The sequence below is a fragment of the Oncorhynchus tshawytscha genome, linkage group LG01 (assembly GCF_018296145.1).
Source record: "Oncorhynchus tshawytscha isolate Ot180627B linkage group LG01, Otsh_v2.0, whole genome shotgun sequence".
Lineage (NCBI taxonomy): Eukaryota > Metazoa > Chordata > Actinopteri > Salmoniformes > Salmonidae > Oncorhynchus > Oncorhynchus tshawytscha.
Genome location: NC_056429.1, coordinates 55114651 through 55186739, shown reverse-complemented (window position 1 = coordinate 55186739; position 72089 = coordinate 55114651). Strand labels below are relative to the sequence as shown.

The window sequence follows — 72089 nt, the reverse complement described above, 5'->3', positions numbered from 1 at the left end:
AGCGTCAGGGCCGCTGTAGTAGGATTCAATCTTAATCCTGTATTGACAGTTTGCTTGTTTGATGGTTCGTCTCAGAGCATAACGGAAATTCTTGTAAGCCTCCGGATTAGTATCCCGCTCCTTGAAAGTGGCAGCTCTAGCCTTTAGCTTGATGCAGATGTTGCCTGTAATTCATGGCTTCTGGTTGGGATATGTACGTACGGTCGCTGTGGGAACGACGTCGTCAATGCACTTATTGATGAAGCCGATGACTGAGGTGGTATACTCCTCAATGCCATTGGATGAATTCCAGAACATATTCCAGTCTGTGCTAGCAAAATAGTCCTGTAGAGTAGAATCCACGTCATCTGACCACTTCTGTATTGAACAAGTCACTGGTACTTCCTGCTTTAGTTTTTGCTTGTAAGCAGGAATCAGCAGGATAGAATTATGGTCAGATTTGTGAAATGGAGGGCGGTGGAGAGCTTTGTATGCATCTCTGTGTGTGGAGTAAAGGTGGTAGAGTGTTTTTCCCTCTGGTTGCTCATGTGACATGCTGGTAAATCTGGTAAAACTGATTTAAGTTTGCCTGCATTAAAGTCCCCGGCCACTAGGAGTGCCACTTCTGGATGAGCATTTTCTTGTTTGCTTATGGCCTTACAGAGTTGGTTGAGTGCGGTCTTAGTGCCAGCATTGGTTTGTGGTGGAAAATAGACAGCTATGAATAATATAGATGAGAACTCTCTTGGTAGATAGTGTGGTCTACAGCTTATCATGAGGTATTCTACCTCAGGTGAGCAATACCTTGAGACTTCTTTAATATTAGACATTGCGCAACAGCTGTTATTGACAAATAGACACACACCGCCAACCCTAGTCTTACCAGACTCTCTTTTCTGCCGGTGCATGGAAAATTCAGCCAGCTCTATATTATCCGTGTTGTCGTTCAGCCACAACTCGGTGAAACATAAGATATTACAGTTTTTAATGTCCCGTTGGTACTATAATCGTAATTTTATTTTCCAATGATTGCACGTTAGCCAGTAGAACGGATGGCAGTGGGAGTTTGCCTACAGATTCTCAAAAGGCAGCCCGATCTGCGCCTTGTTTTCCTCGAACTTTTCTTCACGCAAATGATGGGGATTTGGGCCTGTTCCCGGGAAAGCAGTATATCCTTCTCGTCGGACTTGTCAAAGGAAAAAGCTTCTTCCAGTTCGAGGTGAGTAATCACTGTTCTGATGTCCAGAAGTTATTTTCGGTCATAAGAGATGGTAGCAGCAATATTATGTACAAAATAAGTTAAAAAAATAAGTTACAAACAACACAAAAAAAAAACTAACAAAATAGCACAGTTGGTTGGGAGCATGTAAAACGTCAGCCATCATCTTCGACACCATTTTAACTGATCCTCCCGGTCACAAACACTATCAACTCTTATTGTCAGTAATGATAATTATCAGTAATGATAAGCATGTATGCAAAACCACACACGCACACACACACGGCTCCAGCACTCTCAGCTGGGGGCTATTTGAAGCCCTCTCATATAATCTCTCAGTGTTCCTAATGAACCCATCCTCAGTAATAATGATCCTCCCGGTCCTTCAGAGCAGCAAGGACAACCTGCATCGACACTCACTCTGCTGCTGCTGTCCTTTACCGAAGACTAGAAGAGCAGGCCAAGACACACTGACTGGGAAAGAGAGAGAGAGACTCAAGAGATCGACAACATTTTCTCACACCCCCTACATCCAATACAGGCAGACAGACTGCAGAGACACATTATTATCTCATACCATCTATAGTCATCCATATTCCCAATCTATTATGAATTCATAACATGCAACAACAACAAAAAAGGCAGTTCTGTACAAAATTCACTGAGCACAGACGTCAACATCTAGTTTGGTTGAGTTGTCAACTAACGGGAATTCAACTATCCGGAATTCAACTATCCGGAATTCAACTAACGGGAATTCAACTAACGGGAATTCAACTATCCGGAATTCATCTAACGGGAATTCAACTAACGGGAATTCAACTATCCGAATTCAACTAACGGGAATTCAACTAACGGGAATTCAACTAACGGGAATTCAACTAACGGGAATTCAACTAACGGGAATTCAACTAACGGGCATTCAACTAACGGGAATTCAACTAACGGGAATTCAACTAACGGGAATTCATCGTGAAATCACCAACAAATTCACCATGCCGTTGGATTTAGGTTAAACGTTGCGTGAAAAACAGAGAATTCCCTTACATTTATAACTTTTGCAAATACAATCCGTTTTCCACATTGATTCAACGTCATCACATTGAATTTGTTGGGGGGTTGAAATGAAGTGGAAACAACGTTGATTCAACCAGTTTTTGTACTGTAGGTGGTCAGTAGGAGGCAGTCTGTATCGTGGGTGGTCTGTGTACACTGACTTAACTACTACTGTTTTCCCCCAGGTGAAAAACGGTGGCATAAACAACCTTTGAAAAGCCTTAAAACCTCAGCAGAAATACAGTAGATGAATCCGGACTGGAGCTGTGATTTTAAACCTCCAATGACTCAACTCCATTAATGCTGCCCACGCAATCAGCCTCTCAGAAGAACAAGTTAATTGGGATCAATCAGCTCGGAGCTCGGCTCGCTCCCCCTGGGCCAGGCTTAGGCGAGCAGGATCTGAGGGTGATTGCTTAAAAGATTTGTTAACTATGAGGTGGATAGTTTCAGGTGCGAGTTAGAACATACGCACACGGTTGAGGTAAGTTCAACGTGGGGACTTACGTAGATGATGCAATCCTCCGCCTAGTGCCCACTGCCTGATGCATTTCTGTTGTTTCTTCATTTCTCCTTTACACGACACTTTACATGACTAATAATACTGAGGTAAAGAAACAGCACAGCAGTTCAGAAATAATATATTAAATACCGAAACAACGCAACTTTCGCAAGTTTATGGTTACACGGTGCCCAGTCAGAATCCCACTGCACCCAGAACTCTTAACCCAATCAATAACTATGACATTGGGCCCACCCTCTAACGCAGAGGAAAGTAGATTACCAGGACCTGTAAGAACTTGGTAATCCAATAAGGCTGACACTGAATGAGGCCAAACCCAGTTTACCCACAGTTATATTATTCATATTCATCTAGGGAAAGTGCCTTGACGCAAACATACATTTTTCATCGTAGACTTGTGGTCGTCCTTCAGGCGTGCCTGTGCGTGTGTGTGTGTATTTCCCTGCTGGCAGCAGTGTGGAGATAACCCGTGTGTGAGTATCTTCGTGTGTGTGTGTGTGTGTGTGTGTGTGTGCGTGCGTGCGTGCGTGATCAGAAAAAAGATTGTACTCACATCGGGGTACTCTTTCACAGGCACAAATAGTTTCTCCTGGAGCTGCACCATGGGGCCCACTGCGTCTGGGAGCTCACTGCTCCGCTTCTCTGTGCTGCCGTTTAGCGTGTCGTTGTACATGTCCTTCCGTACACGGCTGATCTCTGGCGGACAGGAGGAGAAGCAAACACGTCAGTCAGATGATAGTCAGAACAAAGTGGGTACTGTACAACACCGTTGTAGTCACGCAGATTGGTAAGGATACCAGTCACAGACCCGCTCATACAGCTACATCATCTGTGGCATAGACCCGCTCATACAACTACATCATCTGTGGCATAGACCCACTCATACAACTACATCATCTGTGGCATAGACCCGCTCATACAACTACATCATCTGTGACATAGACCCGCTCATACAACTACATCATCTGTGGCATAGACCCGCTCATACAACTACATCATCTGTGGCATAGACCCGCTCATACAACTACATCATCTGTGGCATAGACCCGCTCATACAACTACATCATCTGTGGCATAGACCCGCTCATACAACTACATCATCTGTGGCATAGACCCGCTCATACAACTACATCATCTGTGGCATAGACCCGCTCATACAACTACATCATCAAGGAAATATATTCCCTCCTGCTATAGCCACCCTCCCATAGCCACCCTCCCATAGCCACCCTCCCATAGCCACCCTCCCATAGCCATCTCCCATAGCCACCCTCCCATAGCCACCCTCCCATAGCCACCCTCCCATAGCCACCCTCCCATAGCCACCCTCCCATAGCCACCCTCCCATAGCCACCCTCCCATAGCCACCCTCCCATAGCCACCCTCCCATAGCCACCCTCCCATAGCCACCCTCCCATAGCCACCCTCCCATAGCCACCCTCCCATAGCCATCTCCCATAGCCACCCTCCCATAGCCACCCTCCCATAGCCACCCTCCCATAGCCACCCTCCCATAGCCACCCTCCCATAGCCACCCTCCCATAGCCACCCTCCCATAGCCACCCTCCCATAGCCACCCTCCCATAGCCATCTCCAACTGGTCTACAGACATAAGATCTTACCACATCTGCTCTCACCTACACACCTCTGGTCACAGATTAAAGGACATTATGATGAGAAGACTATGGGCAAACACGCATAAACAACACATCTGCGATAGTCTGCCTGAAAGAATACACTGTTGCAGGAAGACAGCTGGCCACAAACAGGTTTAAAATGCACGTATGATTGCAACATCACTGGCTGGCTTTCATCTCTAAATAGTATGAAATGACTTTGATTTCCGAAGTGATTATTGAGTATCTCTTTTCACCATCATCCATCTACAATGAGTGTGGAATCATTCAAGAAAAGCATGAAAACAACAACAAAACAATGTATACCAAGTCATCAAAGCTGTCAACTATCAAGCCTGCCAATTGGACCCCTATTACTGGAAATAAATATATGTATGCAATCTCACACAGACATATTTCAGATAGATAACTTCAATTCACCACATCAGTTAATCCAACAATACACACACGTTTAAGGAAATGGGTGTCTAATGCACATAGACACCCATTTCCTTAAATGTGTGTATGGCACACACACACACGTTTAAGGAATTAGGAGTATATGGGCACACACACACACACACACACACACACACACACACACACACACACACAAACACACACACACACGTTTAAGGAATAAAAAAAACGACATATACAGCAATTTGAGAAGCTTACTTGAAAGCTACAGAGCAATACCGAAACTCACAATAGACAGCAGACTGGGGAGTCATGTAACCTCTGGCATGACCTCAATAAACAAGTCTAACTGCTGGGCCTGTGGGCCTCGTTTCAGAACTCTCTGTGGCAGAAAAAAATATGCCAGAAAGTCAATACTGTAGTACTGCTGACAGAGAGAGCGAGAGAGAGCGAGAGAGAGACACAGACAGACAGTCAAACAGACAGACAGAGGGAGGGAGAAACTGAGCAATTAAAAAGAGGGAGAAAGAGAGAGACTGAAAAAGAAAAGGAGAAAAATAGGCACATCTGAACAAACAGTGGAAGCTATATGTCATTCACCTGGTCTGTGTGCGCCGCAAAGGAGAAGCATGGAGGTGGAGGACAGATAATCACAGTCGATGACTTTAGATCCATTCTGTCATTTCATGAAGAGGGTAATAACTCTCCATTTCTTAAACGAACGGATATTATCCCCGAGGAGAAAAAGGAGAGAGGGAGAGTGGAGGAATGAGAGAGAGAGAAGGTAAAAAGATAGGTCGAGACAAAGAGAGAAAGAGAGGATAAATAGGGAGAGAGAAGAGAGATATGGAGAAAGTGCGAGAAAGAGAGAGAGAGTGCGAGAAAGAGAGAGAGAGAGAGTGCGAGAAAGAGAGAGAGAGCTTTATAATAAGATGGAAAGGATAATTAAAATGACCAACTCTGTTTGTTTCATAAAAGACATGAACTATACCCATCCCCAGCTGCTGCTGCGGCACACACACGGGCTAATTCTATTACAGATGAATCCTCTGATGCAATTCTCAGGGGCAAACCAAGGAGGAGGGAGAGATGGAATTACAATGGAGATGGCTGCCTGCCATATTGCCATGCTTTCTTCACATAGATACACCGATACGCTCACAACATCCATGGCTTATTGGTTTCTTCACATAGATACACCCCCCGAGCCTATTGTAATGGAAGGTGATTTTGGGACGGGCAAAGCTTAGCACCGTGGGAGAAAACAACCCTCAGAGAAAACTTCCTTCAATAGGAGCCAGAGGAGTAAATTATACAACACCGACTGTTAGTCCCTCTGAATTAAGGGACAAGAGTGTCTGTTAATGGCTAAAATGTACACAAATGCACAACACTGAAACCCTTCTCTACTCTACACCACGTCAGACAAAGCCCTGGCTCAAGCAAGTGGTATTGACTCGGAATCATCTGTATTCCAGGTCTCATGAATGCTCTCGTGGAATGACTGCTGTTGGTATTGTTGCAATTATTGCTGTGGCTTCATTTTTGGGAGATGTCACACACAACAAGTCACCGCAACGTGTGGGAGTAACAGTAACATATAGATACCGAAAAGAAAGAAAGCTCATTTAGATGTGTTGTGGGGTTTAAGGGTTATTGTCCAGACATTTTGTTAAAGAGGGAAAGGAAACCAACTTTCGAGCATTGCAAAGAATTTCAAATCCAAGGGGCCTTGGGACGAAGCCTGGGGGTATTCCAAACCAAATGATCTTAGTAAATCATCCGGCGTACTTATACACATAGCTTAGTCCTACATGTGAAATGTCACACCGGATAGGGCTTGTCTGTTATGTACATAGATAACAATCATGTTTTTCTCCCACCCAGCCTCTGGCATGCCACTACTGCCTTTAAATCACATGAGACGGAGGGGGGCTGAAACATGCAGAACGGCGATGCATTGGCTCCCTTTCAGCTTTTATTTTCTCCCTACCATGGACGCCACGCAGCACTGCTGTTTCAAGCTCTCGGATGAAATAGAGCTCAGGGCTGTATAAGAAGTCAACCCCAGCTAATGCAAGTGGATGGGGAAATGTAGGGACAAAATATAAGTTAATTTAATGGATGATTTGAGGGAAACGATGTGATCTTATAAAAAGCATGCTGGGTAATTTAATTAAATTGTCAGATTAATATTTGACCGTGAGCAGATGTTTGTTGATGCTAGGAATGTCTTGATTTATGAGACATACATCGGTGTGAATGAATTGTGTGTGTATGTTTGGTTGTACTTTCCTTTGGTCAGTTCCTGAGTGTTGTCCAGTGGTCAGACTAGGCCACAGTCCTGAGGATGATTAAACTGTCACTGGTGATTTATGGACAGCGTTATTACAGCGTTTTAAACCAGTTTTTTTTTTTGTGATTTGTCAGCTTTCTAAACCCCTCTGAATTCAATCAATTTCCTGCTATTGCCTGAAGGGCAACTCCTACTGCACTCCTGAGCACACAACGCTGCCACCTGCCTATGTGGACACACACACACTTTAGCTCACACACACACACTTTAGCTCACACCCACACCCACACACACACTTTAGCTCACACACACACACACACACTTTAGCTCACACACACACACTTTAGCTCGCACCCACAGACACACTTTAGCTCACACCCACACTTTAGCTCACACCCACACCCACACACACTTTAGCTCGCACCCACACACACACTTTAGCTCGCACCCACAGACACACTTTAGCTCGCACCCACAGACACACTTTAGCTCGCACCCACAGACACACTTTAGCTCGCACCCACACCCACACACACACATACACACACAGTGACTCATGCAAATATAGATTTAGTTCAAGAAGGTAACATGACATTTTCCTATTAAGGAACGGTGCCAATCTGACAAGGATATGATGACTTTTGCGATGCACATCCAAGTGATCCTGAGAGAGAGCGAGATGTAAGCTGAGTAACCCTACTCTGAATCAATACACCCAGATGAATTTACCCTCCAATTGAACACCATCTGCCACATATATCGGCAGCAATCAGCCTCAGCTTTCCTGAACATCACAAACTATTAGCCTATAGCCTCAGAACAAATGACTCTCACAGGCACAAGCTTTCATCCACAAACCCTTAACCATCTCACCGCATCAAACACCCTAAACAGTTGCTCGTTCAATAAACAGAATAAAGCAAAATAATAAATAAATAAAGGGACCTGGTGAACGTCAAACTGAAACATCAACAGCTGCGAATGCCTCTGTTCAATTAGCAGCCTGGAGGACACACGCCAACTTGTACCAGGAGATTGATCCGGTTACTGAAAAAGCAGCTGGTGAGTTTACTGTGCTTTAACTGACACTACGTGAGGCTTCTCAGCTGATCCCCAGTATGTGAGATCAGTTTATCAGATGCAGTGTGTGTGTGTGTGTGCGCACGCGCGTGTATGCTTGTGCATGTGTGTGTGTGTGTGTCTGTAATCAGCTGGCGCACTACACAGGTCGCGTTCTTCACAAGGTTGATACGATGTGATATCTCTGTCCTTTATGAGAAGGGCAGCAGACACACACACACACACACACACACACACACACACATCCAGATAGGAGATAAAACAGAAACATGGACAAAGGAAAATAAAGACAAAAAAGCCACACAAAAAAACAAGTGAGAGGAAGATGTGCATACAGAAAAGAGAAAAAAGGGAGAGACACTGAGACGGAGAGAAAACGAGATACAGACAGAGAGAGACAGAGAGAAAATGAGATACAGACAGAGAGAGACAGAGAGAAAACGAGATACAGACAGAGAGAAAACGAGATACAGACAGAGAGAAAACGAGATACAGACAGAGAGAAAACGAGATACAGACAGAGAGAAAACGAGATACAGACAGAGAGAAAACGAGATACAGACAGAGAGAAAACGAGATACAGACAGAGAGAAAACGAGATACAGACAGAGAGAAAACGAGATACAGACAGAGAGAAAACGAGATACAGACAGAGAGAAAACGAGATACAGACAGAGAGAAAACGAGATACAGACAGAGAGAGACAGAGAGAAAATGAGATACAGACAGAGAGAAAACGAGATACAGACAGAGAGAGACAGAGAGAAAATGAGATACAGACAGAGAGAGACAGAGAGAAAATGAGATACAGACAGAGAGAAAACGAGATACAGACAGAGAGAGACAGAGAGAAAACGAGATACAGACAGAGAGAGACAGAGAGAAAATGAGATACAGACAGAGAGAAAACGAGATACAGACAGAGAGAGACAGAGAGAAAACGAGATACAGACAGAGAGAAAATGAGATACAGACAGAGAGAGACAGAGAGAAAATGAGATACAGACAGAGAGAAAACGAGATACAGACAGAGAGAGACAGAGAGAAAATGAGATACAGACAGAGAGAAAACGAGATACAGACAGAGAGAGACAGAGAGAAAATGAGATACAGACAGAGAGAAAACGAGATACAGACAGAGAGAGACAGAGAGAAAATGAGATACAGACAGAGAGAGACAGAGAGAAAATGAGATACAGACAGAGAGAAAACGAGATACAGACAGAGAGAGACAGAGAGAAAATGAGATACAGACAGGGAGAAAATGACATACAGACAGAGAGAGACAGAGAGAAAACGAGATACAGACAGAGAGAAAACGAGATACAGGCAGAGAGAAAACGAGATACAGGCAGAGAGAAAACGAGATACAGGCAGAGAGAAAACGAGATACAGGCAGAGAGAAAACGAGATACAGGCAGAGAGAAAACGAGATACAGGCAGAGAGAAAATTAGATACAGGCAGAGAGAAAACGAGATACAGACAGAGAGGAAACGAGATACAGACAGAGAGAAAACGAGATACAGACAGAGAGAAAACGAGATACAGACAGAGAGAAAACGAGATACAGACAGAGAGAAAACGAGATACAGACAGAGAGAAAACAAGATACAGACAGAGAGAGAGACAGAGAGAAAATGAGATACAGACAGAGAGAGAGACAGAGAGAAAATGAGATACAGACAGAGAGAGAGAGAGAGAGAAAACGAGATACAGACAGAGAGAAAATGAGATACAGACAGAGAGAAAATGAGATACAGACAGAGAGAAAATGAGATACAGACAGAGAGAGACAGAGAGAAAACGAGATACAGACAGAGAGAAAATGAGATACAGACAGAGAGAGACAGAGAGAAAACGAGATACAGAGAGAGAGAGAGAGACAGAGAGAAAACGAGATACAGACAGAGAGAGAGAGAGAGACAGAGAGAAAACGAGATACAGACAGAGAGAAAACGAGATACAGACAGAGAGAAAATGAGATACAGACAGAGAGAAAACAAGATACAGACAGAGAGAGAGACAGAGAGAAAATGAGATACAGACAGAGAGAGAGAGACAGAGAAAACGAGATACAGACAGAGAGAAAACGAGATACAGACAGAGAGAAAACGAGATACAGACAGAGAGAAAATGAGATACAGACAGAGACAGAGAGAAAATGAGATACAGACAGAGACAGAGAGAAAATGAGATACAGACAGAGAAAAAATGAGATACAGACAGAGAGAAAATGAGATACAGACAGAGAGAAAATGAGATACAGACAGAGAGAAAATGAGATACAGACAGAGAGAAAACGAGATACAGACAGAGAGAAAACGAGATACAGACAGAGAGAAAATGAGATACAGACAGAGAGAAAACGAGATACAGACAGAGAGAAAACGAGATACAGACAGAGAGAAAACGAGATACAGACAGAGAGGAAACGAGATACAGGCAGAGAGAAAACGAGATACAGACAGAGAGAAAACGAGATACAGACAGAGAGAAAATGAGATACAGGCAGAGAGAAAACGAGATACAGGCAGAGAGAAAACGAGATACAGACAGAGAGAAAACGAGATACAGACAGAGAGAAAACGAGATACAGACAGAGAGAGACAGAGAGAAAACGAGATACAGAGAGAGACAGAGAGAAAACGAGATACAGACAGAGAGAGAGACAGAGAGAAAATGAGATACAGACAGAGAGAGAGAGAGACAGAGAGAAAACGAGATACAGGCAGAGAGAAAACGAGATGCAGACAGAGAGAAAACGAGATACAGACAGAGAGAAAACGAGATGCAGACAGAGAGAAAACGAGATGCAGACAGAGAGAAAACGAGATGCAGACAGAGAGAAAACGAGATGCAGACAGAGAGAAAACGAGATGCAGACAGAGAGAGAGAGACAGAGAAAACGAGATACAGACAGAGAGAAAACGAGATACAGACAGAGAGAAAACGAAATACAGACAGAGAGAAAACGAGATACAGACAGAGACAGAGAGAAAACGAGATACAGACAGAGAAAACGAGATAAAGAGAGAGAGACAGAGGGAAAACGAGATACAGACAGAGAGAGAGACAGAGAGAAAACGAGATACAGACAGAGAGAGAGACAGAGAGAAAACGAGATACAGACAGAGAGAGAGAGAGAGAAAACGAGATACAGACAGAGAGAGAGACAGAGAGAAAACGAGATACAGACAGAGCGAAAACGAGAGCACGAGATACAGACAGAGCCAGAGAGAGTATCGCCCCGACACTCTTCTGTGTTGTAATTACGGGGCTCTGTGAGTGGCGACCACATCGAGAGTGAAGGTTGGGGGGGGCGCGCTCAAACAGAGATGCCATCTGGAGCTGTGCTTTCTGCAGAATAATAATTCTCCTCCTTCCCACCCTTCGCTCCCTCCCTCTCTCTACCTGCTTTGTGTCCACCTACAGAGGTCTGATTGCAGCTAAATCAATCCAACACAAGTTGGACTTCAGCTCCAGCGGTATGTGATGATGGGGGGGACAAATAGGGAGATAAATCTCGGTGGTCTGTTTCATTGGGGGACGAGGTGCCATATTTAGATGCCCTAACAGCGGGCAGCAGCTCATATCCCACTGCCGCTGTGGACTCTGGGGCCCGCTGGGCGCAAACCAGCTGTGCCCTAATGAGAAGCCTCCTGAAATTCCTCGCTCCGATTCTGCCGTCACACGCTCCGAAAATGAGCAGGGACACTCGAGCAGCGGAAATCCCTGTCACGAAGAAGAGAAGAGGAGGAGGAGGAGAAAGGAGGAAGAGAAAGGAGGGGGGAGGGATGCTTACTCTGCACTGCCTGCTCTGGCACATACCCACTTCAATTAGCTCAGTGTGGCGGAGTGGTGGAGCTAGCAGAGTCTAGTAGCAGACCCAGTGGAGTATTCCTGAAAGTGCCTGTACGCTGGTGCAGACGGCTGCCGTGCACGGTCTGATCAGGGAGACAGGGCTGACAGATCTCATCATCCACCCTGCTGCCTAATCACAGACAGCAGCGACTGCACACACACACACACAGAGATGGATACACAAGCACGCACATACACACACACACACACACACACACACACACACACAATATCTACAGTAAAATAGCAAGGCTGGTGCCTGTGTGATACACTGTACTGTGATTAGGGCAGGAGCTCAGACAATTATTCCAGGTCAGCTTGTGTACCGGTATATGCGATATGCTCAGTGCATTCGGAAAGTATTCAGACCCCTTGACTTTTTCCACATTTGGATTCAATTGTTTTTTTTCTTTCATCAATCTACACACAATGCCCCATAATGACAAAGCAAAAATAGGTTTTTAGAACATGTTGGAAGTGGAAGAAGAAAAAAAAGAACTGAAATATAACATTTACATAAGAATGTATCAGACCAGAAGATCTTGTTTCTCATGGTCTGAGAGTCTAGGTGCCCTTTGTCAAACTCCAAGAAGGCTGTCAGGTACCTTTTACTGAGGAGTGACCACTCAACCATAAAGGCCTGATTTGTGGAGTGTTGCAGAGATGGTTGTCCTTCTGGAAGGTTCTCCCATCTCCACAAAGGAACTCTGGAACTCTGTCAGAGTGACCTTCGGGTTCTTGGTCCCCTCCCTGACCAAGGACCTTCTCCCCTGATTGCTCAGTTTGGCTGGACGGTCAGCTCTAGGAAAAGTCTTGGTGGTTGCAAACATCATCCATTTAAGAATGATGGAGGCCACTGTGTTCTTGGGGACCTTCAATGCTGCAGAAATGTTTTGGTACCCTTCCCCAGATCTGTGCCTCGATACAATCCTGTCTCGGAGCTCTACGGACAATTCCTTCGACCTCATGGCTTTGACATGCACTGTGTGATCTTATATAGACAGGTGTGTGCCTTTCCAAATCATGTCCAATCAATTGAATTTACCACAGGTGGACTCCAATCAAGTTAAAGAAACATCTCAAGGATGATCAATGGAAACAGGATGCACCTAAGCTCAATGTCAAGTCTCATAGCAAAGGGTCAGAATACTTACGTAAATAAGTTAAGTGTTTTTTTATTTGTAATACATTTGCAAAAATGTCTATAAACCTGTTTTCGCTTGGTCATTATGGGGTATTGGGGTATTAATTTCAGAATAAGGCTGTAACGTAACAAAATGTGGAATAAGTCAAGGGGTCTGGACACTTTCCGAATGCACTGTATGTATAAGGTACTGTTGAATGTGTTTGTATGTGTGTAAGTGCATGGGTATTGTCACGGATCCCTCCGGAACTTTCCTTACGCACACCTGACCCCTATTCCCAGTGATTAGTAATTGTATAAGTGTGCCCTTGGTTTACCATTGTCCTGTCGATTATTGTTACAAGAATAAATCAAGTCAAATTTTATTTGTCACATGCGCCGAATACAACAGCTTGCTTACTTACAAGCCCTTAACCAACAATGCAGTTTTAAGAAAATGCTGAAAAAAAGTTGTAAAAAAAAGAGAAGAAAAACAAATAATTAAAGAGCAGCAGTAAATAACAATAGCGGGGTTATATAGAGGGGGTACCGGTACAGAGTCCATGTGTCAATGTGCGGGGGCACCGGTGTTGAGGTATTTGTGATAATTATGTACATGCAGGTAGGGTTGTTAAAGTGGCTATGTAATAACAGAGATAATAACAGTGAGTAGCAGCAGCGTAGAAGAGGAGGGGGGGGGGTGCAAATAGTCTGGGTAGCCATTTGAATAGCTGTTCAGGAGTCTTATGGCTTGGGGGTAGAAGCTGTTTAGAAGCCTCTTGGACCTAGACTTGGTGCTCCGGTACCGCTTGCCGTGCAGTAGCAGAGAGAACAGCCTATGACTAGGGTGGCTGGAGTCTTTGACACCGCCTGGTATAGAGGCACTGGATGGCAGGAAGCTTGGCCCCGGTGATGTACTGGGCCGTACGCACTACCCTCTGTAGTGCCTTGCGGTCGGAGGCAGAGCATTTGCCATACCAGGCAGTGATGCAACCCGTCAGGATGCTCTCGATGGTGCAGCTGTAGAACCTTTTGAGGATCTGAGGATCCATGCCAAATCTTTTCAGTCTCCTGATGGCGAATAGGTTCTCTTAAAACCCCTTACTTACTTATTCCTGCGCCTGTCTCCCGAATCATTCATACCAACGTGACAGGTATACTGTACCAAGCTGCTTTTGAGCAGTTGCTGCCTCAGGAGGTGCTAACACAAAGGAAATTATGATTCTCAGTGGTGATGGCTAATGTGGGCCAGCAGAGAGGACTGTGCTGGGCTGAGCATGGAGGGAAGTATATGGACACAGCGGCACAGTGACGTGGATGCCCTATTACAGGGGCTGAGTCACTGGCTTACTGGTGCTCTTCCATGCCGTCGCTAGGAGGGGTGCATCACTTGAGTGGGTTGAGTCATTGACGTGATCTTCCTGTCTGGGTTGGCGCCCCCCCTGGGTTGTGCCGTGGCGGAGATCTTTGTGAGCTATACCATGCCTTGTCTCAGGATGGTAAGTTGGTGGTTGAAGATATTCCTCTAGTGGTGTGGGGGCTGTGCTTTGGCAAAGTGGGTGGGGTTATATCCTGCCTGTTTGGCCCTGTCCGGGGGTATCATCGGATGGGGCCACAGTGTCTCCTGACCCCTCCTGTCTCAGCCTCCAGTATTTATGCTACAGTAGTTTATGTGTCGGGGGGCTAGGGTCAGTCTGTTATATCTGGAGTACTTCTCCTGTCTTATCCGGTGTCCTGTGTGAATTTAAGTATGCTCTCTAATTCTCTCTTTCTCTCTTTCTCTCTCTCGGAGGACCTGAGCCCTAGGACCATGCCTCAAGACTACCTGGCGTGATGACTCCTTGCTGTCCCCAGTCCACCTGGCCGTGCTGCTGCTCCAGTTTCAACTGTTCTGCCTGCGGCTTTGGAACCCTGACCTGTTCACCGGATGTGCTACCTGTCCCAGACCTGCTGTTTTCAACTCTCTAGAGACAGCAGGAGCGGTAGAGATACTCTTAATGATCGGCTATGAAAAGCCAACTGACATTTACTCCTGAGGTGCTGACTTCTTGCACCCTCGACAACTACTGTGATTATTATTATTTGACCATGCTGGTCATTTATGAACATTTGAACATCTTGGCCATGTTCTGTTATAATCTCCACCCGGCACAGCCAGAAGAGGACTGGCCACCCCTCAGAGCCTGGTTCCTCTCTAGGTTTCTTCCTAGGTTCCTGCTTTTCTAGGGAGTTTTCCCCTGCCACCGTGCTTCTACACCTGCATTGCTTGCTGTTTGGGGTTTTAGGCTGGGTTTCTGTACAGCACTTTGAGATATCAGCTGATGTAAGAAGGGCTATATAAATACATTTGATTTGATGCCACATGCCCCGGAGCTGGCCTGACGGGCTCACTACCATCTCTCTACAGGCCTGGGCAAAAACAAACTGGAGGAAAGACACGCAAATAGACACTGAATTAGAGTGATACCTGAGCCATGGCCTGTTCATCCCGCAACCATCTAGAAGGCGGAGACAGTACAGATGCATCAAAGCTGGGAATGAGAGACTGATAAACAGCTTCTATCTCCAGGTCATCAGACTGTTAAACAGTCACCACTAGCTGGCTTCTGTCCAGTACCCTGCCCTGAACCTTAGACACTGTGACTAGCCGGCTACCACCCAGTACCCTGCCCTGAACCTTAGACACTGTGACTAGCCGGCTACCACCCAGTACCCTGCCCTGAACCTTAGACACTGTGACTAGCCGGCTACCACCCAGTACCCTGCCCTGAACCTTAGACACTGTGACTAGCCGGCTACCACCCAGTACCCTGCCCTGAACCTTAGACACTGTGACTAGCCGGCTACCACCCAGTACCCTGCCCTGAACCTTAGACACTGTGACTAGCCGGCTACCACCCAGTACCCTGCCCTGAACCTTAGACACTGTGGCTAGCCGGCTACCACCCAGTACCCTGCCCTGAACCTTAGACACTGTGACTAGCCGGCAACCACCCACTACTCTACCCTGTACCTTAGAGACTGCTCCCATTGAACACTGGTCATTTTACTAATGTTTACATACTGTTTTACACACTTTATATGTATATACTGTATTCTAGTCATGGTTCATTCTATAGAACTACTGCTGTACACACCTGTTCTATTCACATACCGTCCGTACTGTCTATACACACACAATTATTTATATTCATATTCCGGACTCTGACATTACAATAGAAAGAAATTAATTAGCATTTTTATTTTATTATGTGTGTATTGTTTTATATTTCTAGGTATTACCGCACTGTTGGAGCTAGAAACATAAGCATTTCACTGCACCTGCGATAAGATCTGCAAATCTGTGTACGCGACCAATAAACTAGGATTTTATTTGAGATACTGAGAGACACTGACAGAGTAAGACACTGATGCTATGAGATACTGAGCTAATGTTAGACACTCAGAGACATTGAGCTAATGCGAGACGCTCAGAGACATTGAGCTAATGCGAGACGCTCAGAGACAATGATATAATGTGAGACGCTCAGCAACAATGGGATAATGTGAACACTCAAGAGAAACATTGAGCTAATGCAAGACGCTCAGAGAGACACTGGGATAATGCAAGACACTCAGAGACACTGAGATAATGTAAGACACCCAGAGAGACAGAGATAATGTAAGACACTCAGATACATTGAGATAGATACATTGAGCTAATGCAAGACACTCAGAGAGACACTGAGATAATGTGAGACACTCAGAGAGACACTGAGATAATGTAAGACTGTGAGATACTGAACAGGCCACATTTGGTTCATTTACAACTATGCTACAACTACAACTATTTACAATTATGCTGAAACGTGGTCAGATTTAGCCACACAGCTAAGGCAAATATACGAGATAAAAACTGCGCTCAGTGATTTCCTTTCTGGATGAACACAGCAACATACTGATGAAACATTCCTGCGCTGTTCTGCATGCTCTGGCTTAGACTGACATAATTGGGTTGGGCTGTCACGAGACATGCGGTTAAGGAGTTAATGGTTTAATGCTTGTTAATGAGTGGCAGCAGATATCACATGTTTTGAGGATGGGAGGTTGGACGGAGGATCCGTCCAAATTATCGACAAACATTATCAGCTAGCTCTAAGAAAGAAAAATGCTTCAGAGTCCAAATAAAACGATTTAGTGTTGCATATCTGGACCAAAATAAAAAATTCAGGACCGAAATCATATGTTGTGAGCAGTATGAGAACTCAGCTTTACAAATCCAAAAGAGATCATTTACACTTCTCAACCTCAATGTTCCAACTAAAGATAGGCCTACAGTATTTCAACGAATCTAACATCTTGCAGCCGAAATTTAAGACACTTATAATCAACCTTCAAAAGAGTAAAGAATAATCTCTCTCTCCTTTGAGCCCTTAGTGAGCCGAGATAATTGAGGTCAAGGATTGCTCATTTTTCACAGGCGGGTCTTGATGCTCTTTATCAGCATTAAACTAGGCGGCCTAATAGATGGTTCATTAGGTGGATACCTTTGAATGTCCTTTAGAGTGGACTTGGGCACCAGCCCAGAACATTTGAAAATCACCTCAGAAAAGTGGTGAGATTCAAATAAGAATAAGAAAATAAGGAACCGCCAACCTCCTACCACACCTTGAACTTTGAGCTGGTGACAGAGGGAAAACACATCAATCTTTTAGATTCCCCAAGCAAACAACAATTCCAGAATGTGTTGAAGCGTTAACTTTGTGTCGAGAAGTGGAAGAAAAATAGCCCGTGCTCAAAAGAGGCTGACACAGAAGGCCTACAGTCTTGAAAGGTTGAAGCACTCACAGTCTTACAGCGCTGTTCTTTATTGGCTTTTGAAATGAATTACAGCAGGGTAATTAACATCGCAGTATCCGTACAGGTGGTCCAGTCGAACTTTTGCGCTTTGATTTGAAAAGCAAGGGTAGACGGGGAGCCATCATTTGACATAAACTAAAGCAGACCCATAGTGCACGCAGGAGCATTTACTCAATCCCACACACGACTCTCAGATGAAGATATCAACCCTAAACCTTTAGGATGTAATTTCCTCGAGAATTATTTGTTTACTTCAAACCATCTGAGGGGGAGCAGCGGAAGCAGCAAGAGCATGAGAAACCATGTAAGAGCAAAGTCTAGCGATAAAATGAGGTCACACGTTGCCTGAGCATTTCAACTTTTTCACGTTTCAATAAATAGGTTTCATCCATTTTTCACATGCTCTTTTCGTGCCGACCCCTCAGTCCTCCACCCCATCCCTCCATAACCCCCCCCAACACACAGCCGTAATACTGTAATCCTGCGGATGACTTACTTAATCAACGTTCAGTGGTAGAAAGGGGTTTCAATTGCAGATAGTGCTTTTAAAATGAGAAATGTGAATGCATTATAGAAGAACACACGGATGCATTCTTGCATAATGCTGGTATCGCAGGGAGAACGGAATAATGATGCGCATTAATACAGAGCGCGGCTAGAGACGCAGCGGTCTACACTACAGAATAGAGAGATTGATTGTCTCGTGAGATTGAGTTTAGTCTTGTGAAGGGATGACTAAACTAATAGCACGTTGACCCAGTGACCTTTGGCTTTTGTGGGTAGATCTCTGTCCAAGGTCTTAAGATCGGAGTGATCATTTATAGATCTTTCTTTAGTTTAAAAATATATATATATTTCACCTTTTATATATTTCAACACTTTTAAGTTTGATTCATTTGTTAAAGGCAGTCGCTTTGAAGTGTCCTAAATCTAGGATATATAAGAAAACACAGAAAAAATATATCTACACAAAGTAGCAGTAAAATATTGACACATATACTCGTGGGGTGGCAGGTAGCCTAGAGGTTAGATCGAACCCAAGCTGACAAGGTAAAATATCTGTCGTTCTGCCCCTGAGCAAGGCAGTTAACCCACTGCTCTCCGGATGCCTGAAGACGTGGATGCCGATTAAGGCAGAGACCCGCATCCCTCTGATTCAGAGAGGTTGGGTTAAATGCAGAAGACACATTTCAGTTGAATACATTCCAGGGTTTTTCTTTATTTTACTATTTTCAACATTGTACAATAATAGTGAAGACATCAAAACTATGAAATAACACATATGGAATCATGTAGTAACCAAAAGTGTTAAACATATTTAAGATTCTTCAAAGTAGCCACACTTTGCTTTGATGACAGCTTTGCACACTCTTGGCCTTCTCTCAACCAGCTTCATGAGGTAGTCACCCGGAATGCATTTCAATTTACACAAGGAAGGGGTGGTATACAGAAGATAGTCATATTTGGTAAAAGACCAAATCCATATTATGGCAAGAACAGCTCAAATAAGCAAAGAGAAATGACAGTCCATCATTATTTTAAGACATGACGGTCAGTCAATCCGGAAAATGTCAAGAACGTTTCTTCAAGTGCATTCGCAAATACCATCAAGCACTATGATGCAACTGGCTACCACAGAAAATGAAGACCCAGAGTTACCTCTACAGCAGAGGATAAGTTCATTAGAGTTACCAGTCTCAGAAATTGCAGCCCAAATAAATGCTTCACAGAGTTCAAGTAACAGATACATCTCAACATCAACTGTTCAGAGGAGACTGTGTGAATCAGGCCTTCATGGTTTAATTGCTACAAAGAAACCACAACTAAAGGACACCAATGAAAAGAAGAGACTTGCTTGGGCCATGAAACACAAGCAATGGACATTAGATCGGTGGAAATCTGTCCTTTGGTCTGATGAGTCCAAATTTGAGATTTTTGGTTTCAACCGCCATGTCATTGTGAGACGCAGAGGAGGTGTGATGGTGTGGGGGTGTTTTGCTGGTGATATGGTCTGTGCTTTATTTAGAATTCAAGGCACACTTAACCAGCATGGCTACCACATCATTCTGTATGATACACCATCCCATCTGGTTTGCACTTAGTGGGACTATCATTTGTTTTTCAACAAGACAATGACCCAAAACACACCTCCAGGCTGTGTAAGGGCTATTTGACCAAGAAGGAGAGTGATGGAGTGCTGCATCAGATGACCTGGGCTCCACAATTACCCGACCTCAAACCATTTGAGATGGTTTGGGATGAGTTGGACCCCAGAGTGAAGGAAAAGCAGCCAACAAGTGCTCAGCATGTGTGGAAACTCCTTCAACACTGAAGGAAAAGCTGGTTGAGAGAATGCCAAGAGTGTGCAAAACTGTCACCAAGGTGAAGCGTGGCTACTTTGAAGAATATAAAATCTAAAATATATTTTGATTTGTTAAACACTATTTGGTTACTACATGATACCATGTGTCATTTGATAGTTTTGATGTCTCCACTATTATTCTACAATGTAGAACATAATAAAAATAAAGAAAACCCCCTGAATGAGTAGGTGTGTCCAACCTTTTGACTGGTACTGTATATATAGGATTTTTTACACATACAGTGCCTTTGGAAAGTATTCAGACCCCTTTACTTTTTCCACATTGTTACGTTACAGCCTTATTCTAAAAAAATAGACCTCAGCAATCTAACACAACACCCCATAATGACAAAGTGAAAACAGGTTTGTTGAAATGTTGGCAAATATATTAAAAATACCTAATTTACATACTATTCAGACGCTTTGCTATGAGACTCGAAATTGAGCTCAGGTGCATCCTGTTTCCATGGATCATCCTTGAGATGTTTCTACAACTTGATTGGAGTCCACCTGTGGTAAATTCAATTGATTGGACATGATTTGGAAAGGCACAGACCTGTCTATATAAGGTCCTACAGTTGACACTGCATGTCAGAGCAGAAACCAAGCCATGAGGTCGAAGGAATTGTCCGTAGAGCTCCAAGACAGGATTGTGTTGAGACACAGATCTGGGGAAGGGTACCAAAAAATGTCTGCAGCATTGAAGGTCCCCAAGAACACAGTGGTCTCCATTCTTAAATGGAAGAAGTTTGGATCCATCAAGACTCTTCCTAGAGCCACCTGGCCAGCTCAGAGAGGTGACCCAGCTCAGAGAGGTGGCCAAGAACCCAATGGCCACTCTGACAGAGCTCCTGAGTTCCTCTGTGGAGATGGGAGAACCTTCCAAAAGGACAACCATCTCTGCAACACTCTACCAAATCTGGCCTTTATGGTTGAGTGGTCAGACGGAAGACACTCCTCAGTAAAAGGCACATGACTGCCCACTTGGTGATTGCCTAAAGGCACCTAAAGACTCAGACCATGAAAAACAAGATTCTCTGGTCTGATGAAACCAAGATTGACCTCTTTGGCCTGAATGCCAAGCATCACATCTGGAGTAAACCTGGCACCATCCCTATGGTGAAGCATGGTGGTGGCAGCATCATGCTGTGGGGATGTTTTTGAGCAGCAGGGATAGAGGACAATATGAACGAAGCAAAGTACAGAGAGATCCTTGGTGAAAACCTGCTCCAGAGCGCTCAGTACCTCAGACTGGGGTGAAGGTTCACCTTCCAACAGGACAACGACCCTAAGAAGACAGCCAAGACAACGCAGGAGTGGCTTCGGAACAAGTCTCTGAATGTCCTTGAGTGGCCCAGCCAGAGCCCAGCCTTGAACCCGATTGAACATCTTTGGAGAGACCTGAAAATAGCTGTACACCTACGCTCCCCATCCAACCTGACAGAGCTTGAGAGGATCTGCAGAGAAGAATGGTAGAAACTCTCCAAATACAGGTGTGCCAAGCTTGTAGCGTCATACCCAAGAAGACTCGATGCTGTAATCACTGCCAAAGGTGCTTCAACAAAGTACTGAGTAAAGGGTCTGAATACATATGTAAATGTGATATTTAAAAATAAAATAAAAAAATGAGCAAAGATCTCCACAAATCTGTTTTTGCTTTATCATCATGGGGTATTGTGTGTAGATTGGTGAGGGGGAAAAAACGATTTCATCAATTTTAGAATAAAGCTGTAACGTAACATTGTGAAAAAAGTCAAGGATCTGAATACTTTCCGAAGGCACTGCATCTAACCCCTTTTTTGGAGGAAGGCACAAAACTACAGTCATACTTCCGTTTGTATTTTTAAACCGGTACCGGTTACCTTCAGACGTGTCATGTTACACTTGTGGGGGTCATAGAGGAGAACACCATTGGTTTCGTGAGAGTCTCCCCTTCTCAGTGGTCATAATAGCAGTAGTAGTATGTGGGTAAAATAACTGGGGAAGCCAACCCCCCCCCCCCGCCAGCAACCTCTGTCCAGTGAAGTCCACAAAGCATATTGCATGTACAGTAACAGACAGTTCCATGACCTACAGTGTGGTCAAGCAGCTAAACCACTATCGATTTAGAACCCCAAAGAGTTACCACAAGACGCAAAGAAAACATCACAATTTCAACATTGTCAAATCACCTCTGCTTAGTCTAATACAGCGACAACTAAAAGATACCAACAACTACACTGCTCAAAAAATAAAGGGAACACTTAAACAACACAATGTAACTCCAAGTCAATCACACTTCTGTGAAGTCAAACTGTCCACTTAGGAAGCAACACTGATTGACAATAAATGTCACATGCTGTTGTGCAAATGGAATAGACAACAGGTGGAAATTATAGGCAATTAGCAAGACACCCCCAATAAAGGAGTGGTTCTGCAGGTGATAATCACAGACCACTTCTCAGTTCCTATGCTTCCTGGCTGATGTTTTGGTCACTTTTGAATGCTGGCGGTGCTTTCACTCTAGTGGTAGCATGAGACGGAGTCTCCAACCCACACAAGTGGCTCAGGTAGTGCAGCTCATCCAGGATGGCACATCAATGCGAGCTGTGGCAAGAAGGTTTGCTGTTTCTGTCAGCGTAGTGTCCAGAGCATGGAGGCGCTACCAGGAGACAAGCCAGTACATCAGGAGACGTGGAGGAGGCCGTAGGAGGGCAACAACCCAGCAGCAGGACCGCTACCTCCGCCTTTGTGCAAGGAGGAGCAGGAGAAGCACTGCCAGAGCCCTGCAAAATGACCTCCAGCAGGCCACAAATGTGCATGTGTCTGCTCAAACGGTCAGAAACAGACTCCATGAGGGTGGTATGAGGGCCCGACGTCCACAGGTGGGGGTTGTGTTTACAGCCCAACACCGTGCAGGACGTTTGGCATTTGCCAGAGAACACCAAGATTGGCAAATTTGCCACTGGCGCCCTGTGCTCTTCACAGATTTTTTTATTTATTTATTTTTATTTTACCTTTATTTAACCAGGTACGCAAGTTGAGAACAAGTTCTCATTTACAATTGCGACCCGGCCAAGATAAAGTTTGACAGATACAACGACACAGAGTTACACATGGAGTAAAACAAACATATAGTCAATAATACAGTATAAACAAGTCTATATACAATGTGAGCAAATGAGGTGAGAAGGGAGGTAAAGGCAAAAAGGCCATGGCGGCAAAGTAAATACAATATAGCAAGTAAAACACTGGAATGGTAGTTTTGCAATTGAAGAATGTGCAAAGTAGAAATAAAAATAATGGGGTGCAAAGGAGCAAAATAAATAAATTAATTAAATACAGTTGGGAAAGAGGTAGTTGTTTGGGCTAAATTATAGGTGGGCTATGTACAGGTGCAGCAATCTGTGAGCTGCTCTGACAGTTGGTGCTTAAAGCTAGTGAGGGAGATAAGTGTTTCCAGTTTCAGAGATTTTTGTAGTTCGTTCCAGTCATTGGCAGCAGAGAACTGGAAGGAGAGGCGGCCAAAGAAAGAATTGGTTTTGGGGGTGACTAGAGAGATATACCTGCTGGAGCGTGTGCTACAGGTGGGAGATGCTATGGTGACCAGCGAGCTGAGATAAGGGGGGACTTTACCTAGCAGGGTCTTGTAGATGACATGGAGCCAGTGGGTTTGGCGACGAGTATGAAGCGAGGGCCAGCCAACGAGAGCTTACAGGTCGCAATGGTGGGTAGTATATGGGGCTTTGGTGACAAAACGGATTGCACTGTGATAGACTGCATCCAATTTGTTGAGTATTGGAGGCTATTTTGTAAATGACATCGCCAAAGTCGAGGATTGGTAGGATGGTCAGTTTTACAAGGGTATGTTTGGCAGCATGAGTGAAGGATGCTTTGTTGCGAAATAGGAAGCCAATTCTAGATTTAACTTTGGATTGGAGATGTTTGATATGGGTCTGGAAGGAGAGTTTACAGTCTAACCAGACACCTAAGTATTTGTAGTTGTCCACGTATTCTAAGTCAGAGCCGTCCAGATGAAAGCAGGTTCACAATGAGCACATGTGACAGACGTGACAGTCTGGAGACGCCATGGAGAACATTCTGCTGCCTGCAACATCCTCCAGCATGACCGGTTTGTCGGTGGGTCAGTCATGGTGTGGGGTGGCATTTCTTTGGGGACCTGCACAGCCCTCCATGTGCTCGCCAGAGGTAGCCTGACTGCCATTAGGTACCGAGTTGAGATCCTCAGACCCCTTGTGAGACCATATGCTGGTGCGGTTGGCCCTGGGTTCCTCCTAATGCAAGACAATGTGGCTGGAGTGTGTCAGCAGTTCCTGCAAGAGGAAGGCATTGATGCTATGGACTGGCACGCCCGTTTCCCAGACCTGAATCCAATTGAGCACATCTGGGACATCATGTCTCGCTCCATCCACCAACGCCACGTTGCACCACAGACTGTCCAGGAGTTGGCGGATGCTTTATTCCAGGTCTGGGAGGAGATTCCTCAGGAGACCATCCGCCACCTCATCAGGAGCATGCCCAGGCGTTGTAGGGATGTCTTACAGGCACGTGGAGGCCACACACACTACTGAGCCTCATTTTGACTTGTTTTAAGGACATTACATCAAAGTTGGATCAGCCTGTAGTGTGGTTTTCCAATTTAATGTTGAGTGTGACTCCAAATCCAGACCTCCATGGGTTGATAAATTTGATTTCCATTGATAATTTGTGTGATTTTGTTGTCAGCACATTCAACTATGTAAAGAAAAAAGTATTTCATAAGAATATTTCATTCATTCAAATCTAGGATGTGTTATTTTAGTGCTCCCTTTATTTTTTTGAGCAGTGTATTTAGTCCCATCAACGTGAGCTAAATATGATATGGCTCTCCATGGTTATGATTTCTGTGTGTGTGTGTGTGTGTGTGTGTGTGTGTGTGTGTGTGTGTGCGTGCGTGTGTGCGTGCACGTTCCTGCAAGTAGAAAACATGTTGACGCACCCTACTTGTAGGGAAATGCCAAACCCATCCTCCTCTCTTTCATGTTGAAGAAACGGTCTATCACTCTGTCATACAGTACATGCTTTCATGTTTTGTTGTCCTAGGCTACCTGGCTAAAATGCTTGTTCGCTAGCCTAACTTCCATTCATGGGCAATGTTAGCCAGTTAACATTAGCCTTCTACATCAAGCTAAATATTGAACTTTCATCCTCTCAGGACAGGGGCACAACAATGTATGAATTAATGGTTGGATCAGAATCGCTGTTATAATCATTGGCCGGATAATCACACGGAGAATGAAGTAAAACCACAAGTCCAAATCCCTCTCTCAATCCATGGCTAATTTAGTTAGGAAAGGTACAATTTTAACTAGCCGGCTAGCTAGCCACCGCAGGACAACAACCAAATGAAATGCAACAATTCAGGTTTTTCTGTCAATGACAGATGCTGTCAATGGGATTTGATAGGAGTGACGCCAAATCCAAGATGGCTTCCCATGACATTTTTTTTGGGTGCTCCAGGACCCTTCACAGTTGAGCTCGCTCAGTTTAGCCCAACACCCATTTTTTAATACTTTTTTGTTACAGGAGGTCAGATGCTCGCTGGCTTCCCTTGCCTACAATGCTATGGGCGGCAACAATGTCATACTCGTTTGGACCAGACGGCATCAGATAGATGGCCTACACATAGAGAGACGGAGGGGAGCTGTTACGCTCGCTCGGATGCTTTCTCATGTGAGATACATTCAGCCTCTTGCGAATTAAAGGAAAACTATGAAACAGAGACGAAAGATGAATAATTGTGTGTTTAAAAAAACAAACATCTTGGTCAATTTCATGGGGAAGCCTGGCTTCCCTCGGTAGCCATGAATACACACCACTGCATAATAGTTTTGTGAGCCAAACCGTTCGGACACTACAGATGTTTTCGCAAGCGCAGGTGCGACTTCTCCGGAGGCGGTGGATTGAGACGCATCCAATGACCAAAAAAAAAGGGATCTCTTAACTTAAACTGGTGCGTCAATCGACTCTAGGGGGTTTAAAGGGATGAGGGAAAGCCTCTATCACTTCACGTGACTGACCTGGTAGGGACCTGCCCTCGATCTATGATAGACTATGTATGATATTGGCTCTATCTGCCACAGCAGTCAGGTTGAGGTACTCTGGCTGTAATTCTAACCTCTTGATACAGACTGAATACAGAGGGTGCGACGTGCTTTTTAAACATGTACAAGGGGTGTCACAGGTTCTGATGCAAAAGCATAGACAACAACACACCGGATCGACTAACCGAGAAAATCACAAGCTTCGCCGTCTTTATCCCTAAGGTACCCTTTTCCCCACCCCTCCTAATGCTGCAGTGCACACCCTAAGTAAGAGACGGGAACAGTTACTCCACAACACAGGGACAGGATCTGAACACATTGAATTTGAGCCCCCCCCCAACCAGACCCTACTTCACTTCTGAAATGAATTAATTACTCCAATTATGTGATGAATAGAACCACTTGGTCTAATTGTGAGATGAGTTGGAAGGTTTCTCTGGGACTCCTTGATGCTTGAGAGAGAGAGAGAGAGAGAGAGAGAGAGAGAGAGAGAGAGAGAGAAAAGAGGGAGAGAGAGAAAAAGAGGGAGAGAGAGAGAAAAAGAGGGAGAGAGAGAGAAAAAGAGGGAGAGAGAGAGAGAGAGAGAGGGAGAGAGAGAGAAAAAGAGGGAGAGAGAGAGAGAGTGAGAGAGAGAGAGAAAAAGAGGGAGAGAGAGAAAAAGAGGGAGAGAGAGAGAGAGAGAAAAAGAGGGAGAGGGAGAGAGAGAGAGAGAGAGAGAGAGAAAAAGAGAGAGTGATAAGGCCAGACAGAGATAGAAGAGAGAAAGAGACCGTGAGTCGGAGGCCGACACACAGTCACAATATGACGAGACATAAGGAGACTACGCCTGAGCTCAACCTGCATCCTTCCACAACTTTTAATGGCGAAGAGGAGACCTTGGAATGATCCTCTGTTTTGTGTTGATTACCACTCCCTGACGGAGTCAGCTCCTGTCTCTCTGGGACGCCGAGTGCGTTTAACTGTTAGAGTCTTCTTCCTGTGTCACACCAGTGAACCACTAACTATCCTGGGGAAGTAAACTTGTTTCTTGTGAACCGTCACTCTAGTGAAACATATGAACTCTTCAATGTGATTTCCCAGATCGTTTCATGTGCTAGTGGTCAATATCAATAGAAAAGACAATAACAGCTAGCTAATAACTCCATGAAGATAAATGAGTTGTCAAACACTTTGGATACAGTTAATGTGGGCAATTCATTTTGGTTAAACAAAACATACAGTAGTGGCACCCAGTGGGGCGCGAAACACGCACACGCACACACACACACACACCTTAAAAGTTATTCATCATAAGCTCATTGGCCTTGCTCTCTCGCCGATCCTTCTTCTACTAATCTCTCCTCCCATCCTTTTGAGTGTGTATTGGGGCTGGGGCATACAGAGTAGAGTACCAGAGTACCTATAGCAGTGACTCAATTCATCACCTTTATTACAGAGCGGAGCAGCCCTGCATGGCTGGCTGCACTGACGGTCCATTGAGAGCATTCATCTGCACTTAACAGCGGCATCAGTCTGCGCATCAGTACGCAGCTGTGTCGTCTGCTCTGGGCCACCGCGCAGACACATCACTCACAGATGACAGCTCAGGGCCGGGCTCAGTACTCAGATGAGGGGGCTCATCTCACATACCCAGTTATGACTGGGACAACTTTTACCTGAGTCATATGGTCACTGATACTTTCTGACCATGACCATCTAGACATGGTTCGGTAGTAATGTCACTGCAACTGACATACTGACTACAATCGCCTGCCCAGGACACACCTAGCTAGTATTATAAATAATCCAGGTGGTTCTGTGATGAGTTATCTTGCCGCACTTGAACGTCACTGGAGAAAAGCACAAACTAATAGCAAGTACACTAAGTACACACACACACACACACACAATAGCCTTTTTCCTTGTGGGGACTGGCGAAATGCCCACACTTTCCTTGTTTTACTATCCTTTTGAGCACTTCTGGTCCCCACAAGGATGGTAAGACCAAAAAAAAACACACACACACACTCTCCCCATGCACACACACACTCTCCCCATGCACACACAATCTATTATCAGTTCTCAGTCACAGCCGTTGCACACAGGTGCACCAGGGTTATCAGACTACAAACGCATCCTCTGTGGGATGAGATATAGCCCTCCATCACCATCAGTGATGCGGCTGCGTTTCCATACTCATTTATCTCTTCTCATTCTTCACCGCAGACCACAGCAGGTCACAACAGAGGGGAGAAGAAAACGCCGACTTGGTGCGTCACGTATGATCAACGTTGCGGCCAAGCACAAGCTGTAGATGATATTTTATACGCCAGCCCTCTCCGACCCCCCCCCTCCCCTCTCTGGAAAGCGGAATAACGCTGAGGTCTGCAAAATCCAGTGATTTAGCGTCGCTCGGCTGATACCAGAAATGGAAAAGCACAGCTACAGACTGGCGCTATGAGGATATTGTATACTAGGTGAATTCACCCTGCCTATAACAAATCTGATTGTACACATTACCGCAGATGCATACGTGTAGCCAGATCACGCAAGCAATAATAATAATCCATCCCACTCTATTACAGGAACACTGCCCACTGGGCACACACTGGTCGAATCAACGTTGGCTCCGTGCCTTTTCAATGGCATTACGTTGAACCAACGTGTAATAGACGTTGAATTGACGTCTGTGCCCAGTGGTTGGCGTCACTCACTAATCCAGTCCGCATACAGTGAACGCACGTGGAACATAGGCTAAATCAATTGATGATTGGAATTATTATTGCTTACAAAAGGTCCTGCTGATCAAATAAAACGCACACATGCACCGGGCACGCACGCGGGCACACACAGCTAAGGGGAATGGTGTGTGTGTGTGTGTGTGTGGGGGGGTGCTGAGTCAACTACACCTCAGCTACATGTCATTTGTGGTATTATTGGAGGTCAGAACTGAGTGTGCTAGTGGAAGTGAAACTAGGGTCTCAATCCGCCCCACCGTCTATCTGGCTAAAGGGTGCGTGCACTGACTCATAGATCTCTCTGTCTGTCTGCACATCACATCCCAGCATTAAGACAGACCTGGTTTATCAGCCACATACAGAGCAGACTAACAGGAAGACACAAACTGACAGCAACGCTCACAAATGTATACTTGCGAATCCACTTGGACACACACACTCAAGTGCAGGCACGCACACTGAAAATTATCTGATTTGCGTGATGTGTACTATTCGACTGAGTGATGAAGAGTTTCTGTAAATTGGCCATCCAATTAGTGCTGAGACCATAGGCACGCTTTTCTCAGTTCTAATAGTAGTGCCTAGTATTGAGCACAACAGCCATGCAGTGAAAGGGGAAGTGAAGGAGAGAGTTCTACAGAATAGTGTACAGTGCATCGGAACTCTAATGTACTACGGGGGCTTTACATGTGCCATATTGTACTTCTTAAGCAGCTGTACTATCACACAATAACAATATTGTATGAGTCACTGTGTGTGTGTGTGTGTGTGTGTGTGTGTGTGTGTGTGTGTGTCTTTATGTATCCTATGGTCCTTGGGAATGTATTCCCGTTAGGCCTACGTATCTCTTTCTTGTGCGTCCTGTGGAATAAATACAGAAATCTTTCCAGATGAGCGGGAGTGCTGTGCGAAGCGGAGGGATCGGCTTGCTTCACACACAGCTGCATTCCAGCACCACCCAAACCCTCCGCTCCTCACCCGCCCCTCACTCACACCAGCATGGCCTGCAGCTCCATCAGGCACCGATGCTTCAGACCGAAACCAGCGCGAAAAGCAGGAACTCGTGAGCGAGAGCGTCCGTGATTAACCCGGCCCACTAGACAAGTTAGACCCCTTCGAGAACACGTGGGCGGAGACCGTGGGGCCTCTCGTCTGAGCTGAGAATCAAATGGTTAAGGATGATGATTTGTGAACATATGACATGACAGATTGACAATAATATGCGAGGACATCCACTTTGGCTAAGTTGGGTGTGTTTCTCCTTCGCGGCCTAGCCCTGAATCAGCTGCAGTCTAACATAGCCTTCCACTGACCACATGACAAACAGCAAAACTCTATAGAAAGCACTTGTTTTGCACACACATGGTAAATTAGATTTGACTTGGGTGGTTAGACGTTGTTAAAGGTGTGTTAGAAACCTTACCTCTCACTAAAAATATCAATATTTCCTTCACCTGACAAGATGAGAGAAACACCTGGGTAATGTTCAGAACGAAAACAATTGGGAACGTTGCAGATAGGAATACCTCAAATAGAGCAGATTCCTTATTCCACATGTCAGAGATTCATGACAGTTCTAAAGAGCATATTTCTGTCTGAATGTACTAAAACGCTGTGTCCTGCTGAACGCGCCCCTGAAATAGGAGGCGGAGGTATAGGTCTACGGCAGGGGTCCCGTGACAGTTTAGTTTTGATCAAAAAATACTGGTCAAAAATGATATAATTCAGCTAAAAATGTGTATAATTTCTGAAAATCTGTTCCCAAATATTCCCGCAAATAAAAAAAAGAGACATGTGATCGTTTCTCAATGTAATCAAGGTGTCACAATATTTTGGGGGGCTTAGTTGTGGTCAATTAATAATAACAACTATTATTTTCTGGCTCCCCGACCATTCGCTCTGATGAAAATTGGCCCGTGGCTGAATATAGTTGACTACCCCTGGTCTGGGGTCTAGGCATTGCACAATTCTACCTGTGGACATTACGCAGTCAATTGTCACGTTCCCCACAACCAATACTGTAGGATACAACCTAAATAAACTAATTCACTGGCATCTCATGCACGCCAAGAAAATCTCTTGAACTCACCAAAATATTTCTGAAATTGCTAGCATATAGCCCTATGTAGGCAACGCAAAGCAGGCTGCCATGGTGAGTGCGTATGCAATGCCTTGGGGTGAATAGAAAATCATAAAATTCTAATCTCAAAAAGAGGCTCATCACTTCAAATAAAACCTCACAGGGTCTAATGAGGCATTCAAAAGTGTGATATATATGAAATAGTTTAGTAGGCCTAAATAATTTAAAAAGTGAAAGGTAGCAGAATGTTGAGGGGAAAATGGTACCCAAAGAGGTGGGCGATAAAATAAGATGAAGACTAAACCCGGTGGGAGCCCCCTGGCGCCTCATCCACCAAATTCCCAACAGTCTCTCTTGCACTCCAACTCACACACATTATTGCCTATCTATGTCAACTAGAATATACATTATTGAAGGACACAAAATAAATAAACACGAAATGTAGACTAATAGCATGCGTTATTGTTTCACTAATATTCTCTAATATTCTCAGGGGGAAATAGTTTTTTTTAAAGACGGATGTTTCACTATTCATTGCGCTGTAAGGATAACGGTGCAATTGGTTCCAATATTGGCTGTGTAGGTAGGGACAAAGTATTGAACATCCATTTAAAAAACTAAATTAAAACTATCTTAAATTTAGACAAATGTTAGACTTTTTCCTCCACCTTATGCATTGTGTATTACCTTGAAATAGAGTCCAAAAGCGATGTCTAGTTTAGGTTAACTCTAAAATATCTCTGAAGAATACGTGAATCACCAAACAGATTGTATTCTTTCTTTCTATTTAGGTCGGCTAGGGTTTCACCTTTTAATCGAATGTTTTATGTCAACACGAGTGGGATTAAAGCACGCAAGAATACAAGTACTGGTGTGCTCTTCGAGTGAGACGCCTGAAGGTTGGGAGGCTTGCATAAAACGAATGCAAACCAGGGTATTGGGAACTATTCAGAACTGTAGACTAGCCTACTGTTGTGTCTGCATTGATATAATGCTTCTTCCAATGATGACAACACGTCTCTGTAAAATACATTGCTTATGATTTCAGTCCACAGAGGCAAAAAAAATGCTCCCAACGTCGACCTATGTAAAAAGGAAGGGAGACAGCACGTTCACTATGAGAGAATACGTACGTGGGATCCATGCACACATACTGTGAAATAAGCTACCACACATGTAATGTTACCTTCATTTATGGTGCTTGTCTATTCACACACATTGATCCCAAATTTACCTTCATCAAGCAGCCGTTCGAGGTGGTTAAAAATTCCGCAGAAGTTGGGTAGGCTGCTCATCAGTTTCTTATCATTCATGAGCTGCATGAGATAGTCTGGGGTAGGCTTCGGTTTCTCCTTCGTTTCCATTTCCCCAACCATATTCCAAAAAAATAACAAAAATCAGCCCCAAACTGAACCAAGGATGGTACAAAATATATATATATATATACTGTATTATGCTGGTAGGCTAAATGCGGTGAGCTGTTCTGTCTCCTGGTGTTGCGTTCAATTTCTTTACGCACTGCACTGCACTGCAATTCAACTCTGTCTGGTTGTATGCTTTTCTGAGGACAGGTGATAAAATAAAGAAAAAAGTAAACGAAAGGAAAAATAAAACAAAAATATGAAACGGCGGAGGTAGTTTTTTATTTTTTTAGTTGCCCTTATAGAAGTTATCGGAATGAATAATCTACTCCCGCTGTGTCCACTGCGCTTGATTTATCTTTTAAAACGATGTGTCTTCTGCTTTCTCCTACCGAGGTTCTTGAGGCTGTGAAAATGTCCCTTTCCCCGAGTTCCCCAGAGCTTTCTGCGTGTTGTTATTTGTGTCTGCACACTGAAAACGTCTGTCCCTCCTGTCTCTACTCTCGATAACAGAGCTTTTTCAATGAAGCTGGCATTCGGTCTCATGTAACCGTGTGGCTGTGCTTCGCCTGGGCTCGCTAGCCCGTCACATGACCACACTTCACAGCCGAGTTTCGCAGCGGAGAGCTGAGGCGCGCGCTCCGCCGGGACCGAGTGTGGAAGGACAAATGCGTGTGCACATATTTACACAAAGCTAAACTAATTTCCTGCAACTCTACACATTTTACCACGAGGCTGAGAGAAAAAATACACATTTTCAAGCAAATTAAATCTTAAATATAGGTGCGTTGACTGTGATAAAGGCACTGGATTATGACCTGTCTTGTTTTCTAGATGAATAAATGAAATAGGCAGTGGCATTTTGCATATAGTCATGGAAGCACAGTGACATACAGTATGCCTTAATGCAGTCATATTCGTGGCTTATTGGGGGTGTGGTTTTTAGTTCGTTTTTTTGGCAACCCATCCTGTGAGAGTGAATGTCATTCCTGTTCATCTGTTCTGTTATATTTAATCAAGTCTGACTAACTCACTGCTCGCTATGAATTCTATCTGATGGTGTTTAGGTAAAAAGACAAATAATATCTCAATCTGATTGGGTGGGATTGGTTCCCCAGTGGGTGGGCCTGGGCCCAGACCATCCGTGCCCAGGGGTGTCATGCAAACCTGAAGGGGGGCACAAAGTATGTGAGGATGGCCGGGAGGTGGCCCGAAGAGGGGGGGCCCCTCTGTTGGTAAGTGGAAGAATTGAAACAGCCTTCTCCTGCAATCTAGAGCCATAATCATTATGCTTAGTTCTATGTAAAAAATATATGTTTATTTTTCTGCATATTTAAACATACCTCTGGAGTGGTCTGTATCCTCCTGACTGGTGGTTTTAATAAACAAAATATGCTTCTCTGCATCTCTGCTAAAATTGAAAAAGGCTTCTAAAGTTTGTAGTTTCCACCTTAAAATTTCAGACTTGATTTGCCCGAGCGAAAAAACTATCAAACCCTACAAAAATTCTCATGAATTATAATGCTGCAGTTTAAAAAAACACATTTACTGCAGTTTTTCTTCTGCTGTAGCAAACTGGCTCAAATTAATATGCTACATCTGTAGTAATTTCTTGATAAAAAATTCCTACCTGCACTATCTCCATTGACCTTTTTGCACAATTTGTTTGGACTCATCACATACACTGCTGCTACTGTTCATTATCTGTCACTTTATTTCTAGTTCTATGTACATACTGTACACTATCTACTTCAATTACCTCGTACCCCTCTCTGCACATCGACTCGGTAATGGTACCCCATGTACAATGCCATTGACTTTTTTCACATTTTGTTACGTTACAGCCTTATTCTAAAATGAATTAAATAAATAGAAATCCTCAACAATCTACACAAAGTACCCCGTAATGACAAAAGGAAAAGAGGTTTTTGGAAATGTTTGCACATGTATTAAAAATGAAAAACAGAAATACCTTATTTACATAAGTATTCAGACCCTTTGCTATGAGACTCGAAATTGAGCTCAAGTGCATCCTGTTTCCATTGATCATTCTTGAGATGTTTCTACAACTTGATTGGAGTCCACCTGTGGTAAATTCAATTGATTGGACATGATTTGGAAAGGCACAGACATGTCTATATAAGGTCCCACAGTTGACAGTGCATGCCAGAGCAAAAACCAAGCCATGAGATTGAAGGAATTGTAAGTAAAGCGCCGAGGATTGTGTCGAGGCACAGATCTGGAGAAGGGCACCAAAAAATGTCTGCAGCATTGAAGGTCCCCAAGAACACAGTGGCCTCCATCATTCTTAAATGGAAGAAGTTTGGAACCACCAAGACTCTTCCTAGAGCTGGCCGCATGGCCAAATTGAGCAATTGGGTAAGAAGGACCTTGGTCAGGGAGGTGACCAATAACCCAATGGTCACTCTGACAGAGCTCCAGAGTTCCTATGTGGAGATGGGAGAACTTTCCAGAAGGACAACCATCTCTGCAGCACTCTACCAATCAGGCCTTTAAGGTAGAGTGGCCAGACGGAAGACACTCCTCGGTAAATTTTCAGCCCATTTGGAGTTTTCCAAAAGGCACCTAAAGACTCAGACCATGAGAAACAAGATTCTCTGGTCTGATGAAACCGAGATTGAACTCTTGGCCTGAATGCCAAGCGTCATGTCTGGAGGAAACCTGGAACCATCCCTACGGTGAAGCATGGTGGTTTCAGCATCATACTGTGGGGACTGGGAGACTAGTCAGGATAGAGGAAAAGACGAACCGAGCAAAGTACAAGGAGATCCTTAAAAAAACCTGCTCCAGAGTGCTCAGGACCTCAGACTGGGGCGAAGGTTCACCTTCCAACAGGACATCGACCCTAAGCACACAGCCAAGACAATGCAGGAGTGACTTCGGGACAAGTCTCTGAATGTCCTTGAGTGGCCCAGCCAGAGCCCGGACTTGAACCCAATCGAACATCTCTGGAGAGACCTGAAAATAGCTGTGGAGCAAAGCTCTTCATCCAACCTGACATAGATTTAGAGGATCTGCAGAGAAGAATGGGAGAAACCCTGGAAGACTCGATGCTGTAATCACTGCCAAAGGTGCTTCAAAAAAGTACTGAGTAAAGTGTCTGAATACTTATGTAAATTTGATGTTACATATTTTTTAATGTTTATAAATTACCAAAAATAAAAAATAAACAGCTATTGCTTTGTCATTATGGGGTATTGCATGTAGATTGATGAGGAAAATGTTATTTTAATAACATTTAGAATAAGGCTGTAATGTAACAAAATGTGGAAAAAATCAATAGGTCTGCATATTTCCCGAAGGCACTGTACATATATACACACTACATGACCAAAAGTATGTCACCTGCTCAACGAACATATCATTTCCAAAATCATGGGCATTAATATGGAGTTGGTACCCCCTTTGCTGCTATAACAGCCTACCTTCTTCTGGGAAGGCTTTCCACTAAATGTTGGAAAATTGCTGCAGGTACTGCAAGAGCATTAGTGTTGGGCGATTAGGCCTGGCTCGCAATTGGCATTCCAATTCATCCCAAAGGTGTGCAATGGGGTTAAGGTCAGGGCTCCTGTGCAGGCCAGTCAAACCATTTCTGTATGGACATCACTTGGTGCATGGGGCATTGTCACGCTGAAACAGGAACATTGAAGCACACAATTGTTAAGAATGTCATTGTAAGCTATAAGATTTCCCTTCACTGGAACTAAGGGGCCTAGCCCAAACCATGAAGAACAGCACCAGACCATTAATCTTCCTACAGCAAACTTTACAGCTGACACTATGCATTGGGGCAGGTAGCGTTCTCCTGGCATCCGCCAAACCCAGAAACGTCCATTGGAATGCCAGATGGTGAAGCCTGATTCATCATTCCAGAGAACGAGTTTCCACTGCTCCAGAGTCCAAAGGCTTTGAGCTTTACACCACTCCAGCTGATGCTGGGCATTGCGCAAGGTGGTCTTAGCCTTGTGTGTGGCTGCTTAGCCATGGAACAGTTCTTGTGCTGACGTTACTTCCACAGGCAGCTTGGAACTCGTTAGTGAGTGTTACAACCGAGGACAGACGATTTTCATGGGCTACGCGCTTCAGCACTCGGGGGTCCCATTCTGTGAGATTGTGTGTCCTACCACTTCGCGGCTGAGCTGTTGTTACTCCTAGAAGTTTACACTTCACAATAACAGCACTTACAGTTGACCAGGGCACCTCTAGCAGGGCAGAAATTTGACGAACTGACTTGTTGGAAAGGTGGCATGCTACGGTGCCTCGTTGAAAGTCACTGAGCTCTTCAGTAAGGCCATTCTACTGCCAATGTTTGTCTATTGAGATTGCGTGCCTGTGTGCTTGATTGTATACACCTGTCAGAAATGGGTGTGGCTGAAATAGTTGAATACACTAATTTGAAGGGGTATCCACATACTTTTGATAATAATTATCTATGGCCCCCTCCCGTGCTACAGAAGGGATTCGGAACGTTTCAGCTGACTTTTTGCCCTGAACCTGAAGAAAGTACCTGAAGAAACTGCAACAACAGGAATGTCTCTTTTTGTGACAACGTTTATTTGCTGTGGGAGCAACCAGCACTTTTTAAAAGAGATGGGATTCACCACAACCGCAGGGGTTCCAAGATTATTTCCAGCAACATCGCAAACTGTTTTAGAGAATGACGGACAGGGTCTGGTAGTGCTCCAGTTCTCCCTGTTAGAATAAGCAACAGAGGACTCCTTTAGAAATGGGACTATGGTTATTGTGAGTAGCCTAATTTATGCTCCTTTAACTCCGGCTTCTACAGTGAGTTTATACAAACCGTTATTTCCTACCACTCTGATAGTCTCAAATCTGTCAGAAAACGTTGTTGTTACGTTAATAATTTGGCTGTTATTCCATTGGTTACCTCGAGGCAGATACCCCAGGGGCAGAGTGGCCCACACATTGAATACAGCGCTTTTAAATGTTTGAGCAATCACAATTAAAACCATTCTCGTGAAGGATCTCTTTCCTGAGCGCAAAGTTGATTGCATGTTTCTCACTGAATCATGGCTGTCATCAGACTGTAGTGTCGCTCTTATTGAAGCCTCCCCCGGGACTACAACTTTTCATGCTCTATCAGAAAATGGGAAAAGGGTGGGGGGACAGCCTATTTTTACTAATGCTCTCAGCTGTAAGGACATTTCTTTTGGCGACTTTGGGTCTTTTGAGCATCATGCTGTACTGTTCAAATGTCAGCCACCAGTGCTGGCCATAACCCTGTATAGGCCGCCAAAGCACAGGCCCACTTTCTTTACTGATTCATCTGAACTATTGTCTATTGTCGTTAAGAACTATGCTAAAATCATTGTGTTGGGTGATTTTAATATCCATGTTGACAAAGAAACTGACCCCAAGGACATTGAACTTATCAATCTTTTGAGCAATATGGACTTTATCCAACATGTTAGTTACAGGATCCACCCATAATTGCGGCAATACTCTGGACCTGGTTATTACCAAGGGGCTTTCTATTGACATATCCTCTATTGTTGATGTTGCTTTATCTGATAACCACTGTGTTTTTGTATTACCTTGTTGCCCATAGCGCAGGGTAATACTGAACACATTAAGAAACCTTATCTTACCTCTGAAGTTGCTAAAGATTTTAATTTAGTGTATGAACAATACCCCCCACATCCAAATGGAGAGCCCCTTGGATGAGTGAGGAAACTAATCAATTAAAGAGAAATTGCAGAAAGGCAGAGTGGAAGTGGAGAAAGTCAAAGTTGCAGGTCCATTACGATATTCTGAGAGAGCTCGTCATATATAACAAGGCAATTAGAAATGCCAGAAATACTCATTTTTCTAACTTGATCACTATAAATCAGAATAAATTGAGAGTGCTCTTCTCGACCATTGAACGCCTGATAAATCCTACCCCTGCAAACCTATCTGAACTTTCCTCCACATCTAAATGTCGTGGCATATTTCAACAATAGGCTGGTTATCAGTCAAGCAAGACCTGTTGACAAGTTTGATGATATGTGCCCTAGCCTACCAGGCAACGGCACTATGGATTTATTTTCCCTGGTTGACACAGACATGCTCAGGAAAGTGATATCACAACTTAAGACTTGTACCTGCATTGTTGATTCTATTCCCACCACCTTAAAAACAGTTTTCAATTGTATATCTGCAGAAGTGCAAGCTATTGTTAATCAATCTCTGTTCACAGGGCACTTTCCCAATTGTACGTAAAAACTGCAATGTTGAAACCTCTTCTGAAGAAGTAATCTAGATGCTTCAGCTCTTAGTAATTTTTCAATCTTCCATTCGTAAGTAAAGTTCCGGAGAAATTGGTGTTGAAACAGTAAAAATATTTTTTAAATGCCAACTGTATCTTGGAAAAATTCTGGCTTTTGTGCCCACCACATCACAGAGTGTTAAGGTGGTAAATGATCTTAGATCCAACACAGAGGCAAACAGCTCTCTGACCTTGAACAGTACTATTAGATTTAAGTGCTGGATTTGACACTGTTGACCATGATGTCCTTCTGCACAGAATGGATTGACCTCTCCGGTCCAGTTCTAAATTGGTTTAGGACCTTTTAACCGGTCGAGAGTGTGTCACTCTTGGCTGAACATAACTTAGAGAAAATACATATCACATGTGGCATTCCGCAAGGTTCAATTTTGGGTCCTGTACTGTTCAGTTTATACCGTGCATTTGGAAAGTATTCAGACCCTTTGACTTTGTCCATATGTTGTTATGTTACAGCCTTATTCTAAAATGGATTACATTTGTTTTTATCCTCATCAATCTCCACACAATACACCATAATTACAAAGCAAAAACAGGTTGTTAGAAATATTTGTTGATTTATAAAACAAAAAAAGGAAATGTCATGTTTACATACAGCAAGTATTCAGTCAGACCTTTTACTCAGTACCTTTGGCAGCGATTACAGCATCAACTTTTCTTCGGTATGACACAAGTTCGGTACATCTATATTTGGGGATTTTCTCCCATTCTTCTCTGCAGATCCTCTCAAGCTCTGTCAGGTTGGATTGGAAGAGTTGGTGCACAGGCATTTTCAGGTCTCTCCAGAGATGTTCGATTGTGTTCAAATCCGGGCTCTGGCTGGGCCACTCAAGGACATTCAGAGACTTGTCCCGAAGTCACAACTGTGTTGTCTTGGCTGTGTGACTGGGGTTGTTGTCCTTTTGGAAGGTGAACCAAGGATCTCTCTGTACTTTTCTCCGTTCATCTTTGCCTCGATCCTGACAAGTCTCACAGTCCCTGCTGCTGAAAAACATCCCCACAACATGATGCTGCCACCACCATGCTTCACCGTAGGGATTGTGCCAGGTTTCTTCCAGATGTGACACTTTGGTATTCAGGCCAAAGAGTTCAATCTTGGTTTCATCAGAACAGAGAATCTTGTTTCTCATGGTTTGAGAGTCTTTAGGTGCCTTTTGGCAAACTCCAAGCGGGCTGTTATGTGCCTTTTACTGAGGAGTGGCTTCCGTCTGGCAACTCTGGCAACCATAAAGGCCTGATTGGTGGAGTGCTGCAGAGATGGTTGTCCTTCTGGAAGGTTCTCCAATCTCCACAGAGGATCTCTAGAGCTCTGTCAGAGTGACCATTGGTTCTTGGTCACCTCCCTGACCAAGGCCCTTCTCCCCTAATTGCTCAGTTTGGCCGGGTGGCCAACTCTAGGAAGAGTCTTGGTGGTTCTAAACTTCTTCCATTTAAGAATGATGGAGGCCACTGTGTTATTGGGGACCTTCAATGCTGCAGAAATGTTGTTGTACCCTTCCCCAGATCTGAGCCTCGACACAACCCTGTCTCGGCACTCTACGGACAATTCCTTTGACCTCATGGCTGGATTTTTGCTCTTGGCATGCACTGTCAACTATGGGACCTTATATAGACATGTGTGTGCCTTTCCAAATCATGTCCAATCAATTGAATTTACCACAGGTGGACTCCAATCAATAGGTAGAAACATCTCAAGGATGATCAATAGAAACAGGATGCACCTGATCTCAGTTTCGAGTCTCATAGCAAAGGGTCTGAATAAGGTATTTATGCAAATATTTTCGCTTTGTCATTATGGGGTATTGTGAGTAGATTGATGGGGGGAAATGAATTGAATCCATTTTAGAATAAGGCTGTAACGTAACTTCATGTGGAAAGAGGGAAAGTTTCTGAATACTTTCCTAATACGCTGTGCAATTTGATTTGGTTAGTTAGCTAGTTATGAGGTTGGGAGACTGGGAACCTACCTGGGCCAGATAAAGCCAACTTCATAAAATTGTTATGAGGCTATTAGTATTACAATAAACCCTGTCCTGAAGTCAATTGACCTAGTGGCCATATGGGTGGAATGTTATTCATATTTTTCATAATTTCATAATTAATTAACGTCATTAAAAATAACTCTGAAAATCTGGTGTTTCTATGTCAAACGGTTTTGCTATATTTCAGTCTTCTGGTATGTACTGTATATAAAGTATAATATTGGGATGCAGAATTCTATATCTGACATAGTACAGGTGTCTTCTTTTTTTTAAAGCCCATAACCATGTGTGTAAGGTGTATAATTTACTTCAAAGTAGATTTGTTTAAGACAACCAAGAAACAGACCCTGATTCAGCCCACTACTGTAAAAAAGGTTATTTTCTACATTGTAGAATAATAGTGAAGACATCTAAACTATGAAATTACACATATGGAATCAAGTACGAACCTAAAAAGTGTTAAACAAATCAAAATATATTTTATATTTGAGATTCTTCAAAGTAGCCACCCTTTGCCTTGATGACAGCTTTTCACACGCTTGGCATTCTCTCAACCAGCTTCACCTGGAATGCTTTTCCAATAGTCTTGAAGGAGTTCCTTTCTTCTTTTCACACGCTTGGCATTCTTGGCCATGTTCTGATTATAACAGAACATGGCCAAGATGTTCAAATGTTCATAAATTACCAGCATGGTCAAATAATAGGTCTGGGACAGGTAGCACGTCCGGTGAACAGGTCAGGATTCCATAGCCGCAGGCAGAACAGTTGAAACTGGAGCGGCAGCACTGCCAGGTGGACTGGGGACAGCAAGGAGTCATCATGCCAGGTAGTCCTGAGGCACGGTCCTAGGGCTCAGGTCCTCCGAGAGAGAGAAAGGAAGAGAGAAAGAGAGAATTAGAGAGAGCACACTTAAATTCACACAGGACACCGGATAAGACAGGAGAAGTACTCCAGATATAACAAACGGATATGTGATATGTGAATGCGATAATGCATTCTACAGTCCAACCTAGTTGAACTATTGGGGATGTTGTGAATAAACACAGAATCAAAGGTAACATTTAGTTTACGTGAGAAAGTCTCATTTTAAAGAGAATGGAGTGAATGATGTGTTGTGTTCTATTATGGCTTCATTGTTACAGATGTTGATTAAACCACAAAAGGTTTCACCAAACTATGTTAATTCCAGTGAAGGCAGGGGATCTTTTATTTTACCACACAATAAGCATGAATTATAACTGCTTAAATTCTGTCATTAAAGTATGTATATAAATAGTTTAATTGGCTTAATGGTGTTGCCTTTCTTTTGTTATGCAAAACACGTTCCATGCCCGGAGCTGGCTGCCTTTCAGATGTATTAGAAAAACAATTGCCCCACTTTCTGTTTGATGTTACTTTGCCCGCCATCCCTTTTCACGTGAATGAAAAAGAACAGGAGCAATGTTTTAAAAACAGCCCGAAAAACAAAGCTGCAAAGAATGTGTGAAATGGGCCAAGGAGATGAGGGGCTGAGGGGGTTTGAAGGGGCAGAGGAGGGCTGTGGGCCTGGCACTGACAGCCCTGAAACAAACGACCCAACAGAACAGGAAGGGATTGTACTGGGCCTTTTCCACTACCTTTTCATCTCTTTGTGCCTCCACGGCCATTCTCATGGAGATCCACTTGTACTCGGAGGCCTAGGCTGGATAGAGCCTCTGCTCAGAGAGTGTGTTTGGAGGAGGATGGGGGGAGCCCCACCAGCTCCCCAATCCTCCACTCACTCACCCAGTGACGGCACCCTTGTTTGAGAGCAGAGGAATTACTGTTAATGAATGCATTCCTGCACACATAGACTGTGAAACATGGCAAAGAGAGCAACCAGGTCTCTGTCTGTCCCAACTTGGCCAGGAGAACACTGGCGCTCTCAAAATCTCTTTCCCAACTCTGCCTTTTTCAATCCCTCAGTCTTTCTCACACACTCTACCCCTTTAGCACGCTCTCCCCCACATTCTCTCAGTCTCGCTCTCTCTCTGTCCCCCTTGCCCCCCTCCATAAACGCCTCCTCAATGATGGCATGTGGGCAAGCAGGGTTAAACCAAAAAGAAAAGTAGCCTATAAACTGATGAAACCGGATCTAGACTGAGCAACGAGGGGGGGGGGTCAAGCTCTCACCATGGCAACGCCACCCCAATGAGACAGGAGTTTTGGTGAATGAACTGAGATATCAGCCTGATAATATTACATGACACCCTGCCTCAATGCCTCTGGCAGTGAACAACAACTCTGTCTGCCTCTATGGAAATCAGCTTTGTATCGCTTAAAATAGATTTTCTTCATAGAACAACAGGCTACGAAGTCACGGAGAGAGGCACTGAATGAGATATCAATGGAAGAGGTTATTTGATTGGCCTACATGTGACAATGTATAGTATTGGAAGGCTGTTGGTGTTGATAGTACTATACAGAAGCAGCATAATACTCTCACAACAGTTTGGTTTATTGTCACTCATCATTCTGTCCAAAAATACACGCCAATTCCATCTAACTGCATTCAATGTTCATCACTTTCATCATAAAATTCCATCTAACTGTATTCAATGAAATTCATTTATTTTGAATGCCACCCCCATTGCTTTGATGTTCATACACCATTAAATACAGTTTTACATCCAGACAGACTGGCAGAGGCGGTCGTTCAGTAGAGCCAGAGCCCACATACAGCCATGCTCGAGACACCATACTGTGTAGGGCTCGCAGCACCAATCAGCCTGTCTCCAGGCTTTTTCGGTTGCCTGGTTCTTTGTAGCAGGAATCTGCCGGGTGCTAATTTGACGCGCTGTTGAGATAAAAGGGGGGACTCATGTTAGTTTCAGCATCAGAGGATCGGAATGCAGGCTATTTAACGCAGGAGTCAGACAATCCCCACGGTCGGGGACAGCCCCCGCCCGGACAGATCAGCTAAATAAATAGAGGAGTAATTAACAGAGCATCGAGAGGACAGGCATTACTGGGAGAGCGTTTCATTACAGCTCACGCAGAAGAGAGGGGAGAGAGGGGAGGGGTGGAGAGAGGGAGGGAGGTGGAGGGAGAAGAGAGAAAGTGAGGGCTGAGGAATAGAGAAAGAAAAAGGTGGAGAGAAAGATTTTGCGGAAATACAGGGTAGGTTATGACGGGAGAGAGTGGTTGTTGTATAGAGTGAAAGAAAGGGGAGGAGGGAGAGAGTTGAAAAGAGAGAAAAATTGTTGAAAGAAAGTGACATTCTGGGACAGTTATGGAAGGAAGGGAGTGGTAAGGAAGAAGAGGGTAAGAGAAAGTGGGTATGCGAAAGAGAGTGTGAGGAAAAAGAAAGGGACAAGGAAAGAAGAGTGAGTTGGCAACAGTTTTTGGTCACAAACAGTATAGCACCTGCTGTGCATCATCAGCTCGATTTAGCAACATACACATCATGACTACAAAATATGTAGAAAGACACTTAAAGTCATTCTCATAGAGTACATCTTGATATGCGGTGTTCCAACAGGTTATTTTCCCAGTGAACTCCTGTGTCCTGATGGCTTAATGAGATTATAACAGTGTTCAGGAACAATCAAGGCTCTGTTGCAGTGATCAGCTGCCATACTGTACACCTGACTAAATGTATGCTATAGTTATTGTATACATAGGCCCTAACTACATACTGTCCATGTTTTATAAAGTACTTAAGTAAAAAATACTTTAAAGTACTACTTAAGTAGTTTTTTGGGGTGTCTGTACTTTACTATTTATATTTTTCACAACTTTTACTTTTACTTCACTACATTCCAAACAAAAATAATGTACTTTTTACTCCATACTCCTGACACCCAAAAGTACTCGTTACATTTTGAATGCTTAACAAGACAGGAAAATGGTCTAATTCATCCCTACTGCCTCTGATCTGGCGGACTCACTAAATAAACCCACATGCTTAGTTTGTAAATTATGTCTGTGTTGGAGTGTGCCCCTGGATATCCGTAAATTAAAAAACACAAAAATTGTGCCTTCTGGTTTGCTTAAAACCTTCATGGGATTGGAAAAAATGAAGAGGAGATTAAAGGAGTGCATACTGACCCACAACTGACCTGTAGTGCACCTTACCCATAATGCACCATTCTCAACTGGCTCAAACTGACCACATAATGCCATGGACTACAATGTTACTGTGGGTATGTCTCATATGTGAAATAACATGACCTAGTACCATGGAACATTGCAATGGTTCTACAATATTTATTCTGAAAACCCTCTTCAATCTTGGACTCGACTTCAACACAACAAGACCAAATAATACTTCCTGTTTCACTTCTCTATGTGCTGCAGTCTGAAACACATTTTCTTTGCTGCTTATACAGAGAAAGGATTAGTCATGACAGTGTTTTCAACTGTGATTACAACACATCACTTGTTGTTTTCAACCTCTATCTGCATTTGATTGATGTTTCCCTAATGGCTATTGATTTGATCTTTAGAGTAAATAAAAGCATATCTCCTAAATGTAGTGTTGATGCTTGGAGCTCTCATTCTATTTGTCAGCACACAGAGAGGGTTCATTAGATAGCCGGAGGGCAGAGTGTCTGACTGTCAGTATCTGTCATTTGTGCAGGTACAGATAAATAATTTAGGCAAACAAAAGGCTAACTTCAGCAGAACAGCAGCAGTTTAATAGGGAAGAATGCTCACTACTGTTCCGAACCTTCTGTAAACCTAACATAGCTACTATGGGTCATTCATTGCACTTCGAAAACAAATCTAAATCTATCGCCATGACATCCATCATGCTCTACTCTCTTTGTGTGTGATTGTGTCATGTGTGAATTTGTTTACACCGTGTGTATACATGCCTCGTTGTGTCTGTTATGATGTACATGTCACCGCGTGTGTTTGAGAGACTAGTGTACGTGTGTGTGCCACCGCGTGTGTTTGAGAAACTAGTGTACGTGTGTGTGCCACCGTTTGTGTTTGAGAAACTAGTGTACGTGTGTGTGCCAGCGAGTGTGTGTACAGGCACAGTGGACAGTGACTCCATGGTCTGTGGGAACAGAGGGGCTGATTGTTAGCCGGTCGAGGGGAGCACAGTGCACCATTGTGAGATTACAGGAGAAGGGGAGCGAAGAACAGAGACACAAAGACAATTAGCGGACTTCCACAATGGAGACATCGCCACAACAGCGACTTTCAACCGGGATTGGAGGCACCGCCTGTGTGCCACAGAGGGACGACAGAGACAATGGCTGTTTCCGTGTCATGGAGCCCACGGCCATTCACCTCTGTCCATTGTTTGGCCCCACCCTCTCCCATTGGATTGGCCACTGCTTATCATGGAGATTGGGTGACAGGCTGACTGGCTCTGGTTGCAGTAACCTGATTGTGTGGTGATTTTACATGTGCTCTCGTGTAAAGTCACAGGTTCTTACAGAGTCGCTCAAAAGTCTCTCTGGTCTTGTGTTTCCCTTCCTAGTGAGGCTATAGAGATCTCCAGCTTGTAGTCCTAAAGTTACCTCTGGTTCTTTCAGCCGTCCCTATGGGGAAAATGAATGGGGAATGAAGGTTAACATACACCCGGGAAATCTTAAATGTTTTGTTCTATGATATAATAGCAGTCAGGTAATGTGAGCTTCACAAAAAGTGACATTAGTTGATTTGAGATGATCTCATAGAACAAGACTGATGTGGCTAGCTAATGTTATCTGTTGTTGCTGTTTTTTTTTTTACTACACTGCATTCAAAAGATTAGCCCAACTGGCTCTATGGCTGGTACTAGAGCTGGATTTGTCATAAGCATTGATTTAGGAACACTTTGGGAACAGATGAAAACCACTGGCCTATCTTTGACTTGGTCATCTATCTCAAAGGTTTTGGCATCTTCCATAAATCGTGTCCTTGACTTTGCCGTATAAATAATTGGAAATAATAAGAGGAAGCTCCCGTAATATGGGTAGCTATTGAAAGATAGCTGCGATGTGTTTTTTTCTACATCGTAACGGACACGGCGCAACCGTGGTAGGCTGCTGGCAGGCTTCGCTTGCGGTACAGCAAAGCCAAGTCAGCCCGTGCTCATGGTCCTCACAGGGGAAGGGAAAGAATAGGTTACAATGACTTTGCTCACGATCATGTCACTACATATTCCTTGAATTTTATTTTGTGGGTGCATTTTCCCTTATCTGAATAGACAATTGTGGCTTCTAGTGAACGTTACACCGATCAAAGCAGCGGAGCATGCAGGAAGCAAAACGTTAGTGATCCAAACCTTTCTTCTTGGAGCGGTGGAGGGAGCGAGTTGGCTAAATGCTATCACATCAAGCAATTATACCATTTATATATCTATATTTTTTTTTTCATACAAACTAGCTCAAAAATAAGTGGAAATGGACTAATTCTCATAATCTTCTGGTAAAAGACAGTGGAGGTGCAACAACAAGTTTGCACCCACTATTTTAATTTGCTCCATGGCTCAGGTGGCCGAGTGGACACTTAAGCTGTTTGACTCATCTCAGTCGTGAAGAGGAAACAATTTAGTAGTTGTTTCTGATGAATAAACAATGCCATGCTGGTGGGTGGTGACATTCAAGTGAAACCCAGCCCTGAAACGAACTGTAGGCTGAAAAGGATATGTGTGTGTCATGTCAAAGGAAAAGTCACCACATTTATACGGATTTCAAGTGGGATGACAGAAGTGGCAGACAATTTCTCAACTGTCAGTAAACCGTGGTTGGTGTACTGTAGGGCTGCTAGCACCATACTTCAGACACAGGTCTGATACTGTCTTGTCTACAGAGGTATGGAGTCTCATAGCCACCAGTGGTCTGATAAGTGCATGTTAGTAGCGTCCACACTTCTGTAAGGAGGACATTACTTCATTGTACACAAATAGGTCTAACAACAGGTGGCGGGGGAGTCGAGGGGATCCATATGGTCTCCAACAGCCAGGGATTGAACCATGGCCATCTATTCTAGTCCCTCTCGATCTATTTTTGGTGTGTTAGCATTGCAGACCAGACCTGAGGGTAGGCAGTGGTCAGAGGTAGAGTCAGGCTTATCCCCAGGAGAGATCATAATGATGGAGGAGATGACATGTGACAGTCTGTAACTGGGCCTGTCCAGCAGCCCTGTCTGTGCCTGTGACGTGCCAGAGAGGAGACTCAGGGAACGGCCCTGTTGTTTTGATTGAAGTAGTCTCTCTATTCATTTTCCTCTGAGCCGACGTCCGCTGTGGCAGTGGAGCAGAAGAGAGGCTATGATGTGTCTGTGGGGAACCCAGGCATCCTAGGACATGGCAGTGCCAGCACGGGTGGCACAGGGACAACTGCCACGGCTGGATTTATGCAATCTGACAGACAACCACGAGTTGCACCGACTGTAGTGGAACCAGGAAAATGTCTTGGAAACTATTTTGTCAGGACCATCAAACTTCATTGTGCAGCCTATTTGATCTGATCTAATTTTGAATCATTTGTTTCCCTTTTCCTAACTACTTTAAGCAGCTGCTGTTCACAATGGTTGGTTCTCAATTGTGTAAGTGTTTGAAACCGGTGAACCCAGTGAACCTTGATGAGCTGGAACTGAGGATGAGGAAGAGCTTGGGTGGTCTGGATGGAGAGAAAGAGGTCAAGAGATTGGGGATTGGAGGGGTTATTATCTGGTTGATGTGGAGAACCCTCTGTCCTAGTCCTACCCTATCTTTACACCCCTCTCCCCTATCCACATACCACATACAGTACACACACACACACACACACACACACACACACACACCCTGTGTACCGCTAAGCTGTGTCCAGGCTGACTGAGGGAATACGCTCTTTTCCGCTCGCCACACATTCCCCCTGTAATCCAGCCACTGTGGCATTCCCACCAACACACTTCATTCACCCTGTAATCCAGCCACTGTGGCATTCCCACCAAACACTTCATTCCCCCTGTAATCCAGACACTGTGGCATTCCCACCAACACACTTCATTCACCCTGTAATCCAGCCACTGTGGCATTCCCGCCAACACACTTCATTCACCCTGTAATCTAGCCACTGTGGCATTCCCGCCAACACACTTCATTCCCCCTGTAATCCAGCCACTGTGGCATTCCCACCAACACACTTCATTCCCCCTGTTATCCAGCCACTGTGGCATTCCCACCAACACACTTCATTCCCCCTGTAATCCAGCCACTGTGGCATTCCCACCAACACACTTCATTCCCCTGTTATCCAGCCACTGTGGCATTCCCACCAACATACTTCATTCACCCTGTAATCCAGACACTGTGGCATTCCCGCCAACACTCTTCATTCCCCCTGTAATCCAGCCACTGTGGCATTCCCACCAACACACTTCATTCACCCTGTAATCCAGCCACTGTGGCATTCCCGCCAACACACTTCATTCCCCTGTAATCCAGCCACTGTGGCATTCCCACCAAACACTTCATTCCCCTGTAATCCAGCCACTGGCATTCCCACCAACACACTTCATTCCCCCTGTTATCCAGCCACTGTGGCATTCCCACCAACACACTTCATTCCCCTGTAATCCAGCAATTGTGGCATTCCCACCAACACACTTCATTCCCCCTGTTATCCAGCCACTGTGGCATTCCGCCAACACACTTCATTCACCCTGTAATCCAGCCACTGTGGCATTCCCGCCAACACACTTCATTCCCCTGTAATCCAGCCACTGTGGCATTCCCGCCAACACACTTCATTCCCCCTGTAATCCAGCCACTGTGGCATTCCCACCAACACACTTCATTCCCCTGTAATCCAGCCACTGTGGCATTCCCACCAACACACTTCATTCCCCTGTTATCCAGCCACTGTGGCATTCCCACCAACACACTTCATTCCCCTGTAATCCAGCCACTGTGGCATTCCCACCAACACACTTCATTCCCCCTGTTATCCAGCCACTGTGGCATTCCCACCAACACACTTCATTCCCCCTGTAATCCAGCAACTGTGGCATTCCCACCAACACACTTCATTCCCCCTGTAATCCAGCCACTGTGGCATTCCCACCAACACACTTCATTCACCCTGTAATCCAGCCACTGTGGCATTCCCGCCAACACACTTCATTCCCCCTGTAATCCAGCCACTGTGGCATTCCCACCAAACACTTCATTCCCCTGTAATCCAGCCACTGGCATTCCCACCAACACACTTCATTCCCCCTGTTATCCAGCCACTGTGGCATTCCCACCAACACACTTCATTCCCCTGTAATCCAGCAACTGTGGCATTCCCACCAACACACTTCATTCCCCTGTTATCCAGCCACTGTGGCATTCCGCCAACACACTTCATTCACCCTGTAATCCAGCCACTGTGGCATTCCCGCCAACACACTTCATTCACCCTGTAATCCAGCCACTGTGGCATTCCCGCCAACACACTTCATTCCCCCTGTAATCCAGTCACTGTGGCATTCCCGCCAACACACTTCATTCCCCCTGTAATCCAGCCACTGTGGCATTCCCGCCAACACACTTCATTCCCCCTGTAATCCAGCCACTGTGGCATTCCCACCAACACACTTCATTCACCCTGTAATCCAGCCACTGTGGCATTCCCGCCAACACACTTCATTCACCCTGTAATCCAGCCACTGTGGCATTCCCACCAACACACTTCATTCACCCTTTAATCCAGCCACTGTGGCATTCCCACCAACACACTTCATTCACCCTCACCCTCCCCTCCTGTCGCCAATGAACGGAGTGAATGGGCACACCCTGATGTTACAGAGGGTACTCTACACTGTGCCTGCACCTTTCTAAATGGAGCTGCTTCCGCCCATCACTTATCCCATCCCTTGACAGTCAGTGGTGGAAAAAGTACCCAACAGTCATACTTGAGTAAAAGTAACGAAACCTTAACAGGAAATGACAAAAGTAAAAGTGAAAGTCACCCAGTAAAATCCTACTTGAGTAAAAGTCTAAAAGTATTTTAGTTTTAAATATACCTACATATCAAAAGTAAATGTAATTGCTCAAATATACTTAACCATTTAAAATGTAATGAGTACTTCTGGGTGCCAGGAAAAATGTATGGAGTAAAAAAGTATATAATTTACTTTAGGAATGTAGTGAAGTAAAAGTAAAAGTTGTCAAAAATAGAAATAGTAAAGTAAAGTACAGACACCCCCAAAAAACGACTAATGTAGTATTTTTACACCACTGCTTACAGTCGCTAGTGAAAGTCTACACACCCCTTACACAGTCTTCACATTTTCCTGCCTTAAAATTTGATCTAAAAAGGGATTAAATCAGATTTTCTTCCTATTGATCTACACAACCTACTCCACATTTTCAAAGTGAAAGAAACATTCCACTAAGAAATACAAAATGAGGATGTACTGATTGCGAATATCTTCACACCCTAGAAATAATACTTGGTGGAAGCACCTTTGCCTGCCATTACAGCGGTGAATCATTTCAATAAGATACTTCCAACCGTACACAACTTAGGGCAACATATATCCATTGTTTTTGTCAAAATTTCTCAGGCTCAGTAAATTTGGTTGGGAATCATTAATGGACAGTGATATTCAAACCATGTCTCAGTTTTTTTTAAGCAGATTTAAGTCAGGACGGAGACTGGACCATTCAGGAACACACCTCCTGGAAAGCCATTCTGGTGTGTACTTTGACATTCACATTTGTGTAGGTTTTTAAAAGACTGAGGTGGGTTTTCCTCTAACTTTTTAAATTGGGCTCTGCTCCTTTCATATTTATTTTCATCCTAACAAACTCCCCAGTCCCTGCCGGTGACAAGCATACCCATAACATGATGCTGCCACCATGATACTTGCTGTGCTGACTGTGTGAGTGTCACTTCCCCCCATGTCTAAGTCCAGGCTACAGTAACACTCTCACCTCTCTGTGAGGTCTAGCACAAAGTTTGGATCAATATCCTTCTCGTCATGCCACGGGGGATAATATTTTCACCCTGCACCCTGTCTCAGGAGCATAACCCTGGACGGACCTCATTAAACAAGCTGTCAAGCCTGGTTTTAAAGACGCTCCATGCTCCGAGCGTCTTTATTTCCCCCTCCAACATCTGCACGGAATGTCCTGCGCTGAAGAGCAGGGCAGAAATGGCATGTTCTGTTCAGCAGCTGTTAGTGGGCTTACAGAAGTAACACACTAGGCCCAGCACAGGAGGACGCCTCCTGTGGTGGGGGGGGTGGACAGGCCATGGTGAGTGTAATTGGGATTAGTCTAATTACGCGCTTGTCATACCTTTGAGTGGGCCCATGGCCTGGTGGGTGGTGGGGGTCAGGGTCAGGGAGGCTGGCCCGACACAGGGAGACAGAGCTGCGGGCTGGGGGCCAGCTGCAATGCACTTCCTGGCCTGAGCTGTGCTGCAGAGAGGCAAATTGGAGGATGTTACGTAACTCGGTTGGCTGATAACAGTACGTTACGCCTACATCAAAATGGACTCAGACGCAGGCCATGAGTTTTTCCTGGTCAGGACACATGTTCAGGAAAAGCTCAGGGGCTCTGTATACAGTGCATTCGGAAGGTATTCAGTCTCCTCCTCTTTTTCTACATTTTGTTACGTTACAGCCTTATTCTAAAATTGATTTTTTTTTTAAATGTCCCTCATCAATCTGCACACAATACCCCATAAAGACAAAGCAAAAACAGGTTTTTAGAAACCTTTGAAAATGTATCTTTAAAAACTTCAATATCACATTCACATAAGTATTCAGACGCTTTACTCAGTACTTTGCTGAAGCTCCATTGGCAGTGATTACAGCCTAGAGTCTTCTTGGGTATGACGCTACAAGCTTGGCACACCTGTATTGAGAGAGTTTCTCCAATTCTTCTCTGCAGATCCTCTCAAGCTCTATCAGGTTGGATGGGGAGCGTCGCTGCACAGCTATTGTCATGTGTCTCCAGAGATGTTCAAGTCCAGGCTCTGGCTTGGCCACTCAAGGACAGTCAGAGACTTGTCCCGAAGCCACTCCTGCGTTGTCTTGGCTGTGTGCTTAGGGTCGTTATCCTGTTGGAAAGTGAACCTTTGCCCCAGCCTGAGGTCCTGAGCGCTCTGGAACAGGTGTTCATCAAGGATCTCACTGTACTTTTCTCCGTTGATCATTCACTCAATCCTGATGAGTCTCCCAGTACCAGCCGCTGAAAATCATTCCCACAACATGATGAATTACACCACCATGCTTCACCGTAAGAATGGTACCAGGTTTACTCCAGACGTGATGCTTGGAATTCAGGCCAAAGAGTTCCAATCTTGGTTTCATCAGACCAGAGAATCTTGTTTCTCATGGTCTGAAAGTCTTTAGGAGCCTTTTGGCAAACTCCAAGCGGCCTGTCATGTGCCTTTTACTGACAAGTGGGAAAATGTGGAAAGAGTCAAGTGGTCTGAATACTTTCCGAATCCACTGTATGTTGCATAGAATCAACCACTAAATGATATCATTGGCTCAGGTACAACTAATGGAAGAAATGACAATAGCAGGTCATTGGTTTAGCTTAGACGATTTTAAATGGTAGTCCGTCACACCTGGGAAGGTCATTGGAGTGGTAGTAGAGGTCACCTCGTTGACGTAGATGTATAGTATGCGTGAGAGGAATGTTGAGTGCCTCTTTGAGCTCCTGCGGTTATTTGTGGTTGCTGGCTAACTGCAGCAGGCTGGGTGAAGTGACTGTATGGGAGCTGGTTCACACTTCTAAAAGGGAACCATGTGGATGGAAGCTTTGCAGGGCAGGGGGTTGGTTTAAAGTGTGAAACCACATATCACGTGTCAGTGCACTTCCTCTCTTAATATTTCGGATCCAATGTTTTTCTTGAAAGTTTCTCTCGACAATAGGATGCAATAAAAGCAATTAGCTTGAGGGGTTAGCTGACAAATATAGCCATGATTTAATTGGATGACATTCATACCATAGTAATTGGGGCTGCTTTGTGATTATGTCCCCTCATATATATAGATGTATGAAAACAGTAGACTGGTGGGATCTGGCACGCACACACACACACACACACACACACACACACACCTCTGTCTTGGTTAATGAGCATGATGAAAGAGCTAGCTTGCCGAGCAACCTGCTATGGAGATGATATTGACATGCACGTAGGAGACCGGATGCAAGCAAATTCACAGAGACATGATAAAAGGGCCGACCTGGGGATGGATTAGAGAGCTGTGTTTGAATCATCTCTTGCTGGTTGACAGTTGTCCTTCCTATAATTGGCAAAAAAAAGAATAGATTAGGCACATTAGCTCTATATGCTATTTATGATGTGCTTGGCAATATCATGTCAACTCCCCTGCTGCTTTTTAAATGGAGAACAATCGCTCTATCTGGAATATAAAGCTATTTATTACAGCTTGGGGTTGTTTGGGGTTTCCTGAAGATGCTTAAGAGTAGAAATCACCTACAATGTTTATCAGCAACAAATAGGTAGAGATACGTTTTTCAACCTTACCTTAAACTGGTGGAATTTCCCGTGTGGATTCCAAACACACATTTTGTGAAAGCGCATTATCCATACTCTTTCACGTATACAGTTGAAGTAGGAAGTTTACATACACCCTAGCCAAATACATTTAAACTCAGTTTTTCCACAAATCCTGACATTTAATCCAAGTAAAAATTCCCTGTCTTTTGTCAGTTAGGATCACCACTTTATTTTAAGAATGTGAAATGTAAGAATAATAGTAGAGAGAATGATTTATTTCAGCTTTTATTTCTTTCATCACATTCTCACTGGGTCAGAAGTTTACATACACTCAATTAGTATTTGGTAGCATTGCCTTGAAATTGTTTAGCTTGGGTCAAATGTTTCGGGTAGCCTTCCACAAGCTTCCCACAATAAGTTGGGTGAATTTTGGCCCATTCCTTCTGACAGAGCTGGTGTAACTGAGTCAGGTTTGTAGGCCTCCTTGCTCGCACATGCTTTTTCAGTTCTGCCCACACATTTTCTATGGGATTGAGGTCAGGGCTTTGTGATGGCCACTCCAATACCTTGAATAATTTTGCACGCCCAATTTTTCAGTTTTTGATTTGTTAAAAAAGTTTGAAATATCCAATAAATGTCGTTCCACTTCATGATTGTGTCCCACTTGTTGTTGATTCTTCACAAAAAAATACAGTTTTATATCTTTATGTTTGAAGCCTGAAATGTGGCAAAAGGTCGCAAAGTTCAAGGGGGCCGAATACTTTCGCAAGGCACTGTAAATACAGGTCGATGGAAAAGATAAGGAAAATAGTGCATGTCAGTCATTGCAGACAAAAAAGAAACCGCAACAATGATCAGAGGAGAGACAAATCTAAATTGTAAGTGAAACAATCAATTGTTGTAAAAATGACTTGTGTCAAAACTATAGTTTGTTGATTAACAAGACATTTGTGGAGTGGTTGAAAAATGAGTTGTAATGACTCCAACCTAAGTGTATGGAAACTTCCGACTTCAACTCTAACTGACACCCTTCACATAGAGATCCAGTCAGTTTTAGACTGGGTGACTAGCAATAGGCTGGTGCTAAATATTTCTAAAACTAAAAGCATAATATTTACGACAATTCACCCACTCAACCCGAAACCTCGTCTAGATCTATTATTGAATAATGTGGTGATTGAGCAAGTTGAGGAGACTAAACTGCTGGATGTAACCCTAGATAGCAAGCTGTCATGGTCAAAACATATAGAATCAAAGGTTGCTAAAATGGCTAGTCTGTCCATGATAAGGTGTTGCTCTGCTTTCTTGACATCTAAATGAACCAGGCAGGTCCTACAGGCCCTAGTTTGATCGCACCAGGACTACTGCCTGGTTGTGTGGTCAGGTAAACAAAGAAAGACTTAGGAAAATTGCAGTTGGTCCAGAACAGAGCAGAGCTTGTTGCACTTAGATGTTTAAGGATGGTGAATGTCAGTGGTATGCATCTCAATTTCTCCTGGGCCAAAGTTGAGAGATAGACTGCATCGCTATTGGCCTTTGAGCAAGGTGTTGATGGGTTAAAAGGTACCAAACGGTCTTTTCAAGCAGTCGGCACACAGTTCGGACACTCATCGGTACAACACAAAACATGCAGCCAGAGGCCTCTTCACAGACCCCAGGTCCAGAACAGAAGCTGGGAAAAGCACAGTACTAAATAGAGCCAGGACTACACTCTCTGTCACCCCAGGTAACTCCAACTAGCAATAATACCAGATAAAAAATTTAAAAAACTGGATAAACAGATAAAACACCTTAACGCACGACGGGGACTGTGAAGAGACACAGACATTTTTATATATTATGTATTGTATGGACAGTAGTATTATGCGCATTATGTATTTATGTATTTTATTTGTTGTGTTTTGTTTCCTGTTTGGACCCCAGGAAGTGTAGCAACTGCCTTGGGAATCTTCATAAAACACTAAATGCTAAATGCTAAATACTAAATACTAAAGCTGGAGAAACCAGAACAGTGCCCATGCTCAGTATGATCTGTTGGACAACCGTCAGCAGAAATGATTTTCTTGATTACACCGGCAGAATCCCTCTCGTATTTTAAATACAAAACCACCACTTTATTGACGTGTGTTTTTTTACAGGAGAGGATTCAGCACCCGTTTCAGATAAGTATATTTTATCTTCTTAGATGTGTGGTTTCTAGAACGTCCCGAGGCAGTGAAATCCCCTACTCTCACATTGTGGAGCTGAGACAGGACCAAGAGAAGATCATGTTAGTCCTAACACTATTAGGGCGATGACCTCATTAAACACAGGCATGTGGCTGGTCTGTGTAACTATGTGTTGCTGGTTTCTCCCTCGCTCCCATTGAACCGCAATTAGTATGTCATCGTAAACTCTCCTGTAAGGTCAAAGTTTGACGTCAGCACATCCGATGTCCAGTCATTCCTTACAGTCAGTTGCCACCACAGTACAGTGATTCACATACAACCCAATTGTAAAGTACTTATGCTCCTGTTCCACGGAATATACAGTAAATGGCCGAGATGAGACTTGACAGGTTCGTAAACATATATTTTTGAGGTTCTGCAATGTTATTTTGACTTTGTTATGTTGCCTGTCTCATGGTGAGATGTGTCAACTCCTCCCATTCGTTAGTCAGGAACTGGAGATGATTTAGTGAGAGAGTACTATCCATCTCTAGAGAGCATCAACTGTATTTAGAGCTTTTCTTTTCAGACTTGTTTAGCATGCTTCATGTAAGGTGACAACAGATGTTCCCTATGTGTGGTCTACACCATAATTAAGAATCAATGTTATGCGGTTGAAAACATTTTATAAACTGGGTGGTTGGCTGAAAGCCGTGGTATATCAGACCGTATACCATAGGTATGACAAAATACATATTTTTACTGCTCTAATCACGTTGGTAGCCAGTTTATAATAGCAATAAGGCACCGCGGGGGGGTTTGTGATATATGGCCAATATACCACGGCTAAGGGCTGTGTCCTAGCACTCGTTGCGTCGTGCGTAAGAACAGCCCTTAGCCGTGGTATATTGGTCATATACCACACCCTCCCGGGCCTTATTGCTTAAGTATATCATTACAAGCATCATCCAAAATTGTCATAAACATTTTACAGCAACACCCTACGTGGAGCAGGAAGAAAGTGTTTAAGGCTGTATCATGTCACATCACTTAGCCACATGTCGCACCCTCTGCCTGAGTGGGCTTGTTCCACCGACGAGCCCAACAGCCTTCTCTGTGGTCATTAGCAACATTAGCTGCTAATGAAGGGTCTCTTCAGATAAGCAGTGCCTAATTAAGGGCCTTCTCCGATTCTCTCAGCCCCCATTTCTCTCTGTCTCTCTCTCGACAACATGTCGTAAAAAAGTTTCACGCCGACCTCTCAACCCGGCCCCCGTTCAGAGGAGTTGGAGTTTAAACACTCGAACGGAATTACCTCGCTCCCAGAGGAACGAATTTCTCATTGGAAAGTGTGGACGCGCACTTTGGAAAGGGTTTAATTAGTGCTAATTACTTTGTTTTGTTTCCACACTTTGGTGGTTATCGCCGAGAGGCTGTGTGACTCCATAGGCCCACTGTTCTCTCTCTTGCTCTCTGTGAAAACACATTAGTGACTGTTAACGAGAGTGTTTTGATTATTGAATGTTTGCCGCTCCTGTAACATCCGTTTTCATACACTGACTGACATCACCAGGATCGGAGCCAGTGGTGATGTGCGTCCCTGTGTCTCTTTGTAAGTCCATTGACCTGTTATGCCTGTATGTGTTCTGGCTTCATCTGTTTTGAAATAGTTCTGCTGTCTGTGCGATATGTTGCTCTGTCGTCTTTGTCTGCTGTATGTCTTTTTAACTTTGCCTACTCAGGCTGGTGGAGAGTGTTAATTAGCCCCCTGCAGGGCAGATGAAATGTGCGGTCTGAGTCACTATGGGATGCAGCAGCAGGCCACACTAGCACATGGCTGGTGGGATCCTGCTGGCTGACACGCACATACACACACGCACGCACACGCACGCACACACACACACACACACCACACACACACACAACTAACCTTGTGGGGACAAACAATTAAGGCCCATTCAAAATCCTATTTTACCTAACCCCTAACCCTAAACCAAACCCTAACCCCTAAACCAAACCCTAACCTTAATCCTAAACCGAACCGTAGCTCCTAACCCTAAAACTAATTCTAACCCTAACCCCCCTAGAAATAGCATTGGACCTTGTGGGGACAAACAAAATGTCTCCATTTGGTGAAATTGTTGTTTTGTTTACTATTAAACTCGTCCACACACACACACGTCCACACACACTCTTATATACTGTAACACACAACTTCACTTGTCATATGATGTCATGGGTAGCCTGAGGGGTGGTCTGGTGTGTGTGTGTGTGTGTGTGTGATTCTGCCCCTCTGACCCAAGATGCACTCCAGAGGTGCTTCGGATCCCTGTGGGGCCTGTCAGAGTCCACATACCACATTGGCCTTATTCAGAACTTACAGTTCTGCCTGGAGGGGGGGTTTCCCAATAGAAAATACATTGGTACATGTAGAAAGTGGGTCAGAACAGAAAGTGTGCCTGTTCGGCCCCATGGGAGCCTCGGCAGCAGGGACTAAATAACTAAAGGAGTGCTGCTGAGACAACATCATCCTCGGAAACAAGATCTACTTTATCAACACAAGACTGCCCTGAAGGGATGAAGTCACAGAATTCACAGAGTGGGACTTGACGTTGGACCTTTTGACTGACTCCACACTATCCAGTCATTTTTCCTGATACTAATCAGAAAAGGATTGGGAATGAATGTGGAGAGCCATTGCAACTGTGGAGTGGTTATAACACTTCTCAGAGTTCTAAGGGTGTATGTGGCGGCACAGCAGTGTTCTAGAACAGTGGTTCCCAACCAGGGGTACTAGGACCATCCACAGGGAGTACTTGAGAAGACTCCTGAGACCATAGGCTTACTGGTAAAATGCACATGATGGGGTACTTTAGGGGTTCCTCCAAGCAGAGCAGAATTCAGTTGGTGGTAGAGTAACCGAAAAAAAAAGAAAAAAAAGGGTTGGGAACCACTGTTCCAGAATACTGAACTGTTGGCTTTCATACTTATGGAATTCTCAGCACGTCTCAAGCTATTTTTCCAACCGTCACCACATTCGGGTGGATAGAGGACGCGTGAATGGAGCCCCATTGGTTCAGAATTTTGTGGGTTGGGCTACGTGTAAAACTCCCGCTTTACTGTGTTTGAGTTTAAATTGATAAAGTGATGGAGTGATGATCAATCACTATGCTACACATAATCTCCTTCGGGGTGCCACACCATGTACCTCATTTTCTTAGTATCAGAAGTATTCAATTACACATGAAGTTGTGACACTAGGATCGTCTACTGTGCTTATCTGAGCTCGATACTAACCACGGTGACGACCCACAGGCCGCACCACATCATTTCAACATGGGTAATTGGGTCATATTTGGTTGATATGTTGACATTTCAACCTATTTTCACCCTTTCAAAAAGACAGCCAAACGTTTGCTGAATTCCCAATGACCATGCTTTCAACCATTTAGAAGCACAACAAAATTCTAATGGGAATACAATGTCAGATATATAACAATTTCATGTGTTATCACTGTGCTTCATCTAATAGCACATCCAAATGACCTGGATTGGAATTGAGATGATTAAAGTACATTGTGCAAGTGATTAATGCCGTTCGAGATTCAGCGCAGACTATTACAGCAAGTGTGAAGATCTCCACAGACCTGCAACCTTTGCATGCAATCTTTAAAATGCACGCTTTGTGATTACGTAAGAAGACATTTATTGTTACAGTAACCTCAAAATGTGGCCATGAATGTGTTACTCATTTTAAAGTTGAATAAACACTGATACATTAGTTTGTAAGCCATTTACCAGGTCTTGTTTCCGGTATCCTTAATATGCTGTATACTGCATTGCAAAACTGATATTGAATTGTGTTTGGTTGATTTTTAGTTGAGATGGAGACTTTAATCCAACATATTTTATTATTATTATTATTACTTGTAGATTTCATTTGAAATCAACCAAAGCTTGAAACCCTGTGCTTATATGTATTGCCTATGTTTAGTTGAATCCTGGGTTGAAACAATGTTGATTTATCCAGTTTGTGCCCACACTCTTAGAAAAAACTGTACTAAGTAGAACCATACAGGGTTCTTCAGTTTGTCCCATTAGGGAAACTACTTTTTGGTGCTGGGTAGAACCCTTTGCAGAGGCTCTTGAAAGAACCCCCTGTATATGGTTCTACCTAGAGCCCTCTATGAAGGTTTCTGCTTAGAACCCTCTATGAAGGGTTCTACCAAGAACCATTTTATAATCTAAAGGTTCTTCCTAGAACCGTCTATGAAGGGTTCTACCGAGAACCCTTTTTATCTTTGGAGGGTTCTTCCTAGAACCTTCTGTGGACAGTTCCACCAGCCTTACTAGCCTTTAAAATTGCATAATTTCTGACAATACGTTACATATATCATAAAGGCCTTTCTTTGAGGGCGTTGTTATACCCTAACACAGTGGTGTTAGGGATCTCCTGGTTCACAGGTCACATCAGGCCTACAAGTCACATTATGCTGGATTGCAAAGTGATGTATAATTCCTATTGGAAGCCAGCCAGAGTTGGGATATCCAACAAGTGGTATTGTTAGTCACCCACAACCTGCATTCAGAATGACTGCCAGTGTAGGCAAGATTGAATAGTGAGACAACCTCAATCATCTAAACTGGAAAAACCATCTCAGTAATGGGTGCAAAAAAATCTAATTACTAACAGTTTAGAAAAAATGTATGTTATTTTGAAAACTGCATGTTTTTCATCTTTATATAGCATTAATGTATTAACCAATCAATGCAAAAAAAAAAACAGATATTACAGTAAAACAAACAATTCTTAAAACTTTCCTGCAATGGAGCATGCTGGGAAATATTATATATGGCTCTATATAGAACATTTCTTGCCTTCCAAAGAATCATGAAAAAACACTTTCTTCCAAAAACTGTTCTTAGGATGTTCTAGGTTCTAGGTAGAACCCTTTGCCTTACAAGGAACCCTTGTCTTCCAAAAAAATTGTTATTCTGATCAAAACAGTTCTTGGTAGAACCCTATCCCTCTGCAAAGAACCCCTTTGGAACCCTTCTTTTAAGAGTGCAGTGGGTAATGACATTAATGACAATGAAATAAAGCACGAGGTCAGCCCTCTAAGACTATGTGAAATGATTTGATCACATTACTAATGAAACCTCTCTGACTCCCAGTGTCAGGTGGTTGGGAGTGGTGAGGAGGTTTAATTGAAGCGGCACTCTGAAAGGCCCTCGTGCTTTTGACAACGAACCCTGGCTCTCTGAAGAGGTTGTTGTCAGAGCTATGCCTGCATTGACGATCATAGGCTACACCTCATTATTGCAGCAGACTAACATTCAAAGATGGGTCTAAAAATGTTGAACATCGTCTGGGTCGTATTCACTAGGAATGAAACAGAAGCAAATGGACTGAAACGATAGGGGACTACCTGAAACTTGTCCAATAAGAACATCTGTTTGTCCTTTTCAGGGGACAAAGTTAAAACAGACATACTAAACTGGTCTTACACAGTAATGTGCTGCGTTTCAGTTACAGCAACAGTTGGGAATGTTTCAAATCAGTCTCCAGGGTCACGAGGAGGTTTCACGTATCGTCATGACACCAAGAATACCAAGCCCGTGTCATCTGGCGTTGTGCTGCTAGTATTCCCAATGAGCGTGTTGATGATCATACGGCACATACTCTGCTCACTCACCACTTACACTTCGATGGGTTGGCTTGCATGGAAATGTTAACATGCTATCCGTGATGAGTACGACTAGAAATGTACCCATGTCATTATGGTCCAGAGAGGCCTGCTGGCATTCACAACAGTACTCCCACCTGTGGTTACGTTCTAAACGTCCGTGACCAGGTTAGGCTACTAACTGACCACCAAACCAAACCGCCCTCCAGATCCAATGTTGATCAATTCAATTCGGGCATCGTTGGACTTCTAACCCAGGTCGACACATCAACAACCCCACGGACCACATGGTCTGCTCTGTGCGCCACCCCACGAATCTCCGAGCACCACTCCAACTCCATCACAGTCAAACGCTGGACTGTCACAAAAGCCTTCATCGTGGACGTGAGAGAGAGAGAGCACGGCGGCACGCGAGTTGTCAGGGAGGTCTGGAGCAGTCACATCATCTCGGATGGTGGCCCGAAGGGCTGGAGGGAAATGATTTGAACTTACACTTACAAATTGCCTACAGATGACCCACTTCTTCTATTCTATTTCAACCTCCTCAAAGACGATCAATGCTTCCTGAGCTGTCGGATAATCCTACGTGACATAGAATAGAAAGCGTAAATGTGAACACACGTTTGTATATGAAGGTGGCTCTGAGTCTAAACGATTGTGTCTTATTTTTTCTCCCCCTCTGTCGCTCCCTATTATTAGAGGTGGAATTCTGATCCTTGTGTGAGTGGCTATCGGAAAGAGCCGACTGGGACGCTTTTGAAGTCTGACGATCGATCAACACCAATCTGGGGTGAAATTGGAGTGCAGGGCCAGTGTGCATAAACTCTTCCTCTTCCTCTTCCTCTGACACCAGCGTTGAACAGCCTAGACGATCTGGAGGGAGATGTGATATGATGTGGCCAGACAGGGGAAATGAAAGGGAGGAATGGATGGGCATGGTTCTGTCGGGCTCACTGCGTCTTACAGTGACACGTCACAGACGTTGGAGGTAAGGAAATAGACAGACGTGGAGAGAAGTCCTTCCTTCGGTTCCGTAATTTACCGGCATCGTATACAGTAGATACAAGGTAAGAAAGAGCAGCAATCTTGTGTGAGTGAGAGAGCGTTGCCCCGATAGCAACAGGAACCGTGGAGATGTTGTAGTAATTTATTAAAACACAGAATTACAAGACTGTACTCCATTCTTCTCAATATGCTTCTATTGTTCCCGTGTGTGCCATCAACCCTTCTCCCTACCATGTACAGAAGACGAGCAGACAGAAATTAAAATTCTTGCTTTTGCCATCTCTCTCTCTCCCTCACGGCTCCACAGGTCTAATTGAAGTGGTTAAGTAACTAGAAAAACACATTAACACTTTTCCAGGACGTTAGGAGATCTGGGGATGAGTTCGTGTGAAAGGGTTGAAAAAAGCGTCTGAAGTGCATTATGTTTCCTCTTCCGCCATCGCGCCGGGAGACGGAGAGCATGACGGCCGCCTGGCCACAGGTGTGCAGGTGCAAACATGAAGCCAGCCAATTGGACAGTTTTAATTGGTTTTCTGTCGCAACGCTCTGCCAAGTGCAGGAAAGGACACGAGAGCTAATGTGTATAGTTGAAAAGAAATGTCATCAGAGCAATGTTTTATGGCATTGTATGGCATCTCTCATAAAAATGTGAGGGGAAACAGATAAACGTGAGCTCGTGTACACACGCATACACATAAATACATACCTTATTTTGCATGCGCGCGCACGCAAGCAAACACACACACACTTACACACACAGGAGCAGAGAGATGAAGCCATATGCTTTGGCTCTGATAGAGACACAGTAGGTGACAGAGAGAGAACAGAGATACAGAGGCAGATGCTCATCAATCCAGTGGTCACACACACACACACACACACACACACACACACACACACACACACACACCTCATTGAAGTCCTTTTAGAGAAGCAGACCATGGAGTGACAGAGAGGGGGAGTGTAGGGCATTGTCAGGGGCCTGCTGTGTGTGTCCACATTTCAGTACCAGCTCACCAGTGGAACCGAGGGACAGAGCCACCTTGGTCTCAGGCATACAATCCCTCACTTATGCTTGCCATCTGATTCAGAACCCAACAACCCCACCATTCTAACTGCCATCGCACAATGGGATGAATGTCTCTGACTAAATGGAGAAAGTGACCGTGTGTGTGTGTTAAAAAAATATGTGGGAAGCCTCTGGGACAGGCCTTGTTTTGAGTAAAAACGTCCCACTCTTGCCTTCTGAAGAAATCCCGCACTACTCGGGTGGCAAACATACAGTATATCTTTCTCTTTGTTAACAGTCACATTGTTGACATTCTGCCTCTTGTTATGGGACGGCTCACCCCCTTTTAAAGCTACTTGAGCAGACTGTGGGCTCCATTGTACTGTAGCAGTTTGGGATGAAGTATGTGCAGCCATTGCGTAAATTACACCTCAAGGGCCATACCTCCCACCACATTCCCCCAGAATGGGAACAATCCGTCCAAGTGTCCGCTAAACAGCCGAACCATGGGACAACAGGAGGGATGGAAGGATGGATGGATGGATGAAGGAAGGAAGGTAGGTAGGGCGGCATTATCATCTGCCCCAGAGAGTGCCTGACCGGCCTGGTGTGGGTATCAGTGGGTGTGGCGGGCATTGTCTTCTCATTCTCTCCTGACAAAGGCATCTTTTTTCCAGTGCCCATGCATTCCAGGAACAAGTGTCACATTGTCCTGAAGGATCGAACGGTGGTGAAGGCAAGGTCAGGAGACAAAACAATGTTTCACTGGCCCAGTCAAAGGACAGAAGGACAGTTAGAGTCAGCAAAGTGATACTACTGACTTCTTCCCATCCACAGATCTCTGTCTCTTTCTGTCTCCTCTGTTTCTGTCTCCTTCGCTCTGTCTCTGTTTCCTTTCTGTTTCTCTTATACTTTCGAGGTGTCTCTTTCACTGTCAGACACTCACCTTAGGCTATCACTAGATTCACTACATTATTTGTTTTGTACAGCAGTCTTGCTCCAATTATGGCAGAACATTGTGTATTAGAAAGCAAAACTAAGACCTCCCCTAAACTCTTATTTATGTAAATGCCTCCAATGTACAAAACTCTCTCTGTCTCTCTACCACTCTCCGTCTCTCACATACACACACACACCTCTAGACTTTCTAAAACCCCCCCCTCTTCCGTCTCCCACTTTTACTAGACTAATCCCTCACACCATGTGTAGTGTCCAGATCATTGCACAAACCACTAAAGTGTTACTGCGTGTTTCTCACAGCCAGCGGTTCAGCCCCATTTAAAGAAAACAGGAAAATCTATATTTCTTATTAGGAATCCCTGCTGATGTGCCTGAGGCTTGGCTTTTCCTCATCGCTTTTCTCCTTTGTGCTGTTGGAGGATACACAGAAGGACAGTCTCTCTAGGAGAGTTCATGCTATTGTACGTTTTTTCCTCTATTTGTACTGTACCAGAAAAAGTATGGATTCTGCTTTTAACAAATGTGGTACGGTATATCCGTTTTCATGGTAGGGAAATGTGTTGATTGTTGTGAATCTGCAAACATATTGATTTAAAGAGTACATATGCACCTGGATTCATGTTGGGCTCCCGAGTTGCGCAGCGGTCTAAAGGCACTGCATCTCACTGCTTGAGGTGTCACTACAAACATGCTGGTTCAAATCCAGGCTGTATGACAACTGGCTGTGATCAGGGTGGTGGTGCGCAATTGGCCCAGTGTTGCCTGGGTTTGGCTGGTGTAGGCTGTCATTGTAAATAAGAATTTGTTCTTAACTGACTTGCCTAGTTCAATAAAATTGTCACGGCCGTCAAAAGAAGTGGACCAAACTGCAGCGTGGTGAGCGTACATTTTATTTTATTTGAGTAAATGTCACCAACAAACAAAGCCATAACCATAACGCTTACATAGCTATAGTGCCACTAACAAAAGTCAACTACCCACACTGAAGGAGGGAAAAAGAGCTACCTAAGTATGAATCCCAATCAGAGACAACGATAGACAGCTGTCCCTGATTGAGAACCATACCCGAGCAAAACATAGAAATTAAGAAACATAGAAAACAAAAAATAGAATGCCCACCCCACATCACACCCTGACCTAACCAAATAGAGATATTAAACAGCTCTCTAAGGTCAGGGCATGACAACAAATTCCATTATTACGCAACGGCGTGTGTAACCTTGGAAGGTGAAACAGTTGCACTTTGATTGAAGTTCCATATCTGAGGAATATCTTCAACCTGCATTTTACATGCTTCCATTTGAAAAGTGACTTTCTGCAGGAGCAGTCTGGATTAAGTGCAATTCTCATGGGTGCACTGCTGTATCCTACCATCACCACAGTAGTCAGTGTAACAGTTGGCTACACTCGAGCATCTGTATCCTGGTGACTTTGAAAACACTGCTGCTTCAAAGTCACAGATAAAAGACAGATTAGGGAAACACTGCGACACACAAGGAGCATTCTGGGTGATGGGAAATCAGAGGCCCAACCCTTTCTAAAGACTGTGATAGATACACTATAAAATACATTGAGAGGGGAGAGAAGGGGGGTGGGGGGAGAAAACTCCTCCCAACACAGACAGAGGTGGTGTCCTTGCTAGGAATAATTGGGTCTGTTTCTTCTGTTTCCTCCTGGGTCCATCCCTCCTTCCCTCTCCTTCACTCCACTCTCTCATTCTCCCTCTATAAAATTGTTTACTGGGGACAGTGGCAGGGGCATTGAAAGAGGGAAAGTGGGTGCAGGCTTTCATTGTGATTGATTGAGAGGGCCATGGCCCTTATTAAAAAAACATATGTTGAAAAAACATATGTAAAAAAACAACAACGTGGTTTTCGGACACATGTAGGCTGTATCACATCTCGCCGTGATTGGGAGTCCCATAGGGAGGCGCAGAATTGGCCCAGCGTTGTCCGGGTTTGGCCGGGGTCGGCCGTCATTGTAAATAATATTTTTTTGAACTGAACTGACTTGCCTAGTTAAATAAAGGTCAAATAAAATGTTTTAAATAAAATGTATGAACACATGTATGAACAAATCACATGAGAAATGGTGTGTAAAATATATATATATATATATATTCCACATGAGGTTTCACATGGATTTTTCACGAACATTTTTCACATTTGAACAAATCAAATGAAAAATGTAACGTGAAAATGAATTTCAGAGGTGGTTTTACATGGATTTGTCACATGACTCACACATATTTTCCCAACATTTCAGGTGTGCTGTTGTAACTGGCAGGATTAGAACGCAGGTCTCCCAGGGGAGAAGCTAATGTCTTGAACATTAGACCAAATGTGCCAACACTTTTCCAAGGTGTATTTATTATCAATTTATCTCAATCTCAGAATATTGACTATTCACTTTATTAAAATTGCTCAAATTGAGCTGTGATTCAAGATTTTTTTTAATACAAAAAAACAATACAAGAATATTGACATTTTGATTTAGTCCAAAGTAATGTTTAGCAAAATAAGGTCAATTGATAAAGCACACTTTAACATCAATGTCAACTTGTTTTGACATTGCATTGTTGTTATTAGCTGTAGGATGTTTAGGGTGTTTTTAATGCATTTTGAACCCTTTCAGACAATGCAACAATTTTTTAAAACTCAGTTAAAAAAAACATATAAAAAAGTTTAATTCAGTTAACTGATTACCTCTAACAGCAATACTTTTTACACGTTTAAAAGGATAAATAAGGAGACACGGAGCTATAGCTTTTCTGTTCTTTTCACTGTTGTTCCATCGATTAGAGAACAACTTATGAAGAAATCATTATTTATAACATACTTTGATTATTATATTCAGGTAGGCTAAATTAGCTTTTTATAGAATGGAATTACAAAATGTGCAATTCCATATTTATTTTATTTATCCGTTATTTTACCAGGTAAGTTGACTGAGAACACGTTCTCATTTGCAGCAATGACCTGGGGAATAGTTACAGGGGAGAGGAGGGGGATGAATGAGCCAATTGTAAACTGGGGATTATTCAGTGACCGTGATGGTTTGATGGTCAGATTGGGAATTTAGCCAGGACACTGGGGTTAACACCCCTACTCTTACGATAAGTGCCATGGGATCTTTAATGACCTCAGAGAGTCAGGACACCCATTTAACGTCCCATCCGAAAGACGGCATCCTACACAGGACAATGTCCCCAATCACTGCCCTGGGGTATTGGGATATTTTTTTTGGCCAGAGGAAAGAGTGCCTCCTACTGCCCCTCCAACACCACTTCCAGCAGCATCTGGTCTCCCATCCAGGGACTGACCAGGACAACACTACTTAGCTTCAGAAGCAAGCCAGCAGTGGTATGCAGGGTGGAATGCTGCTGGCATATGTGGAAAAATTGCTGCTGCAGCATTTTTCCGCCCCCTTTTCACATCTGAAGAGAATAACACTATTTCACTGCCACATGTGAACTTGCAATTCCACATGTGAATGTTTGATTTTCACATGTGGCGTTTTCTTACATGTGAAACTGTAAATGAGATTTTCACATGTGATCACAGGAACTTACAATTCCACATGTGAACGTGAGATATCAAATTTTCCCCTGTGAACGTTTTTCATGTGAAACCACAAATGTAACATGTGTGACTGCAATTCACGTGAGGTGAAAACGTGTTTTTCTTCTCATATGTGAAAAGGTGGTGTTAACATGTTAACCTTAAATGTAATACATGTGAAAATTTTAACAATTGGCCCAGTGTCGTTAGGGTGGCCGGGGTAGGCCGTCATCATAAATAAGAATGTGTTCTTAACTGACTTGCCTAGTTAAATAAAAAATTTAAAAGGAATTTTAAAAACTCCTGGTCGAAACACGATGAACCAATTAGGAGTCGGGATCGATATGACAACAGCCAGTGAAAGTGCAGGGCGCCAAATTCAAAACAACAGATATCCCATAATTAAAATTCCTCAAACATACAAGTATTTTACACAATTTAGAAGATACACTTCTTGTTAATCCCACCACAGTGTCCGACTTCAAAAAGGCTTTACGACGAAAGCAAACCAAACGATTATGTTAGGTCAGAGCCAAGTCACAGAAAAACAGCCATTTTTCTAGCCAATGAGAAGTCACAAAAAGCAGAAATAGAGATAAATTAATCACCTTTGATGATCTTCATCAGATGACACTCATAGGACTTCATGTTACACAATACATGTATGTTTTGTTCGATAAAGTTCATATTTATATAAAAAAATCTCAGTATACATTGGCGCGTTACATTCAGTAGTTCCAAAACATCCGGTGATTTTGCAGAGAGCCACATCAATTTACAGAAATACTCATAATAAACATTTATAAAAGATACAACTATTATGCACGGAATTATAGATACACTTCTCCTTAATGCAACCTCTGTGTCAGATTTCAAAAAAGCTTTACCGAAAAAGCACACCATGCTATAATCTGAGTACAGCGCTCAGAGACCAAAACAACCCAAACAGATATCCGCCATGTTGTGTAGTCAACAGAGGTCAGAAATAGCATTATAAGGAATCCCAGGAATCCCAGTTCCACAATAAATGTTTGTTCTGTTCGTAATGTCCATCATTTATGTCCAAATACCTCCTTTTTGTTTGCGCGTTTAGCCCAGTAATCCAAATTCACGACGTGCGATCACTAGGAGCAGACGAAAAGTCAAAAAGTTCTGTTACAGTCCGTAGAAACATGTCAAACGATGTATAGAATCAATCTTTAGGATGTTTTTAACATAAATCTTCAATAATGTTCCAACCGGAGAATTCCTTTGTCTTCAGAAGTGCAATGGAACTCAAGCTAACTCTCACGTGAACGTGCATGGCCAGCTCATGGCTCTCTGGCAGACCTCTGACTCATTCCCCTCTCATTCGCCCCCACTTCACAGTAGAAGCATCAAACCAGGCGCTAAAGACTGTTGACATCTAGTGGAAGCCTTAGGAAGTGCAATTTGACCCCATAGACACTGTGCATTTGATAGGGAATGGGTTGAAAAACTACAAACCTCAGATTTCCCACTTCCTGGTTGAATTCTTTCTCAGGGTTTTGCCTGCCATATGAGTTCTGTTATACTCACAGACATCATGCAAACAGTTTTAGAAACTTCAGAGTGTTTTCTATCCAAATCTACTAATACTATGCATATATAGCAACTGGACCTGAGTAGAAGACAGTTTACTCTGGGCACCTTATTCATCCAAGCTACTCAATACTGCCCCCAGCCATAACAAGTTAAGAACAAATTATTATTTACAGATGTATTGTAATTGAGTAACTTTTCTGAGTACAAAGTCAGTAATTTTACTTCTACTTAAGTAAAATTGTATGCAAGTAACAGTATTCTACTTGAGAAGGATATTTCAGTACTATTTCCACCCCATTGATTTTAAATGTTAATACTATATATATATATTTTTTATACCAGATGTGCATTGTTGCAACTCATAAAATAAATTAACTTAGTTCCTACTGTACATTAATTTCCTATTTTACCTTTTCAATGTAATGCATGGAAAATATGTTTGACAATGTTCAGGTAACCTCAGCAAAATTATGTACTTATCAAGTTCAATGTTTTTATTTTAAAAGCAACTCAATTACATTTACTCAGTCATTTTTTAAATATCAACTATGTTTACTTGAGTAGTTTTTACACCAGTAATTTTACTTCTACTTCTAGTAAAATGTAATTCAAAGTAACAATACTTCTACTTAGGTAGGATATTTCAGTATTCTTTCCACCCCTGTTGATGGTTGTACAGTAGATTGTAGCATGAATCTGTAACAACAAGGCTGTGTTTACACAGGCAGCCCAATTCTGATATTCTTTTCACTAATTTGACTTTTGACCAATCAGATCAGCTCTGAAAAATATATAAGGTGAAAAGACCAATGTGATTGGTCAAAAGACCAATTAAGCCCCGTTTCCATTGGCACATTGAAGTAAACCCAGATTGGGCCAGTGTTGCAAATTTAGTGACCCTCCTCTAGCGACACATTTTTTAAAATGCAACTAGCGACAAAACTAGCGACTTTTTCTGGTGTTATTTGAGACTTTTGGAGACTGAATGCACGTATCGTTCCTACTCTTCTCAACGAGCTGCGGGTGCAGCGTCGGCCCCACCCAGTCCCAAAGCACTCACAGGCGGCCCAGTCCTCAGTCCCTCCCAGCTGCAGTCAGAGCAGGAGATGTTCACCCATACGAGTCCAGACTGCAAATGAATAGCGCATGCGGGAAGCCGCCGCTGGCTGATCCCACCCTGGCTTACATATATATATTTTTTTTAACCTGAATTAGGGCCAGACTAGTTACTAGAATTTTCTCACATTGCCATTGCCAGTTTTTTTTATTGTCTTTTTTTTGGTCCATTTAGATTGTTCATGTAGATTGTATACAAAAAAAATGTATGGTTAAAAATGTTAATGTTTTACTGTGACTTGTTGTAGGCTCCTAAGTGGACCATAAGGCTAAACACCAAACCAAATTAAGAAAAATGAAATAAAATATATATATATTTTTTTAAACGAAGTAACTCCACCAGTGTCTCTTTTGGGTCACTTTTGCCGGAGGGTTGGAATTGTGACATAAAAAACAACAAGAATCGACAGAAAAAGTTAATTTATAGTTCTAAACATATTTAGGGTGTTTTTTTCTCTCACCTTTTGTCTCCCCCACAACATTATTCCTCTCTCCTACAGCGTCCATCACAATTACATGCACATGGTCAATTATGCAAATTAGGCGATTACGTCATTCGGCGACTTTTAGGACAGCCAATAGCTACTTTCCTTACTGAGGAGTTGGCAACACTGGATTGGGCTGGCCTTGCTCAAATTGCGTTACCACTGCCTCCAGATATTATAAATTATGTCATGGTGCTAGGTAGTCAATATGTGACTGCGCCAATGTTACAA

General features: G+C 43.7%; 1 protein-coding gene and 1 long non-coding RNA gene across 5 annotated transcripts in view; both read right to left on the bottom strand.

Annotated features, from left to right (window-relative positions):
- The window catches only part of LOC112253313 (protein quaking), a 111868-nt gene extending 78647 nt beyond the window's left edge, over window positions 1–33221 (bottom strand). For 2 of the 4 annotated variants that reach the window (XR_006083605.1, XM_042323212.1), the window contains exons 1-2: window positions 32490–33220; window positions 3331–3473 (exon numbers count right to left, since the gene is read on the bottom strand). Coding sequence is in view for 3 of the 4 variants with exons in the window: in XM_042323212.1 (XP_042179146.1) it covers window positions 3331–3473; window positions 32490–32631 (285 nt within the window). In the remaining variant the exon portion in view is untranslated. Of the gene's footprint in view, window positions 1–3330; window positions 3474–32489 lie in introns of all 4 variants that reach the window. The other 2 variants (XM_042323213.1, XM_042323208.1) reach the window with 1 other exon arrangement.
- A 10076-nt stretch (window positions 33222–43297) lies between these two features.
- LOC112250608 lies at window positions 43298–71888 on the bottom strand. Its single transcript, XR_002953550.2, has 4 exons — window positions 71835–71888; window positions 54049–54108; window positions 52142–52263; window positions 43298–43720 (listed from the first exon to the last, which is right to left on the bottom strand). It is a non-coding gene; the product is annotated as an uncharacterized LOC112250608 (long non-coding RNA).
- Between the last annotated feature and the right edge of the window lie 201 nt (window positions 71889–72089).